At 36.1% G+C, this 62,802-nt stretch overlaps 1 protein-coding gene across 1 annotated transcript; it reads right to left on the bottom strand.

The window, feature by feature from the left end:
* Positions 1-43,817: 43,817 nt before the first annotated feature.
* On the bottom strand, positions 43,818-46,816 carry LOC118878721 (uncharacterized). The gene is made up of 7 exons (XM_070997518.1): positions 46,351-46,816; positions 45,581-45,699; positions 45,448-45,519; positions 45,181-45,393; positions 44,777-45,115; positions 44,548-44,707; positions 43,818-44,488 (listed from the first exon to the last, which is right to left on the bottom strand). The coding sequence occupies exons 1-7, from the start codon at positions 46,409-46,411 to the stop codon at positions 44,016-44,018; spliced, it is 1,437 nt and encodes a 478-aa protein (XP_070853619.1). The 5' UTR covers positions 46,412-46,816; the 3' UTR covers positions 43,818-44,015.
* Between the last annotated feature and the right edge of the window lie 15,986 nt (positions 46,817-62,802).

Here is a 62,802-nt window from a genome sequence, read left to right on the forward strand (position 1 = left end):
AAACAATTTTAAGAAAAAAAATTTTTTGCGGTTGCTCATATTTGAAAACTTATTAGATACTACTAGCAAAAACAAAAATTTTTAATACAAAAATTTTAAACGAGAATGAAATTAAGGAAATTTACAATCATGAAAAACAGTCGGTAGTATTATATGACCTAATGGACATATCAACTTTAAAAATTTAATTTAATAACGATTTACTTATAGTTTACATAAAATATCCCATGAATAACGGTAAATGTGACCTATACAAAACAAGAGCTATTGCACAATCAGATGGAAAATTATTAACAAGAAAGAACGCTATAGTCGAGTACCTGGACTATCAGATACCCGTTACTCAGCTAAATGGACCAAAGGGAAATGGAGATATGCAAGCAGCAAACCGAGATTAAAATGCGCCACCTACCGGCGGTAGACAGATTTAAGCGTTATTAGGGTGGGCGTGGCAAACTTTTTTTTGGTCAATCGATAGGTATTGACGAGACCAATACTTTTCAGTTAAAATTTTGTATCTAGCATGAAAATTGTGGGCGTCACAGGCTTGGGCGGATTGTGGGCGTTGAAGTGGGCGTGGCAAACTTTTTTTGGGGTCAATCGATAAGCATTGATGAGAACAATACATTTCAGCTAAAACTTTTGTTCTAGCATCAAAACTGTAGGAGCCACAGTTTTGGACGGCTTGTGGGCGTTAGAGTGGGCGTGGCACTCTGCTAAAAAAGACTTGCGCTGCGCAGGAATCTCAGCAATCTGCATGCTTAATCCCAGTATTGTAGCTCTTATAGTTTCCGAGATCTCAGCGTTCATACGGAAAGACGGACAGGCGGACAGGCGGACATGGCTAGATCGACTCGGCTAGTGATCCTGATCAAGAATATATATACTTTATGGGGTCGGAAACGCTTCCTTCTGCCTGCTACATACTTTCCGATGAATCTAATATACCCTTTTACTCTACGAGTAACGGGTATAAAAATCCCCACATAAATAAAATTCTTCAATATAAGGGGCTGAGTTTTAAAACCCAACAACAGTCGTACAGCAGTCTGAAAAAGTAATAGTTTTTATTAAAAATGTACCCTCAACAGATAGAACTGTTATTGGTGCAATTTAAAGCATGCTTTCCGACCAACACCTACAATCCGTTGGATATGGAGGATTTTGAAGAATAAGAGTTGACCCATTCGAAGTTTGGATTCCATTGAAAACTTTGTCCCTGGAGCGACGATGATGCCTCATCTGGACCAGACACATGTCAGTGTCATATGCTGCCTGCACTGAAAAAGGAAGCCCCTAGTCTAATGATTACATATTATAAGTTAAACAAACGCATTGCTCCAAAACCATAAATAAAACGAATTGATTTTACTTAAATAACCATGTTTTTTATATTTTAAATGGTTCTTAAACATTTTTATTATTAATTTATCATTAAATAAAGAGTCGTTTTTTAAAATTTTTTTTCAAAAGTAGTCTAGTATCTTCTTTTTACTTTAAAAAGACTGAACAGCATACAATAATGAACGCAAGTATTAGAAAAGTGTCCCTGTAGCTGTTGCTTATTAAAAAAAATGTATAAGCGTTAGACTTTAAAAATTTTAAAAATTCTTTTTTCTGGGGATATTGACCTACGACTATCAAAATAAAATGCAATCAAATGAGTTCCAGGTTGATCTGAAGTGTCGGAATTCGAAATTATTAGTGCGGGATACTTCAAAATAGTTTTTGGTAACCTATCCGAGGGGAAACTCCTTTAAAAATAGATTTTATCTTTGAATGCTTAGAAAGCAAATGTACAATTTTAAAGTGTTCATTTTAAAAGAGCGTCCGAATATTTCTTTGCTTATCAATATCAATCATTGAATCGCATTCACACCATACAAAGCAAGTAACTGTTTCAACAAGTGGTTCAGAAAATCTTCCTTCGATTCTTACAGTACCTTGATTAAGTCAAAGGCTAATATAAAACTGTTTGAATCAAGCATTTCCTTAGTAATTTGTATTCCACGATCGTAATATTTAATTCCACATGATCTAAAAAGCATATTATAGCCCCTTGAGCTTTGGACCTTTTCAGCGTTCGAGTAATTGAACTCCAGATCCTGAGAAGGAACTTGAACTCCATTAACCAACAGACTAAAGCGTTGAATTTTAAAATGTTCAAATTGAAATGGGTCTAGGGTTCGGTTTCCTGAGTATGAGCGCGTTTTATACCCTTGCAGAGGGTATAATAATTTCAGTCAGAAGTTCGCAGTGAAGGAGACGTTTCCGACCCCATAAAGTATATATATCCTTGATCAGCATGACTAGTCGAGTCGATTTAGCCATGTCCGTCTGTCCGACCGTTTCTACGCAAACTAGTCTCTCAGTTTTAAAGCTATCGGACTGAAACTTTCCCAAAAGTCGTATATCTTTTGCAGGTAGTATATAAGTCGGAACCAGCCGGACCGGATCACTATATCTTATAGCTCGCATAGGAATAATCGGAAAAAAAATTTTAAAAAATTATATCTTTGGTGTTTTTTAACATATAACCTCCTAAGCTTGAAAATAACATTTTTTAATAAGTTTTGAATTTTGAATTTAATTTGATCAAAATCGGACGACTATCATATAGCTGCCATAGGAACGATCGGAAAATTGGTGGGAAAATAATATGAAACAAATTATAGCTTTGGTTTTTTTTTAACTTATTATCTTATACTATTGGGAATATAATTTTTTGTGTATTTAAATTTAATAATTATATCTGCAAGGGTATACAAACTTCGGCTTGCCGAAGTTATCTTCCTCTCTTGTTTAATGATGCTTTTGGTTATGTTAACGTGTCGTTTAGATGTATAAAAAATACGTTTTTTCCTATTACCTAGCTTTTAATTTCTTTTTCCACTTCCACTTTGAAAACGGGTAATTTTATCAATTGCTTTATTTGAAAGCAATTATTTGTAAAGCAATTGTACTTTGTTCTTGAATTATATTTCTTAAAGGCTTTCTCCCAAGTTCATTGATTACAGCCTTACCAGTCTCAGCAGCCTGATTTTTTATAGCAGTTATGCCCGAAAGAAAAAGTGGTTTATGGTAATTAAAAAGGCCGCAAAAAATTTTTTTTTCTTCCTTGTTGCACTATATGCGGAGATATTTAAATACACAAAGGCATCGCGGTCTTTTACTACCTACTGACCTTGGGTTTATTATGTCAGTGTAAATAAAATCAATCCATTTTCAGGTATAATCGTTCCAACGGATACATTTTTATAACTAAATTTTTTAGCACTTACAAGACTAACAAATTCGATTTCATATAATTACTCAAATATATATCTTTAATACCGACTTCCCAATCATCGTTCATGTCTTCTGGAATGTTGACAATGTTTGTAAAACATTCATTGAGTCATTACTTAGCAATGTGATAAAAATCTCATTTAAATAACCCATATTTGATTTTTTATGGAAGTTAATGATACGAAATCCAATTCAATTTATTTTTACCAGTTTGTACTGTATCAATCCATTCAGTGGTTTGGGATTCACTTGATCTGGTTGTGTAGGATTCGCTTTTTTTCATTCTGAAGATTCCATGATTAATTACGTTTTTTATTTTGATAGTAACTTCATTCTTGCCGAATTTTTAGCCATTTATCGAAACCACTTATTTTTTGTTTTTATTCAAACAATTCATTTCCTCTATCATTGTTTATCAATTTCTGATAGGTGTTAGGATGCATTAAAATTATTTATCTTAAATGATGTTTATTTTTTAAAAGTTCATGTTCATTTTTTAAAAGTTTTCCAAAAATTCCAGAAAGCAATGAAGTTATTAGACTCGGTAGATATCCCGTTTTTTGAATAAGGAAAGGTAGAGCAATGCATTTTTATACTTTTTTAGAGCATATAGATGGGATTTAGTATCTTTATGGTTTCCCTGTAATGTATATAATACAATCTCTACTATGGTTTTTACCAGATGCATTTTTAGGTCCGTCACAATTTTCATAGTGCTCGTCAAATTCATAATTGTGAACTAAGGTAGAGCATCACACCCTTTTTTTGGTTTAGACATAAATACCTCGAAGGCATTCCGAGGCTTTGAGCACTGAGCATAATGAGGTCAAAACTCACTCACTTGGTGCACAAATCACAAGCAATGAACAAGCAACAATTGGTTTAAGGAAAAAACCGGTAAAAATTTAAAAAATTTAAAAAATTTGATCTGTTGGGGCCAGTGGGGATAAATACCCCTGGCTTGTAACCTGATTTTATTCTCATTTAAAATACGCGTTCAATGAATCCTCAACTGTCCAAATCGGATGCTCCGTTCAAAAGTAATACGCAAAGCAAGATTTTGGGGGACATCTTAAAATGAAACAAACGTTTATTTTGTTTGTCAGTTTGTCCCAAAACGTTTTTTTAGGGTCCTGAAAACTAGACGATGTTAAACAGCTCAATATAAGAAATATTAGTTCAACCACTTTTGGAAAAACTATCTAGTTTGCCGGAAAAACAGCTATAAATAGCTGTTCGTACTCAAAGGTGCTCAACATGACCACACCCAACAAATCAAGCAATAGCCAAGTTGGGAACAGTACCAGGCGCTCAGTAGCACCCACTGCATATGAGAATTGCTGATCAGCATGTTATATCCCTCACTAACTCACCGTCTCACCGACTCAACGTCACACTGACCCGCCAATATAGTCAGCACATTTTGCAGTGTCTGCCAAGCCAACGACACAAACTGCTACCATAATCAAAACTCCCTGACCTACCTACCTACTTTGGAATATAGCTTACTTCACTAATCATTACACTAAACTTCAGTGTTCCAAGTAGTAGTGTACCAAATTAAGAATAAATCAGTTATTAACGCATCTCATAACTCCGCGGTTCCACTTCCTACCTCTGGGAATAGGGCTCGTATTACACTATCTCTACTAGCAGCTAACCTACGTTAGCTCAACCTCAGCGCAGTTCCGCATCGTCTGTGGTCCGGCATCGCAGTAACCATCATCAGCAAAGCGTCCCCGTGCCAGCGACAAGTGCTTGTTACCCCCTTGTCCCGCGGTGTGACCCGGAAGTGTCTACTTCGGTTAGGCACAAGCAATAGCTATATTTTGTACACCCGCAACTTGTAAAGTACTAAAGCTACAGGCTTGAAATACTTTGTACGCCTTTCGAAACGACTTCACTGCGTTAAAAACTTCTGACAAAAACTAAATTGCACTCTGCAACAAACAGCAGCAATCAAAAACTTCTGATAATAAACAAAAACACCTCTTAACGAGGAAAAAGTCTAGTGACTATCGCACCTTCAACAAACAAAAGTTCTGATATCAACTTTTGTGACGAAAATGTATTATACGATCTAATAAATAAATACACTTTCTAAATTTTTTACATTCGGCACGCTGAAATTTAAGATGCCTGTGTTTTTCTCATTCGACACGCTTCATCAAAATCGTACAGCTAAACACATCGTTCACCAAAATGTTCATGATTCGACCACGGGGCACTCGTTTTTTATGAACGCAACATAGCGAACGGATTGTTGTCAAATGAAAAATGTTCTCGATTTTTTTGGTTTTTGTTTTTCTTGGTATAAAAAAACATCTTAACGAGGTAAGGGTTTGTGACGGTCGCACCTTTATCTTAAAAATGTTCTTATGTCAAATTTTGTGACGAAAAATGCTTGTAAATTCGACTAAATAAATACACTTTCTAAGGCAAGCGTGAAATGTTTTTTATACTGAGTTGAAACGATGGTTTTTATGACAGAAATTGTTAAAACAAATTTCATTTTGGAAAGTCCTCTAAAATCTCATTATACCCGTTACTCGTAGAGTAAAAGGGTATACTAGATTCGTCGGAAAGTATGTAACAGGCAGAAGGAAGCGTTTCCGACCCCATAAAGTATATACGAGTATATTCTTGATCAGGATCACTAGCCGAGTCGATCTAGCCATGTCCGTCTGTCTGTCTGTCCGGATGAACGCTGAGATCTCGGAAACTATTAGAGCTAGGCTATTGAGATTTGGCGTGCAGATTCCTGAGCTTCTTACGCAGCGCATGTTTGTTTCAGCAGAGTGCCACGCCCACTCTAACGCCCACAAACCGCCCAAAACTGTGGCTCCTACAGTTTTGATGCTAGAATAAAAATTTTAACTGAAATGTATTGTTCTCATCAATACCTATCGATTGTCCCCACGCCCACTTCACCGCCCACAATCCGACCAAGCCTGTGACGCCCACAATTTTCATGCTAGATAAAAAATTTTAAATGAAATGTATTGGTCTCGTCAATACCTATCGATTGATCCAAAAATAAATTTGCCACGCCCACTCTAACGCCGGTAGGTGGCGCATTTTAATCTCGCTTTGCTGCTTGCATACCTCCATTTGGCTGAGTAACGGGTATCTGATAGTCGAGGTACTCGACTATAGCGTTCTTCCTTGTTTTTAAAATAACTTTTGAACGAAGCATTGAATCTTAACAAATGAGGTGACAGCGGTTCGTATTTTTATTAAGAATAAAACTGGGCTACCAACCTAGGACATTTATCAACACTGGGACAGCTCGAAATCTTTTTGTACGCTTTTAACGCTCTTTCTCCCAAGCCAATTGTGTTGTGTTGTGTTTTGATACCAAAAAAAGTAGCAATCTTTTTAGTTTTTGCGGTACCTTTCGATTGATGCGTAACTCTTTACGATCGGACTATCACAGTAGATTTTCATTTTTTCCTGTATATATAGCAGTCGCCTTCGCACACTCTCCTGGTGCGCTTGACATATGTATCTAAATTGTCGCTACGTCACTCTAACGACCTTAAACCACTCACAAACCACCCAAGTTAGTCCGTATGAACGCTGATATACCGCGCAGCGCAAGTTTTTTCAGCAAATTGTCCACAGTTTTGATGTTAGAGTCAACCTTTTAACTGAAATGTATTTATTCGTCAACACCTATCGCTTAACGTCAAAAAAGCTTGCCACGTCCACTCTAACGCCCACAAACGCCCATAACACTAAAATCTGTCTGACACCACCATTTTTAAAATTGTTGAATAAAAGTAAATGGGATTTGGTTTTCTTCATTACTACATATATCCATACCTTAAAATTGTTTTGAATCATTAAGAATTATGACTAAAAAATGTAATCGCCAATAGGTGGCTGCCATCTCAGAAAAAGTTGCTTTGCTGCTTGCTTATCTCCATAGTCAAGGCACTCGACAATAAATATAAGGTATAAAATTCAAAGTTCTTCATACAAAATGTTCATAAAGACCATTCAAAAACAGCCGAGACATGACAGAAACATATAAGCCACAACTTTATTTATATGCTTATTTAACAGATGTATGCAAAAATAGAAAGACAAGTAGGTATGCTTCCCGTTACTCGTAGTGTGAAAGGGTATATAAGATTCGTCGGGAAGTATGTAACAGGTAAAAGGAAGCGTTTTCGATCCTATAAAGTATATAATTCATGTTCAAATTCACTAGCCGAGTCGAACAAGCATTGCGCGTCTGTCTATCGGTCTGTCTGTGTATCCGTCTGTCTGCATGAACGCGGTGATCTCGGAAACTATAAGAGCTAAATGTTGGGATTACACATGCAGATTCTTGGTTGCCACGCCCACTCTAACGCCCACAAACGCTCATAACGCTAAAACCCGCCTAGCTCCCTAAATTTATAAATAAATTGTACCAATTTAAATGAGATTTTGTTCATACTATTAATACCCATCATCATACCAAAATTTTTTTAAGTCGGACCAATCATTAAGAAGTTATAACCAAATATTAATCAAAATTTAAAAGAATTCAATCGAGATTGCAAAGATTGCTTTCACAAACACCAAGCCTATATACGCCAGGGGCAATAGGTGACGCTATAGATTAGGTGGTATGTTAGTGAAAACAGTCGAAGCCATCGACTATTAAGTTTTATTTTGTCTTATTTCTGAATATGCTTGCCTTCATAACCACCCAATTATCACTGCGGACGACCCCTTAGTGACGAGGCGCACCACGAGAGTGTGGCGACTACTAAATGTAGCCGCAGAATTGAAAATCTGCTGTGATGGTCTGATAGTAACGAATGATAGACCAATCGAAAGGTATTGCAAATACTTAGAAGATTGCATACCAAGACTTTAGAAATGTTTATTGGTTTGGGAGAAAGAGCGGTTAAAGTGTAAAAGTGAAAATTTAGAATATTGGAGCCGTTGGGTCCGGTGGGGATATATGCTCCCGGCTATTGACCTAGTTCTATTCTTACTGAAAATACGCGTCGAATGATACCTCATATTTTTAAATCCCATGCTCCGTTCAAAAATTATTCCAAAAAAAAGATTTTGGAGGACTTTTCAAAATGAAAATGTTTGCCCTTTGTTTGTGGGTTTGTATGAATGCCTTTTTATACCCGTTACTCGTAGAGTAAAAGGGTATACTAGATTCGTCGGAAAGTATGTAACAGGCAGAAGGAAGCGTTTCCGACCCCATAAAGTATATATATTCTTGATCAGGATCACTAGCCGAGTCGATCTAGCCATGTCCATCTGTCCGTCTGTCCGTCTGTCTGTCCGGATGAACGCTGAGATCTCGGAAACTATGGGAGCTAGGCTATTGAGATTTGGCGTGCAGATTCCTGAGCTTCTTACGCAGCGCAAGTTTGTTTCAGTAGAGTGCCACGCCCACTCTAACGCCCACAAACCGCCCAAAACTGTGGCTCCTACAGTTTTGATGCTAGAATAAATAAATTTTAACTGAAATGTAATGTTCTCATCAATACCTATCATACATGCAGATTCTTGGTTGCCACGCCCACTCTAACGCCCACAAACGCTCATAACGCTAAAACCCGCCTAGCGCCCTAAATTTATAAATAAATTGTACCAATTTAAATGAGATTTTGTTCATACTATTAATACCCATCATCATACCAAAATTGTTTTAAGTCGGACCAATCATTAAGAAGTTATAACCAAATATTAATCAAAATTTAAAAGAATTCAAACGAGATTGCAAAGATTGCTTTCACAAACACGCCACCAAGCCTATATACGCCAGGGGCAATAGGTGACGCTATAGATTAGGTGGTATGTTAGTGAAAACAGTCGAAGCCATCGACTATTAAGTTTTATTTTGTCTTATTTCTGAATATGCTTGCCTTCATAACCACCCAATTATCACTGCGGACGACCCCTTAGTGACGAGGCGCACCACGAGAGTGTGGCGACTACTAAATGTAGCCGCAGAATTGAAAATCTGCTGTGATGGTCTGATAGTAACGAATGATAGACCAATCGAAAGGTATTGTAAATACTTAGAAGATTGCATACCAAGACTTTAGAAATGTTTATTGGTTTGGGAGAAAGAGCGGTTAAAGTGTAAAAGTGAAAATTTAGAATATTGGAGCCGTTGGGTCCGGTGGAGATATATGCTCCCGGCTATTGACCTAGTTCTATTCTTACTGAAAATACGCGTCGAATGATACCTCATATTTTTAAATTCCATGCTCCGTTCAAAAATTATTCAAAAAAAAAGATTTTGGAGGACTTTTCAAAATGAAAATGTTTGCCCTTTGTTTATGGGTTTGTATGAATGCCTTTTTATACCCGTTACTCGTAGAGTAAAAGGGTATACTAGATTCGTCGGAAAGTATGTAACAGGCAGAAGGAAGCGTTTCCGACCCCATAAAGTATATATATTCTTGATCAGGATCACTAGCCGAGTCGATCTAGCCATGTTCGTCTGTCCGTCTGTCCGTCTGTCTGTCCGGATGAACGCTGAGATCTCGGAAACTATGGGAGCTAGGCTATTGAGATTTGGCGTGCAGATTCCTGAGCTTCTTACGCAAGTTTGTTTCAGTAGAGTGCCACGCCCACTCTAACGCCCACAAACCGCCCAAAACTGTGGCTCCTACAGTTTTGATGCTAGAATAAATAAATTTTAACTGAAATGTAATGTTCTCATCAATACCTATCGATTGACCCAAAAAAAAAATTGCCACGCCCACCCTAACGCCCATAAACCGCCCACAAACTTCAAAAAATCGTTAATATGAACGTGGATATCTCGGAAACTATCAAAGATAGAGAATTGGGATTTCAGATTTAGATTCCGTAGCCCTATACGCAGCGCAAGTTTGTTACGCGAATATGCCACGCCCACTCTAACGCACACAAACCGCGAAAACCTGTGACGCCCACAATTTTTATGCTAGATAAAAAATTTTAGCTGAAATGTATTGGTCTCGGCAAAACCTATCGATAGGTCAAAAAAAAAATTTGCCACGCCCACTCTAACGCCCATAACGCTTTAATCTGTATACCGCCGGTAGGTGGCGCATTTACATCTCGCTTTGCTACTTGCATATCTCTATTTAGCTGAGTAACGGGTATCTGATAGTCGAGGTACTCGACTATAGCGTTCATCCTTGTTTTTCTTGAAATAATGGTAAATTCTTACTTAAATTTAGGAAAGAAATACCCATATTTTAAGAGAAAGTGACTTTTTTTATACATTTTGATGGTGGTCTAGCTGGTAAAGACGTCCGGTCAATAAACAATCGAACAAAAGTACCTGGTTCGAGCCCACGCCACGGCAAGTGTACCCTTTGTTAATTTTTTGTTCTTTTTTTTTTAAATTTATGTAATTTTTATTCTTATTAGTTTAACTTTTTATTTACCAAATTGTGTAAACGGTTGTTAAAAAGGTTTAGATTAGAATTAACGTAATTGGTATGCGTAAAGCTGGACCAAAAACACCTTAGCCCGCTTTAGTCATTGTATGACAACAAGCACTCGTGGCCGAACGGTTAAGATGTCTGGCTATGGTGTGAGCAGTTGCGGGTTCGAGTTCACGCCGGGGTTGTATGAGGTAAGGATTTTTCCATTTGTTATATTTATTTATATGTTTATAAACAGTATTTATATAAAATAAATCTTTAATAAATTCAGGTAAATATAAAAATTTTCAGACTGTATTCCCATGTAATAATTGCCATTAAAATTAGAAACGGTTTTATCCATTTAAAATCCAAAATTGGTATACAAAACCAACCAAATTCCTCAAATGTAAGGTGTAAAATGTAAAATGTAATGTAATCTTACATTATAAATATTTTTTTTCTTATTTTAATAAATTTTTCCTTAATTTTAAGGTATTTTACCATACATTTAAGAAAAATTTGTCATTCTTTCCAGAAATGGCAAACCATAAATTCAAGAAAATTATTTATTTAAAATAAAGGTGAGTCGCCGTTGGATGAAAATCATAGGCGATTTTCTTGATTTAAAGGCGAATTTCTTGATTTAAGGGCGATTTTTTTTGGGTGTATAAGAGCTAGGCTATTGAGATTTGGCGTGCAGATTCCTGAGCTTCTTAAGCAGCGCAAGTTTGTTTCAGCAGAGTGCCACGCCCACTCCAACGCCCACAAACCGCCCAAGCCTATGGCGCCCACAATTTTTATGCTAGATAAACTGAAATTTATTGGTCTCGTCAATTCCTATCGATTGATCCACACCCAAAAAAAAAATCGCCCTTAAATCAAGAAATTCGCCTTTAAATCAAGAAAATCGCCTATGATTTTCATCCAACGGCGACTCACCTTTATTTTGAATAAATAATTTTCTTGAATTTATGGTTTGCCATTTCTGGAAATAATGACTAATTTTTCTTAAATGTATGGTAAAAAACCTTAAAATTAAGGAAAAATTTATTAAAATAAGAAAAAAAATATTTATAATGTAAGGGATTACATTACATTTTACACCTTACATTTGACAAATTTTGTTGGTTTTGTATACAAATTTTGGATTTTAAATGGATAAAACCGTTTCTAATTTTAATGGCAATTATTACATGGGAATGCAGTCTGAAAATTTTTATATTTACCTGAATTTATTAAAGATTTATTTTATATAAATACTTTTTATAAACATATAAATAAACATAACAAATGGAAAAATTCTTACCTCAGACAACCCCGGCGTGAACTCGAACCCGCAACTGCTCACACCATAGCCAGACGTCTTAACCATTCGGCCACGAGTGCTTCTTGTCATACAATGACTAAAGCGGGCTAAGGTGTTTTTGGTCCAGCTTTACGCATACCAATTACGTTAATTCTAATCTAAACCTTTTTAACAACCGTTTAAACAATTTGGTAAATAAAAAGTTAAACTAATAAGAATAAAAATTACATAAATTAAAAAAAAAAAAAAAAAAATAAACAAAGGGTACACTTGCCGTGGCCTGGGCTCGAACCAGGTACTTTTGTTCGATTGTTTATTGACCGGACGTCTTTACCAGCTAGACCACCATCAAAATGTATAAAAAAAAGTCACTTTCTCTTAAAATATGGGTATTTCTTTCCTAAATTTAAGTAAGAATTTACCATTATTTCAAGAAAAAAAATCAAGAAAAATTCGCCATTAGTTAAAGGAAAAAATGCGATTCTTCCTCTTCTTCAGTACAAAAAAAAAAAAATTATGGCGATTTCTTTAAATTGTAGGCATTTTTTCTATAATGAAATGAAATCACGGGCGATTTTCTAATATTTATGGTGATTTTTTTTTTGAGGGCAAAAAAAAATTTGCCACGCCCACTCTAACGCCCATAACGCTTAAATCTGTGTACCACCGGTAGGTGGCGCATTTCAATCTCGCTTTGCTGCTTGCATATCTCCCTTTCCCTTTGGTCCCATTAGCTGAGTAACGGGTATCTGATAGTCGAGGTACTCGACAATAGCGTTCTTCCTAGTTGGTTTTAAGGTTTTTGGGACTACACAAAGAGGAAAAACCAAGAACATTGTGATTGATTTGAGAACATTCGTTCTTAAAAACCGTGTAAGCACAAATGTTCTTATTTTGATCCGAATGTGAAGTGAAATGAGTTGATTTCGTTCCATTTTCAAGTTGATTTTGGTTTTAATTTAAGAACTTATTTGGATCAATATGATAACATTTTGATATTGACTTTATATGAACTTGGGATCAAAAGAAGAACATTTAAACTTCCCAAAAAAACGCAACAATTAGTTTATTTAGTTTTTAATAGTTTCATATATTTACTAAGTTGGTGACAGTCATTATTATTTGATTATTTAAAGGCTTATAATATGACATATAAATGCTTATAAAAATATAAATCTAAGTTAATGTAATGTAAGGGTGCGCTGGAAATAAAAGAATAAATGTGAGAGTAATTATACGTTTTTATGATTTTTTGACAGCATTGAACCGCAGCTCTAAATACAACGGCAACAAAAACCACGACAGCAAATCAAAACCAAAACAAAATTCAGCAAGCGGGTCCGGCCATACAGACCGGACTAGATCGGTACATCCATATCAAGCGTAAGCTTAGCCCGCAGAACACCGCGGTAGGTAACAAGTCAAAAATAAACCGTGTCCAAGTAGAAGATATATTACCCGGGAGATCCGACAGCAATCGATTTGCGCTTCTAGCAGAAAATGAATTAGGACGGGCTCAGGAGACCCAACCGAAACCTAAGCCCCCACCAATTTACATTAGGGAGAAAATCTCGAACGCCCTGGTCAACAAAATTGTTGCGCTGACCGGAGACGGAAACTTTCATGTTGTTCCGGTCACAAAAGGGGATATCCATGAAACCAAGCTTCAGACCAAATCTGAAGAACATTTCCGAGCAGTATCCAAATACCTGGAGGAAGCTAGGAAAAGCTACTACACGTACCAACTAAAAAGCAGCAAGGGCCTGCAAGTGGTAATAAAAGGAATCGAGCCCGACGTAACCGCCAAGGAAGTTATCGATGCTCTCAAGGAAAAAGGGTTTTCTGCAAAGAACGTCAGTAACATTATAAACAGGAAAAAAGACCCGCAACCACTCTTCAGGGTCGAGCTAGAGCCAGACAGCAGAGTCTTGAAGAAAAATGAAGTGCACCCCATTTATAACCTGCAATACTTATTGCACCAAAGAATTAACGCGGAAGAGCCACATAAAAGGAACGGCCCAGTGCAATGCACAAATTGTCAGGAGTATGGACACACCAGTGCATACTGTTCGCTTCGAACAGTCTGTGTAGCTTGTGGAGACTTCCACAATTCGGCTAACTGCCCTGCCAACAAAGAAGACCCCAAAAAGAAAAAATGGGTTAACTGCCAAGGTAACCACACGGCAAACTACAGGGGCTGTCCGGTCTACAAGGAGATGAAGGACCGCATGCGAAAAGTGATAGCAACGCGTCATGAGAATACCCAAAATGCGTACACTTACTCGCGTACGACGCCGGAAGTATTTTTCGGCACGGCTGCAAGATCCTCCTCAACTAAATACCCAGAAGGGATTCTCATACGCCGATGCCCTTCGATCGGGAACGGAAAACCCACTCAGGTCTAATCTAGGAAACGCTCAGCAGATCCAAGAACAGTCGCGAAGCACTCTGGAAACTATGATGGTCACCATGCAACAAAGTATGATGGAACTCATGTCATTCATGAAAACGACCATGCAAACACTGGTTTAAAACCAGAACATGGTGTTACAGCTACGTGCAGCTAAGCAGTCCAAATAATCAGATGGCAAATCTACGAATAACAATGTGGAACGCCAATGGCGTTTCACGGCACAACCTTGAAGTAACACAGTTCCTGAATGAAAATTATATCGACATTATGCTACTGGTAGAGACGCACCTCACAAACAAATACAACTTCCAAATAAGAGGCTACACTTTCTACCGCACAGACCATCCAGATGGTAAAGCCCACGGCGGAACCGGCATCCTAATCAGGGAACGCATCAAGCACCACTTTCACCAAAGGTTTTCAACTAATTACTTGCAAGCCACGTCTATCAAAGTGCAGTCAGGCAACGGAAACCTCACCATAGCCGCTGTCTACTGCCCGCCTCGCTTTACAATTTCTGAAGGACAATTCATGGACTTCTACAACTTGCTTGGAGACCGCTTTATAGCTGCAGGGGACTATAATGCCAAACACACGCACTGGGGATCACGCCTTGTGACTCCCAAAGGAAGGCAATTATATAATGCAATCATAAAACCGAACAACAAATTAGACTATGTTTCCCCTGGCAGCCCCACATACTGGCCAACAGACCCCAGGAAAGTTCCAGACCTAATAGACTTTGCGGTGACAAAAAACATTCCCCGCAATATAATAAGCGCCAAAGCGCTTTCGGACCTGTCGTCAGACCATTCGCCAGTGCTAATAACTCTTCTTCAAAGCACAAAAACCACAGATCACCCCCTCAGGCTGACGTCGCACAGAACCAACTGGTTAAAATATAAAAAGTATGTAAACTCACACATCAAATTAACCCCTCAATTCAACATCGAAGCGGACATCGACTGCTCTACCGATGCTCTTGAAGAAGTATTCGTGGAGGCAGCCACTATCTCAACACCACAAGGCAGGGACGTGCAAACCAACCACTTCAAAACTAATCTGCAAATCGAACGGTTAGTCCTAGAAAAGAGGCGCCTGCGACGTGCCTGGCAAACCAACAGATCGCCGTCATCAAAACAACGTCTTAAGGAAGCCACTCGCTCACTAAATCGAGCTCTAAAGCAAGAAACAGAAAATGCACAGCTGCAGTACATTAAAAAACTATCGCCAACCAGTACAAAACATCCTCTGTGGAGGGCTCACCCAAATCTGAGCTCTCCAATCGAAACAGTCACTCCGATAAGAAACTCATCTGGCATCTGGGCCCGCAGCGACGAAGATAGAGCCGAAACTTTTGCTCTACATCTAAGAAACGTCTTCCAGCCGAACCCTGCCAATGGTTCATTTTTCCTACCACAAATCGAATCTAAATCTTTTCCCTACCACCATTATTTCAGCCAAAGGAGATCGCGAAAGTCATTGGGGAACTGAAACCGAAAAAGGCCCCTGGCGGTGACCAAATAACCCCAAAAATGTTAATTGAACTTCCAAACTCTGCCATTGAGGTTATTTGTAAGCTCTTCAATGGGATTATAACTCTCGGCTACTATCCGAAAAAATGGAAAAAATGTATTATCATTATGATACCGAAGCCCGGAAAAGACCACACAATTCCGTCATCCTACAGACCAATTAGTTTATTATCGTGTCTGCACAGAGAGAATTCTGACGCTCTGATCTGAGTTGAAAATGTTCTTAAAATGAGAACGGCATTTTTTGAGCTCAAAATGTTCTCTTTGTGATTGAATCAAGTTGAGTTTGTACTTAAAATTTGGTTAAACCGAAATTGTTCTCAAATCAAGAACGAAATGTTATACGTTTATCACGTGGTTCTTAAATCAATTTCAACTTGTTCTCAGAAACCCAATAATCTCAAAATGTTCTTAAGAACGGAAAGGACAAAAAATAGAACGAAAGGTGACTTGCTTTTCGACTTGAAATGGTGTGTTTCGGATTTTTTATAACGCGTTAGAATCTTTCGGTTAACAACAAGCACGCGTTATACCTTTGCTCTTCTTCTTCTAAACCTTTTGGCTGGCACATTTCATCAGCGTTTCGATTTGTTTGTGCCGCATATATTGCAAAAAGTTTAATGTGATGGAAAGTGAAAGTGACGAGCAGTTGTTAAAGTTCCTGGAGGATATTGAAATTGAGTCCGTAAGGAAATTCCTTGAAGGTTAGTATAAATTCCAAAGTACTTAGCGCTTTAAAATAAAGTACAATTTTATCAGCTCTTTTACTCTCATTTTTTGTGTTAAATTAAACGTATGTATGTATGTATGGTATGTACTCATGTTCGTATAAGTGTTTGCTTTTATACGGAAATTTGGATGCAATTAAGTGCAAGTGTTTTTCAAAGAATTCGGAAAAGTCCAATGAGTTCGTCTCCACGGGTGTTTATACTTATGTACGTACATACATAACCACTTATTTATTCATATGTATGTAAATATATACAGAAACAAAAAAATTCTAAAAATGAATACAATTTATTTTTGCAGATTGAAATCGATTTTAATTTACTATATCCTCTAAAGGGTAACAATCTCCTTGCTGCTTGGGATAGTGTTAAAATCAAATCACTTGCCTATTTTGAATAAAATATAAGCAATGATTTTGATAAAAAGCATCTCGATTACATTCGAACAAACCCACACAAAGGTAAGAACTATTTGGATTGTTTTTAAAAAACCTATTTATTTAAAACTAATTTGTTTTGTTTTCAGATACTGAAGATTATTTGTTTGCGATACTTTTGAATACAGTTATGCCATATAACACTCGGTTCAGAAAGTGGCAAGAAAACACATAAAAATACAATTTCGGACTCGCGGGAGAGCATGGTTCTTAGACTCACTACTCTTAACGACTACGAGGAAAAGATAAGCGAAATTACAAATAAGTACTACTCGGAGGGTCGAACCATTCAACCATTTATCATCGTGGAAGGGATGAACTATTAAAGGGTTCTATATATACTTTGATACAAAATTAGTTAAGTTTAATACTTTTATAGAAAGTCTAGACGCGTGCTTTAAAGTCTTCCAAGTTCTTGCACTTGAGTACCCACAAGCCTGCAAGCAGGCATGGTTGTTTTTACAAACCTACTTTTATAATATTATAACTCCTTTTGACTATAAGTCTTCTCCAGTATCTTCTCTTATACATTTCTTAAAGTCCAGTTAATACAATCTATATTAAAATGTATCAATGTAGCCATTGCGTTGTTTCGTTCGAGTCTCCTAGAACTTTAATAAGCCATTTAAAGGAAGATCATATAATTCGAAAATCAAACGCAAAATTTAAATGTATGCAAAATAGATGCCACCAAATTTTTAAAAATTTTGTTAACTTTCGAAAACATTTGGAAAGTAACCACAAACAGAAAAATAGCATTCTTGAAACATCCAATACAACCGAAAATATGACAGCAGAAAATATGTTAGATGTTCAAGAAATTACAGATACAGAACTTGATATTTCTCATACTCTAGAAGAAAGCTTTGACTTAGGAAATGATTCAACAAGGCAAGATATTTCAAGAGTTTTATATAATTTTAAATTAAAATCTCTAGAGCTTACCCTTTCCTTATACGATGCGAATGCAATGCCGAGAAACCAAGTTGTCAAAATTCAAAATTCGTTTGCAAGTATGCTAAAATCGATCTCACATTCATTAGAACGAATTTTAGATAAGAGACATTTGAGTACTGAAGTAATTAAATTAATTGATTATTGTAAGGATTCGTTTGAGGGTAATAACTCTGAATATAAAATGTTAAATACGTTAACGAAACTTAATTTATATAGAGAACCTAAATCCTTTGTAATCGACGAACAAATTTCCGATGTAATTGAAAAGGGAAACCCGACTCTAGGAATCAAATCGTATCATATGTATATTATGCCACTTGCTTTTGTATTTTCCAAAATTTTCGAAATTCCAACTATTCTAGAACATTTCTTAAAACAGATAGAGGCCAGTGGCCTGGAACCCCGCTTATCAAACATAATTAACGGGAAAGCTTTTCAAGACAAATTAAAAAAGTTTAATAGCTTGCTGGTAGTTCCATTTATATTATACTTGGATGATTATGAAATTAATAACCCTCTTGGTGGACGAAAGTTTCCACTTTTTTCCACCATGCCACCACATCTTGTCTCAAAACTAAATTACGTGTTTCAAATAGCTTTTATTTCTTCAGTTTCAATAAAAGCATGCGGAAATGAGAAGGCATTTTATCATTTAATGGAAGAATTTAAAATTTTAGAAAATGGAATAGACATACAAATAGGAGGCGAAACTAAAAAGGTTCATTTTGTGCTAGGATTAATTGTAGGAGACAACTTGGAAATCAATAGTGTTCTTCGATTCGTGCAGTCCTTTAATTCAAACAAATTCTGCCGAGCATGCCAAAGGTGCAAATCAGAAACGCAATTTGATACGGTGGAACACACACAATCCTTACGGAATAAAACAAACTACGCTTCTGACGTTCTCCGTAATGATGTCCAAGAAACCGGAATTAAAAACATTTGCATTTTTAACGAACTCCCAAATTTTCATGTGACTGAAAACATATGTTTTGATATAATGCGTGACGTTTTTGAAGGCATTTGTTCTTATGACATCTGCAATGTTCTTGTTGGTCTCATAAAAAATAAGGTAATATCATTAGATGTAATAAACTGTAGAAAGCGGCTTTTTAAGTATGGGGAATTTGAAGTAGGAAAGAAGTCTGGTGATCTCGACTTTGGGCGCCTTAAAACTTTTCGTTTAGGGATGACTGCTACCCAAATAATTAATACTTTTGATTTTTTACCGCTATGCATTGGAGATTTAATTCCCAGCCACAATGATTACTGGAAACTAATTTTGATTTTACTTGACATTATTGAAATGCTTTTTAAGCCTGATTATACAACTAAGGACTTGGACTATTTAAAACAACTAGTAGGAGAACATCACAAGTTATACATTGACCTGTTTGGTGCTTTAAAACCAAAACATCATTTTTTAGTACATTACGCTACGGCTATTCAAAATTTTGGACCTTTGAAATTTCTGTGGTGTATGCGATTCGAAGCCAAACACAGAGAGGCAAAATTATATTTTCATAGCATTACATCGAGGGTCAATCCCCCACGTTCTCTTGCGACAAAGTCAGGACTCAAATTCGCAAAATTTATTCTTGACCACCAGCAGTTTATTGAGCCTCTAGTTAGTACTTACCCCGCATCGAAGTTAAAATTTAAAGATCAAGAATATTATGAACATATTTCCGAAATGCCAGATTATAATTTTTCAAAAGCAACTGTACACAAGCAACTAAATTACAATGGAACGGCTTACAAAATTGGATGTTACTTAGCTATTAAGAAATCTTGTTGTGAATTTTATAAAGTTGTAGATTTAGTTCTGGTTAATGAAAATGTATTTATAATTTGCCAGCAATCAGAAACAACAATTTTTGATAGCCATTATAGAGCGTATGAAATATTAAATGAAAATGAAGACTCGCCTATTCTTATTAAAAATATAATTACTTTCTCTAGTCCACCCTTACACAAATACTTATTAAATAACAAAAAACATTACCTTAGATTTAAATATTTATAAGCTTGTATATATACCTTAATATTATAAGAGATTTAAGCCTGTAATTAATCACATATTAAATACGTATCCCATATATATTACAATTTAATAAAAGTAAAAAACTATAACAAGCCAAATATTATTATTTTAGCGGTTTTTTGGGAAGGGTATTCAATCTACTATTTAGCTTATTTCCAGAACGATTTGAGCTCATTTTTTCCTTTTACAAGTCTAAAATGTTCTTCTTTTGATCCGAAATTCAGATAAAATCAATATCAAAATGTTATCATATTGATCCAAATATGTTCTGGGAAGGGTATTCAATCTAGTATTTAGCTTATTTCAAGAACGATTTGAGCTCATTTTTTCCTTTTACAAGTCTAAAATGTTCTTCTTTTGATCCGAAATTCAGATAAAATCAATATCAAAATGTTATCATATTGATCCAAATACATTCTTAAATTAAAACCAAAATCAACTTGAAAATGGAACGAAATTATCTCATTTCACTTTTTTAGTTCCTACCATTTCGTTCTAGAATCAAGAACATTGGGATCAAAATAAGAACATTTGTGCTTACACGGTTTTTAAGAACGAATGTGATCAATTCAATCACAATGTTCTTGGTTTTTCCTCTCTGTGTGTATCTAGGAGCACACAATGTTATCCCTGCTCAACAATTTGGATTTCGTCAAAACCATGGAACAATCGAACAAGTTAACAGAATAACATCAGAAATACGCACAGCCTTTGAGCATCGGGAATACTGCAGCGCAATATTCCTCGATGTATCTCAAGCCTTCGATCGAGTATCAGCCGGCCTCGTGCACAAAATCAAAACACACTTACCTGATTACACTCACAAGCTTCTTGAGTCGTATCTATACAACAAGACCTTTGCAGTAAGGTGCAATACAACAACATCCGACGACTACATTATCAAAGCTGAAGTCCCGCAAGGAAGCGCGCTAGGGCCTACTCTGTTCCTCCTATACACAGCGGATATTCCCACGAACGAGCAGCTAACAACATCTACGTTCGCTGACGACACCGCAATTTTAAGTCGCTCTAGGTGCCCAGGCCGAGCCACAACACAGCTAGCAAACCACCTCCTCGTAGTAGAGAGGTGGCTATCTGATTGGCGGATTAAAATAAATTAACAAAAATGTAAACACATAACGTTTACTCTCAACAGGCAAACATGCCCTCCACTATTATTGAATAATACGCAGATTCCCCAAGTCAAAGATGTAACGTATCTCGGCGTCCACCTTGACAGACGACTAACCTGGAGAAGACACATCGAACGCAAGAAAGTACATCTAAAACTAAAGGCCAGCAGCTTCCACTGGATTCTTAACGCTCGTTCGCCCCTGCGTCTGGACTACAAGGTTTTGCTCTACAACTCCACTCTCAAGCCCATCTGGACATATGGCTCCCAGCTATTGGGGAACGCCAGCAGAAGCAACATAGACATTATACAGCGCGTTCAATCGAAAATCCTGCGAACTATCACTGGGGCACCATGGTATATTCGCAACCAAAACATCCACAGGGATCTAAGCATTCTTACCGTAAAAGATGAAATAGACAAACAAAAAGCGTCCTACAACGAAAAACTCTCTGGGCACCCCAATCGCCTCGCAAGAGGCTTGACTTGGGTTTCCAGCCGATCCCGTCCACAACGCAACGACCTGCCAAGCCAGCTATAACATTCGGGCCCCTTTAGCACAACATCAGTCATATTACTGTGAGTTAGATTAATTAGTCTAAGATTTGATACACTTATTGTTAGTATCCAAAGGGAGAAGATTCAATAAATAAATAGCAAAGCATTTAAAAAAAAAAAAAAAAAAAGTTCTTGAGAAAAACTCACTCAATGCAGCAAATCTTTAAAAATAATTCAGCAAACACTTGCATGTGTATGTACATTCCATACATAGATTTTACTGCAAGGAAAAGAAAAAAGAGATGTAAACGCGTATTTTATGTTAAAGCTTTAAGTACTAAACAAGGAAGAACGCTATAGTCGAGTACCTCGACTATCAGATACCCGTTACTCAGCTAAAGAGACCAAAGGGAAATGGAGATATGCAAGCAGCAAATCGAGATTTAAATACGCCACCTACCGGCGGTAGACAGATTTAAGCGTTATAGGCGTTAGAGTGGGCGTGGCGAAATTTTTTTGGATCAGTCGATAGGTATTGACGAGACCAATACATTTCAGTTAAAATTTTTTATCTAGCATGAAAACTGTGGCCGTCACAGGCTTGGGCGGTTTGTGGGCGTTAGAGTGGGCGTGGCAAACTTTTTTTCAGGTCACTCGATAGGTATTGATGAGAAGAATACACTAATGTTAAAATTTTTATTCTAGCATCAAAACTGTAGGAGCCAAAGTTTTGGGCGGTTTGTGGGCGTAAGAGTGGGCGTGGCACATTGCTGAAACAAACTTGCGCTGCGTAAGAAGCTCAGGAATCTGCACGCCCAATCTCAACAGCCTAGCTCCCATAGTTTCCAAGATCTCAGCGTTCATCCGGACGGACAGACAGACGGACAGACGGACAGACGGACATGGCTAGATCGACTCGGCTAGTGATCCTGATCAAGAGTATATATACTTTATGGGGTCGGAAACGCTTCCTTCTGCCTGTTACATACTTTCCGACGAATCTAATATACCCTTTTACTCTACGAGTAACGGGTATAAAAATTTATACACAGAGAAAATTATGACGTTCTGAAATTGAGAATTTGTATTCTCATTTTGAGGATGTACTCAATTTAAGTACAAAATTTGTGGAAAAAGCTCATGTTGAGAAAAGTTGCACTCATTTTAAGAAAAATAACTTGAATTGATCACAAAATTCTAAGTTTGAGGAAATGTGTTCTTCAATTTCAAACTTGAGAATTAATATTCTCATTATGAGTAATCGATAAACTCAAAAATGAGTTGATAATTCTCATAATTGGTTCTAGAGAGTTCCGTTCTGCGAACGAGACGAGAGATGAGCGGCCTTTAGTTCGTTGCGTATATGGTTGTCTCTTTCTCACTAATGGGTGTGTAAAGTGGTACGGGCCGCATTTGTGTGACTGTCATTTGCCGTGTGATTTAGCAAAGTGAAGACGTGCGCGTAACACAAAGTTAAAAAACTTTTGTAGTGAACTGGACATTCGTGCCACCCTTCCGTACCTCGAGGGTAAGTTCTTTAATTATACCCGTTACTCGTAGAGTAAAAGGGTATACTAGATTCGTCGGAAAGTATGTAACAGGCAGAAGGAAGCGTTTCCGACCCCATAAAGTATATATATTCTTGATCAGGATCACTAGCCGAGTCGATCTAGCCATGTCCGTCTGTCCGTCTGTCCGTCTGACCGTCTGTCCGTCTGTCTGTCCGGATGAACGCTGAGATCTCGGAAACTATGAGAGCTAGTCTATTAAAATTTGGCGTACAGATTCCTGAGCTTCTTACGCAGCGCAAGTTTGTTTCAGTAGACTGCCACGCCCACTCTAACGCCCACAAACCGCCCAAAACTGTAACTGCTAGACAAAAAATATTAACTGAAATGTATTGTTCTCATCAATACCTATCGATTGACCTAAAAAAAAGTTTGCCACGCCCACTTAAACGCCCACAAACCGCGAAAACCTGTGACGCCCACAATTTGCATGCTAGATAAAAAATTTTAACTGAAATGTATTGGTGTCGTCAATACGTATCGATTGATCCAAAAATAAATTTGCCACGCCCACTCTAACGCCCATAACGCTTAAATCTGTCTACCGCCGGTAGGTGGCGCATTTTAATTTCGCTTTGCTGCTTGCATATCTCCATTTCCCTTTGAGTAACGGGTATCTGATAGTAGAGGTACTCGACTATAGCGTTCTTCCTTGTTTTAACTGTATTTATAATGTGCTTAATAATGATACAATAAACAAACACTGCAAAAATATTGCCAAAGCGTGTACATCAATATGTATGTATGTGTGATTGTAAGTGGCGTGAAGCACGTGTCTAGTTTTGTTAGTTTTTTATGTGTAATGTACATACATACATATGTACATGCATTTTAAATGTACATTTAATAACATTCTAATTTAATTGTTTTATATTTATATATGCATATATATTTACAATATTTGCTAACAATAACGTTTTCTTTTCAGCCTCTTTGCTTTTCGCAAGACCAGACAGCTAAGGGAATAATATCATAACCCATACATGGAACATAAACTTAAATAAAAAACAAGGAAGAACGCTATAGTCGAGTACCTCTACTATCAGATACCCGTTACTCAGCTAAATAGAGATATGCAAGTAGCAAAGCGAGATGTAAATGCGCCACCTACCGGCGGTATACAGATTTAAGCGTTATGGGCGTTAGAGTGGGCGTGGGCCAATACATTTCAGCTAAAATTTTTTATCTAGCATAAAAATTGTGGGCGTCACAGGTTTTCGCGGTTTGTGTGCGTTAGAGTGGGCGTGGCATATTCGCGTAACAAACTTGCGCTGCGTATAGGGCTACGGAATCTAAATCTGAAATCCCAATTCTCTATCTTTGATAGTTTCCGAGATATCCACGTTCATATTAACGATTTTTTGAAGTTTGTGGGCGGTTTATGGGCGTTAGGGTGGGCGTGGCAATTTTTTTTTTGGGTCAATCGATAGGTATTGATGAGAACATTACATTTCAGTTAAAATTTATTTATTCTAGCATCAAAAATGAAAAAAAAATTGAAAAAAAAATTCGCCATTAGTTAAAGAAAAAAATGCGATTCTTCCTCTTCTTCATTACAAAAAAAAAAAATTATGGCGAATTCCTTAAATTGTAGGCATTTTTTCTATAATCAAGAAAATATTACTTAATTCAATGGCGTTTTGAAAGCACGGGCGATTTTCTAATATTTATGGTGATTTTTTTTTTGAGTGTAGTTTCCGAGATCTCAGCGTTCATCCGGACAGACGGACATGGCTAGATCGACTCGGCTAGTGATCCTGATCAAGAATATATGTACTTTATGGGGTCGGAAACACTTCCTTCTGCCTGTTACATACTTTCCGACGAATCTAGTATACCCTTTTACTCTACGAGTAACGGGTATAAAAAGGCATTCATACAAACCCACAAACAAAGGGCAAACATTTTCATTTTGAAAAGTCCTCCAAAATCTTTTTTTTGGAATAATTTTTGAACGGAGCATGGGATTTAAAAATATGAGGTATCCTTCGACGCGTATTTTCAGTAAGAATAGAACTAGGTCAATAGCCGGGAGCATATATCCCCACCAGACCCAACGGCTCCAATATTCTAAATTTTCACTTTTACACTTTAACCGCTCTTTCTCCCAAACCAATAAACATTTCTAAAGTCTTGGTATGCAATCTTCTAAGTATTTACAATACCTTTCGATTGGTCTATCATTCGTTACTATCAGACCATCACAGCAGATTTTCAATTCTGCGGCTACATTTAGTAGTCGCCACACTCTCGTGGTGCGCCTCGTCACTAAGGGGTCGTCCGCAGTGATAATTGGGTGGTTATGAAGGCAAGCATATTCAGAAATAAGACAAAATAAAACTTAATAGTCGATGGCTTCGACTGTTTTCACTAACATACCACCTAATCTATAGCGTCACCTATTGCCCCTGGCGTATATAGGCTTGGTGGCGTGTTTGTGAAAGCAATCTTTGCAATCTCGATTGAATTCTTTTAAATTTTGATTAATATTTGGTTATAACTTCTTAATGATTGGTCCGACTTAAAAAACTTTTGGTATGATGATGGGTATTAATAGTATGAACAAAATCTCATTTAAATTGGTACATTTTATTTATAAATTTAGGGCGCTAGGCGGGTTTTAGCGTTATGAGCGTTTGTGGGCGTTAGAGTGGGCGTGGCAACCAAGAATCTGCATGTATGATAGGTATTGATGAGAACATTACATTTCAGTTAAAATTTATTTATTCTAGCATCAAAACTGTAGGAGCCACAGTTTTGGGCGGTTTGTGGGCGTTAGAGTGGGCGTGGCACTCTACTGAAACAAACTTGCGCTGCGTAAGAAGCTCAGGAATCTGCACGCCAAATCTCAATAGCCTAGCTCCCATAGTTTCCGAGATCTCAGCGTTCATCCGGACAGACAGACGGACAGACGGACATGGCTAGATCGACTCGGCTAGTGATCCTGATCAAGAATATATATACTTTATGGGGTCGGAAACGCTTCCTTCTGCCTGTTACATACTTTCCGACGAATCTAGTATAGTATATATGTTTGTATATATATAACTGTATTACAAAATATAATGAAAAAAAATATTTTACCTTTTTTCTGGGAATGGGTGGAGCGGGTTTAAGTGCAAAAGTTCTTCATTTAAGAATTTATAAGTTCACTATCAAGAACTTGTATCTCATTTTGAGCGCTAGAAATTTCTCAGTTTGAGAAAAGGGGATACTCGATTCTAAAATTCAAGCTAAATTATTTCTTAAAATGAGTGCAGTTTGTACTCATATTGAGGAAAAATATTCAAAAAAGAGCACAAACGTACTCAATTTAAGTACAAATTTTTTGAGAAATTGTTACTGAAAGTGAGTATTTTGCACTCAATGTGAGAAATTTTGTTCATGCTGAATTTTTGAGTACAAAAATACTCAATTTGAGTACAAATTACTTGAATAATTCTCTCTGTGTACTAACCTTCATGGAATTTCCTTACGGACTCCATTTCAATATCTTTCAGCAACTTTAATAACAACTTGCCACTTTCACTTTCAATCACTTTAAACTTATTGCAATATATACACAGAGAGGAAAAACCAAGAACATTGCGATTGAATTAAGAACACTAGTTCTAAAAAACCGTGTAAGCACAAATGTTCTTATTTTGATCCGAATGTTCTTAATTCAAGAACGAAATGGTGGGAACTAAAAAAGTGAAATGAGTTGATTTCGTTCCATTTTCAAGTTGATTTTGGTTTTAATTTAAGAACATATTTGGATCAATATGATAACATTTTGATATTAATTTTATCTGAATTTGGGATCAAAAGAAGAACATTTTAGACTTGTAAAAGGAAATAATGAGCTCAAAGCGTTCTTGAAATAAGTTAAATACTAGATTGAATACCCTACCCAGAAAACCGCTAAAATAATAATATTTGGCTTGTTATAGTTTTTTACTTTTATTAAATTGTAATATATATGGGATACGTATTTAATATGTGACTAATTACAGGCTTAAATCTCTTATAATATTAAGGTATATATACCAGCTTATAAATATTTAAATCTAAGGTAATGTTTTTTATTATTTAATAAGTATTTGTGTAAGGGTGCACTAGAGAAAGAAAGAAGAAATTATATTTTTAATAAGAATAGGTGAGTCTTCATTTTCATTTAATATTTCATACGCTCTATAAATGCTATCAAAAATTTTAGTTTCTGATGATCTTGCTTCAAATGGTTTATTAAAGTTCTGGGAGACTCGAACGAAACAACGCAATGACTACATTTATATATTTTAATGCAATGAAGATTGTATTGACTGGACTTTAAGAAATGTATAAGAGAAGATACTGGAGAAGACTTAAAGTCAGAAGAAGATATAATATTATAAAAATAGTTTTGTAAAAATAACCATGCCTGCTTCCAAGCTTGTGGGTTTTCAAGTGCTTGTGACTTTAAAGCACGCGTCTAGACTTTCTATAAAAGTATTAAACTTAACTAATTTTTTATCAAAGTATATATAGAACCCTTTATTAGTTCATCCCTTCCACGATGATAAATGGTTGAATGGTTCGACCCTCCGAGTAGTACTTATTTGTAATTTCGCTTATCTTTTCCTCGTAGTCGTTAAGTGTAGTGAGTCTAAGAACCATGCTCTTCCGCGAGTCCGAAATTGTATTTTTATGTGTTTTCTTGCCACTTTCTGAACCGAGCGTTACATGGCATAACTGTATTCAAAAGTATCGCAAACAAATAATCCTCAGTATCTGAAAACAAAACAAATTAGTTTTAAATAAATAGGTTTTTTAAAAACAATCCAAATAGTTCTTACCTTTGTGTGGGTTTGTTCGAATGTAATCGAGATGCTTTTTATCAAAACCATTGCTTATATTTGATTCAAAATGGGCAAGTGATTTGATTTTAAAACTATCCCAAGCAGCAAGGAGATTTTTACCCTTTAGAGGATATAGTAAATTAAAATCGATTTCAATCTGCAAAAATAAATTGTATTCATTTTTAGAATTTTTTTGTTTCTGTATATATTTACATACATATGAATAAATAAGTGGTTATGTATGTACGTACATAAGTATAAACACCCGTGGAGACGAACTCATTGGACTTTTCCGAATTCTTTGAAAAACACTTGCACTTAATTGCATCCAAATTTCCGTATAAAAGCAAACACTTATACGAACATGAGTACATACCATACATACATACATACGTTTAATTTAACACAAAAAATGAGAGTAAAAGAGCTGATAAAATTGTACTTTATTTTAAAGCGCTAAGTACTTTGGAATTTATACTAACCTTCAAGGAATTTCCTTACGGATTCAATTTCAATATCCTCCAGGAACAACTGCTCGTCACTTTCACTTTCCATCACATTAAACTTTTTGCAATATATGCGGCACAAACAAATCGAAACGCTGATTAAATGTGCCAGCCGAATGGTTCAGAAGAAGAAGAGCAAAGAAGAAGGGTCTAGAGCGTGCTAACTGTTAGCCGAAAGACACTACCGCTTTAAAAAAAAAATCCGCAACACACCATTTAAAGTCGAAATGCAACTCACTTTTCGTTATATTTTTAGTCCTTTCCGTTCTTACTTTAAGAACCTTTTGAGATTATTGGGTTTCTGAGAACAAATCGAATTTGATTTAAGAACCACGTGATAAATGTATAACATTTCGTTCTTGTTTTGAGAAAACAACTTGATTCAATCACAAAGATAACATTTTGAGCTAAAAAAATGCCGTTCTCATTTTAAGAACATTTTTAACTCAGATCAGAACGTCAGAATTCTCTGTGTGTATATATTAAGTAGCTCGAAATAGAAAACTTTTGTTCTTCGACTTTGGGAAAAACCCACTAGCTTGGCGGGAAATCCAAAAAAAGGTAGATTTTAAGGGCTTACAGTTTCTAAAAAAACTTATGCTACAGACACGAGCTATATGTCGCTGAAAATGTAAATTATATTACTAATCACGTTACCTTTACTTAAGTTTTCTTAGTTTTCGTTTTAACCACTTTTTGGCTATTTTCTCAAAATTGGTTCATACGATTTCTATTAAAATTGAATACTATACAGCCCTTGAGATACTCTTTTTTTCATAAAGATGTAAGTTTGAAAGATATTGAGCGATCCGTTAAAGTTCATTATGAATAACATTTTTTGCTCACCATGAAAGTCGGACCGTCAGACATGTGGTGCTTGATTCCACAATAATTTCCATAGGAAAAATTCAGGGGTTGGCACCACGTGAACTTTTTCAGGAGGTTTCAGGCCTTTTTCCATAGGAATTTCCTATGTAAAGCGGTCGCGAACGTTTCAGTACTGAAAATTGTGGACAGCCTTAATAAAAGCGAATTGACTTTGTCCAAAATGGGGATGTGAACCTGCAGCCCTTTTAAAATGTAAATTAAAAATGTACATTTTTCCTATGGACAGGTCCGACTGGGAGACTATGCAACATTCATTTAATGAGAATAAATTATTAAAAGATACTTTTCGAAAATTAGAGGCAACAAATCTTTTTATTAAATAAATTATTAAACAAAAAAATGTTGTATGTTGAATTTCCGATGTCTAACTACACACACATTATTTTAGTTCCTAGATAAATGCTTACTTTACTTAAGCTGCATTAGCGCATACGAGTATGAGTATTACAGCAAAAGTGAATAGAACTACCATTTTATAATTGATGTTTAAAGCAAAAACTTCTGATATCAAACAAAAACACCCTTTAACGTAGTAAGGGGTCGTGACGAATCGAATATATTGAAAACTATACCAACTTTAAATATATTTAAGCAACGCTCTATTACATATGTCATAATGCTATCTATGCAAAGACAGCATAAGGCAAAACTTTGGACTACCAAAATGGTAAATTTAATCTTATTTAAGGTCAATTTTAATTTGCACTGAATCCAAAAAAGCATTAAAGAGCTTACTTCTTTTGTCTGAAATATACTCTCATTTTTGGCCCCTACTAATCCCTAGGATCTCGCACCCGCATCCTTATCTCGATAAGGCTGCGGCAATTAACAGGCCGTATTTTCAATTGGCTATAAAACACAATTAGCATTGAGAGGCGCCGCAGGCTTTGTGTAGGGATTACGAAAGTCACACGTGCTCAAGTCAAAGTCTATGAATCAGAGTCATTACAGATGCGATATGTATCCCCCGGGGATTAGTTGTGTGTTATGCAATTACTCATGTGGTTGGACAACTATGGGAGGAGATATCTACACCTATGCCTCTATATATAGCTGAGTTACCTGCAGTAAGAAAGCACCCAGAGTGCACTTTGGGTCGACTCGCCTATTACTTCTGCTAATGGCGCGCCATTGCAGGTGGGCGGCACTAAAATCCGGGCTAAACACTTAAATTAAACACCCGCCAGCACTTAGGGCAATTCATTTTATTTCGCCTTGTTTTTCGGCCTGTAAAGCAGCAGCAAGCTGCAAATCGTGAAAGTGCAGCACTGTGACATGCAACCCTCAGAACTCCATTTCCCATATTCCATTAGTGGTGTTTTTCCCATTTTCCGACTTGATTGGGTTTCCCTAAATTGCGGTGCAGGATTAAATGGGAGTAAGCCTTTGACTTTGAGTAGAATACGTGCGGATATTTTCAGACTCCGTGAATCCTTTTTTAATATTTTTCAAGGATGCATTTCAATACTCTTTTTATACCCTTGCAGAGGGTATAATGATTTCAGTCAGAAGTTTGAAACGCAGTAAAGGAGACGTTTCCGACCCCACGAGGTATATATACTCTTGATCAGCATCACTAGACAAGGTACACTAAGAAAAAAACCAAGCCCATTGGACAGGTTTTAGTGTTTTGTATATATTTGTTGTGTTGTATATATTTTCACGTTTTAGCCCATTGGCAACCTCATCAAAATTATAAGACACCAATGATTTTTGGCACATTCAATGTTAGATCTTAACTGAGGTTTTTCGTGTTGCTAAATATAAATTTAAAAAGTCTCTACACAGAGAAAATAAAATACCAAAACTGATCATCAATCGGGTATTTTTGCGTATCAATTTTGGTCCCTTATGTTGCCATATCATATTAATATTTTCGATCATATCAAATTGATATTTTCCAACATATTAATATGGTATTTTCCATACCAGATTGATATGCGCACATATCAAATTTTTGACCATATTATGGTGTTTTCAATACCAGTATGGTATTGCCTAGCTCTTATAGTTTCCGAGATCTCAGAGTTCATACGTACAGGCGGACATGGCTTGATCGACTCGGCTAGTGATAATAACCAAGAATACGAGGGTGGTCCAATAAGTACTTAGCCTCTAAGAGAAAAACGAAAGCTTTGGAAAAATGGCGATTTATTTCTCAACATTATCTCCTTTTAGCTCGATACACTTGACCCAGCGATGCTCCAACTTCTTTAACCCGTCTAAAAAATACGTTTTCTCGAGGTCTGCAAAATAGGCCTCTGTGGCGGCGACGACCTCCTCATTCGACGCCAATTTCTGTCCAGCGAGTGACTGTCAAGTTTGGAATCTAAAAGAAGTCACACGGGGCCAAATCTGGAGAATATGATGGATGGGGTAGCAGTTCGTAGCCCAATTCGACCAATTTGGCCTTGGCGAGGGCGGAAGTGTGTGCCGGTGCGTTGTCATGATGGAAGAGCACTTTTTTCTTCGCAAAATGGGGCCGTATTTTCTGCAATTCGGCGGCGATTCGGCCCAATAATTCGGCATAGTACAGCCCTGTGACTGTTTTGCCCTTCTCCAGGTAGTCGATGTAGATCACACCTTGTGAGTCCCAAAAAACGGTGCCCATCACCTTTCCGGCCGATAGGACAGGATAGGACAGTCTTCGCCTTCTTCGGAGCAGGTTCGCCGGGTGAAGTCCACTGTTTCGACTGTTCCTTGGTCTCTGGTATGTACCAGTGGATCCATGTTTCGTCGACGGTCACGAAACGACGCAGAAACTCCTTCGGATTGCGCTTAAGCAGCGTCAAACACGGCTCTGAAGTGGTCTCACGGTTGCGTTTGTTGTCCGGAGTGAGCAAACGCGGCACCCATCGCGCCGACAGCTTTCTCATGTCCAGAATTTCATACAGGATATGACCCACGCGGTCTTTTGACATGCCTACTGTCTCAGCTATCTCGCGTATCTTCAATCGACGGTCTGCCAATACGAGATCGTGGATTTTTGTTACGTTATCCTCCGTGGTAGCCGTTTTCGGAGCACCTGGGCGTGGCTCATCAAAAACCGACGTGCGACCACGTTGAAACTCGTTAAGCCAATTTTTGATTTCGCTGCGCGATTTCCCTTCCAAAAACAAGAATCGAATCACAGACCGATATTGCTCTTTCTCCATTTTTCTAAAATCCGCGGACACGTCCGATTCCACACGCAGTCAAAACAAAACTACTAGACCGATTTGGCTGAATTCGACAGTAGCCGTCTACGAGAATGTACTACACGATAGTAAATTTCTCTTGCGATAGTGACGCCATGGGGCGGTGAGGCTAAGTACTTATCGGCTGCCCTCGTATATACTTTATGGGGACGTAAACGCTTCCTTGTGCTTATTACTTTTCGACGAATCTAGTATACAATTTTACACTAACGGGTATAATAAACAACATAAGTGTTTCACTTTTGTATAAAAAATTGTCGTCGAATGTTAGAGTGACCGCGGCGATTCAGTCGAAAAATTTCTTTAACACCATACTAAATACCGTAAGTACACAAAAAAGAAGATGGCACAGTCATCCTTTTTTTCGAAGGCTTTTCGATGTTATATTTGATATGAAAAACTTATGAATTAATACAAATTGTTTATCGATGTTGATATGAATCCGTATCATATTCATATGAATTCGTATCAATTTAATACAGTGGTCGGCAGCGGCCTATCTAGTGAGCATAGGGAAGTGTTCTGCCCATCCTCTGCTCGCTCACGTATAACGTACATGTTCGTGTGACTTCGGCATGGGTCTTCGGGTCATTTTTTCTCAACTTCGGCGCGCTTTTTTGTTGCTGTGGCAGAGGATCTCAGTGCAAAGCAGAGAAACGTCTCGCTACAGCACGCCGCGCGCAAACTTCGTGTTTGTTACACTCACACTAATGCAAGGCAAACTTGTGATGATATGTGTGTGCCGACCACTGATTTAATATAAAAGAAGTTATATGTGAAAATGGAGGAGACAATATAAAACGGATATTGTTCCCTTGTTTTTCTGTGTATTGGGAGAAATGAACTAGAAATGTCCTTCAAAGCTTCGGTCCTTATATACATAGTAGAATATTTCTCTCTATTATTAAAAAAGTATTTATAATAATCAAAATAAAAATTATCTAAGCTTACACAAAGGGATCATTATGAAAAACTCATTTTACTTCTCCGGAGATTAAACTCACGACCGCAAGCTTAAAAAGGAATTACACTAACCGCTAGCCATCAAGCCTTCTAAGACGAAAGGACAAAAGCGGGCACATGACGTTCACCAGAAAGGTAGTGAAAATAAAAATATTTGCTTTTCGTTTGGTGGGCTCAAACTCCGCTCTGTACTTACCTACGGAAATATTTCAAATTCAAAGTCGCAACCTCTTTACCCGCTAGGCCACGGTGTAGTCTGAAATTTATTTAACTTAACTTAACTTAACTTTTTTTTTAATTTAAGAACTTTTAAGAAATGTTTTTCATATTTTTAAAACAAAATATAATAAAAAAACGTTCTTAAATTTAGAATTTTGTTAAATTTAATAAGACTATTAATGAAATTTAGACTATGTTTTTTCCTCAATGTACGATAAAATTAAATCCAAGGAAAGTAGTCCCTACAGAAACATATTTTTTCAACCACGCCGTAAATAGATTTTTGAATTTAACTTAACAAAAAAGAAGCTTTCCCAAGGAACCTGCAAAGAACTACTTTAAACAAGAAAGGAAGTTAATTTTGACAAGCTTTGTTTGTCTACCCTTGCAGTTATAAGAAACAGTCAATGTTAGTCACACCATGTTACATTTTTAAGGATTGTTGCTAGCTTCAGTAATATTTGTGTAAAATTAAATTCGTAATGCTGAAAAGTTAAAATATTCTACATCCCAGAGTAAAAGAAAATACGATCAAAATCAACAAAGCAAATTTTTTTAAATAATAATTGTTTCATTATTTGTCTGACCGATTTTTATTAAATTAAATTCGAAATTCCTTAAAATACAAAAAATTTTGTTCTTAATAGTATAAGATAATATGTCAAAAAAAGCCGAAGCTATAATTTGTTTCATATTATTTTCCCACCAATTTTCCGATCGTTCTTATGGTAGCTATATGATATAGTCGTCCGATTTTGATCAAATTGAATTCAAAATTCAAAAATAATTAAAATATGTTATTTCCAAGCGTAGGAGGTTATATGTTTAAAAACACAAAAGATATCATTTTTTAAAGTTCTTTCCGATTATTCCTAATTCCGACTTATATACTACCTGCAAAAGAAGGAAGACTTTTGGAAAAGTTTCAGCCCAATAGCCTTAAAACTGAGAGACTAGCTTGCGCAGAAACGGACGGACAGACGGACATGGCTAGATCGACTCGTCTAGTGATGCTGATCAAGTATATATATACTGCGTTGCAAACTTCTGACTGAAATCAGAATACCCTCTGCAAGGGTATACAAATATTCTGTTAAATGTTTATCAAACAGAAACACCTCTTAACGAAGTAAGAAACTAGTGACGATCGCACCTTCATCATAAAAACGTTCAGATATCAACTTTTGCGACGAAAATATGTTTTACGATCTACTAAATAAATACACAATCTAAATTTTTTCTTATTTGGCACACCGTAATGTAATATGCGAAATTAGCTGTACGATTTTGATAGAGCGTGCCGAATGAGAAAAAATTAGAAAGTGTATTTACAAAAGTTGATATCAGAACTTTTGTATGTTCATCGTCACTAGTTTTTTACCTCGTTAAGATGTGATTTTGTTTGATTACATTTTCCTCGCAAAAGTTGATATTAGATGCAATATGATATTATATGATATAATTAGTCCAGTTCAATTCCATGACCAGAAGTCGTCCCCATTTAGCTTTGTTCACATGCTTTCAAATATTTTCTATTTTAGCAAGAGGAATGAATATATTTTAGAACAAATTTTAGTTATCGAGAATATTGCTTCCGCTAGCGCACCAAATGACGTTGGTTGTCTCTGTGACGTCGATGTGGCGAATATTGCGTAAAGATCTTGCCCTACTTCCTTACAAGATCAAATTTACACCAGAACTGAAAGCGTTTTACCACCAGAATCTTGGTATGTTCGTGAATTAAGCTGAGCAACAACTTGAAAATGATCTGGATTTTCATGGAAAAATCGCATCGTCAATAAGCAAAAAATTGGTCATGCAGCAATCCACAAGTACTTCATGAGTCACCATTGCATCCCGAAAAAATTACGGAAATTACGGAAAAAAATCATCGAGTGTCAATTTGATAGGTGTGGCTGAAAATGAAACTACACCTAGGATCAAATCTTTGGGATCAGTTTGATCCTAAGTGAGTGTCAAAAGTATACTACATTGTATTAAAAATCTTTTTTGATCCTAATTAGTGTCATTTTGACCAAATCCAGGGTCTCGTCGATACCAATAATTGTATTTCAATTTTCGAAATCCTAACTGCGCCTATCGTGCAAGCAAGCGCAGTTAAATATAATTCATCATGACATCCTTCGTCCAAATTGGTTTGGACGTTGTCGTCCATAATGAACTTAAATGAAAAAAAAAATCAAATTGCATTCAAAAATGTCAAGCGATGTCGCACATCGCAGTATTGAATAGATACACATTCCTCCGTAAATACATATTTATGTATGTAACCGCCAACTACATTCTTGTGAATTCTTGAAAACTGCGCTCTAAATATACATCCAAATGTATATACATGTGCTGTTTCTGAGAATTGCATTAAACCATTAATATGTATATTAATTCCAATAAGATTAGTTTAAACTTAGCATACACAGAGAAAATTATGACGTTCTGAAATTGAGAATTTGTATTCTCATTTTGAGGATGTACTCAATTTAAGTACAAAATTTGTGGAAAAAGCTCATGTTGAGAAAAGTTGCACTCATTTTAAGAAAAATAACTTGAATTGATCACAAAATTCTAAGTTTGAGGCATTTTTTTCTTCTTCTTCAATTTCAAACTTGAGAATTAATATTCTCATTATGAGTAATCGATAAACTCAAAAATGAGTTGATAATTCTCATAATTGGTTCTAGAGAGTTCCGTTCTGCGAACGAGACGAGAGATGAGCGGCCTTTAGTTCGTTGCGTATATGGTTGTCTCTTTCTCACTAATGCACAGAGAAAATTATGACGTTCTGAAATTGAGAATTTGTATTATCATTTTGAGGATGTACTCAATTTAAGTACAAAATTTGTAGAAAAAGCTCAAGTTGAGAAAAGTTGCACTCATTTTAAGAAAAATAACTTGAATTGATCACAAAATTCTAAGTTTGAGGAAATGTGTTCTTCATTTTCCATCTTGAGAATTAATATTCTGAATATGAGTAACCGATATACTCAAAAATGAGTTGCGAATTCTCATAATGGGTTCTAGAGAATTCCGTTCTGCGAACGAGACGAGAGATGAGCAGTCTGTAGTTCGTTGCGTATATGGTTGTCTCTTTCTCACTAATGGGTGTGTAAAGTGTTACGCGCCGCATTTGTGTGACTGTCATTTGCCGTGTGATTTAGCAAAGTGAAGACGTGCGCGTAACACAAAGTTAAAAAACTTTTGTAGTGAACTGGACATTCGTGCCACCCTTCCGTACCTCGAGGGTAAGTTCTTTAATTTTAACTGTATTAATAATGTGCTTAATAATGATACAATAAACAAACACTGCAAAAATATTGCCAAAGCGTGTACATCAATATGTATGTATGTGTGATTGTAAGTGGCGTGCAGCACGTGTCTAGTTTTGTTAGTTTTTTATGTATAATGTACATACATACATACATGCATTTTAAATGTACATTTAATAACATTCTAATTTTATTGTTTCATATTTATATATGCATATATATTTACAATATTTGCTAACAATAACGTTTTCTTTTCAACCTCTTTGCTTTTCGCTAGACCAGACATCTAAGGGAATAATATCACAACATGGAACATAAACTTAAATAAAAAATAATATGTTTGTATATATATAACTGTATTACAAAATATAATGAAAAAAAATATTTTACCTTTTTTCTGGGAATGGGTGGAGCGGGTTTAAGTGCAAAAGTTCTTCATTTAAGAATTTCTAAGTTCACTATCAAGAACTTGTTTCTCATTTTGAGCGCTAGAAATTTCTCAGTTTGAGAAAAGGGGATACTCGATTCTAAAATTCAAGCAAAATTATTTCTTAAAATGAGTGCAGTTTGTACTCATATTGAGGAAAAATGTTCAAAAAAGAGCACAAACGTACTCAGTTTAAGTACAAATTTTTTGAGAAATTTGTACTGAAAGTGAGTATTTTGCACTCAATGTGAGAATTTTTGGTCATGCTGAATTTTTGAGTACAAAAATACTCAATTTGAGTGCAAATTACTTAAATAATTCTCTCTGTGTGGGTGTGTAAAGTGGTACGCGCCGCATTTGTGTGACTGTCATTTGCCGTGTGATTTAGCAAAGTGAAGACGTGCGCGTAACACAAAGTTAAAAAACTTTTGTAGTGAACTGGACATTCGTGCCACCCTTCCGTACCTCGAGGGTAAGTTCTTTAATTATACCCGTTACTCGTAGAGTAAAAGGGTATACTAGATTCGTCGGAAAGTATGTAACAGGCAGAAGGAAGCGTTTCCGACCCCATAAAGTATATATATTCTTGATCAGGATCACTAGCCGAGTCGATCTAGCCATGTCCGTCTGTCCGTCTGTCCGTCTGACCGTCTGTCCGTCTGTCCGTCTGTCTGTCCGGATGAACGCTGAGATCTCGGAAACTATGAGAGCTAGTCTATTAAAATTTGGCGTACAGATTCCTGAGCTTCTTACGCAGCGCAAGTTTGTTTCAGTAGACTGCCACGCCCACTCTAACGCCCACAAACCGCCCAAAACTGTAACTGCTAGACAAAAAATATTAACTGAAATGTATTGTTCTCATCAATACCTATCGATTGACCTAAAAAAAAGTTTGCCACGCCCACTTAAACGCCCACAAACCGCGAAAACCTGTGACGCCCACAATTTGCATGCTAGATAAAAAATTTTAACTGAAATGTATTGGTGTCGTCAATACGTATCGACTGATCCAAAAATAAATTTGCCACACCCACTCTAACGCCCATAACGCTTAAATCTGTCTACCGCCGGTAGGTGGCGCATTTTAATTTCGCTTTGCTGCTTGCATATCTCCATTTCCCTTTGAGTAACGGGTATCTGATAGTAGAGGTACTCGACTATAGCGTTCTTCCTTGTTTTAACTGTATTTATAATGTGCTTAATTATGATACAATAAACAAACACTGCAAAAATATTGCCAAAGCGTGTACATCAATATGTATGTATGTGTGATTGTAAGTGGCGTGAAGCACGTGTCTAGTTTTGTTAGTTTTTTATGTGTAATGTACATACATACATACATGCATTTTAAATGTACATTTAATAACATTCTAATTTAATTGTTTCATATTTATATATGCATATATATTTACAATATTTGCTAACAATAACGTTTTCTTTTCAGCCTCTTTGCTTTTCGCTAGACCAGACAGCTAAGGGAATAATATCATAACCCATAACATGGAACATAAACTTAAATAAAAAACAAGGAAGAACGCTATAGTCGAGTACCTCGACTATCAGATACCCGTAACTCAGCTAAATAGAGATATGCAAGTAGCAAAGCGAGATGTAAATGCGCCACCTACCGGCGGTATACAGATTTAAGCGTTATGGGCGTTAGAGTGGGCGTGGGCCAATACATTTCAGCTAAAATTTTTTATCTAGCATAAAAATTGTGGGCGTCACAGGTTTTCGCGGTTTGTGTGCGTTAGAGTGGGCGTGGCATATTCGCGTAACAAACTTGCGCTGCGTATAGGGCTACGGAATCTAAATCTGAAATCCCAATTCTCTATCTTTGATAGTTTCCGAGATATCCACGTTCATATTAACGATTTTTTGAAGTTTGTGGGCGGTTTATGGGCGTTAGGGTGGGCGTGGCAATTTTTTTTTTGGGTCAATCGATAGGTATTGATGAGAACATTACATTTCAGTTAAAATTTATTTATTCTAGCATCAAAACTGTAGGAGCCACAGTTTTGGGCGGTTTGTGGGCGTTAGAGTGGGCGTGGCACTCTACTGAAACAAACTTGCGCTGCGTAAGAAGCTCAGGAATCTGCACGCCAAATCTCAATAGCCTAGCTCCCATAGTTTCCGAGATCTCAGCGTTCATCCGGACAGACAGACGGACAGACGGACACGGCTAGATCGACTCGGCTAGTGATCCTGATCAAGAATATATATACTTTATGGGGTCGGAAACGCTTCCTTCTGCCTGTTACATACTTTCCGACGAATCTAGTATACCCTTTTACTCTACGAGTAACGGGTATAAAAATCAAGAAAAATTCGCCATTAGTTAAAGAAAAAAATGCGATTCTTCCTCTTCTTCATTACAATTATGGCGAATTCCTTAAATTGTAGGCATTTTTTCTATAATCAAGAAAATATTACTTAATTCAATGGCGTTTTGAAAGCACGGGCGATTTTCTAATATTTATGGTGATTTTTTTTTTGAGTGTAGTTTCCGAGATCTCAGCGTTCATCCGGACAGACGGACATGGCTAGATCGACTCGGCTAGTGATCCTGATCAAGAATATATATACTTTATGGGGTCGGAAACGCTGCCTTCTGCCTGTTACATACTTTCCGACGAATCTAGTATACCCTTTTACTCTACGAGTAACGGGTATAATAATATATTTGTATATATATAACTGTATTACAAAATATAATGAAAAAGAATATTTTACCTTTTTTCTGGGAATGCGTGGAGCGGGCTTACGTGCAAAAGTTCTTCATTTAAGAATTTATAAGTTCACTATCAAGAACTTGTTTCTCATTTTGAGCGCTAGAAATTTCTCAGTTTGAGAAAAGGGGATACTCGATTCTAAAATTCAAGCTAAATTATTTCTTAAAATGAGTGCCGTTTGTACTCATATTGAGGAAAAATGTTCAAAAAAGAGCACAAACGTACTCAATTTAAGTACATATTTTTTGAGAAATTTTTACTGAAAGTGAGTATTTTGCACTCAATGTGAGAAATTTTGTTCATGCTGAATTTTTGAGTACAAAAATACTCAATTTGAGTACAAATTACTTGAATAATTCTCTCTGTGCGGTTTTTAAGAACGAATGTTCTCAATTCAAGAACAATGTTCTCAATTCAAGAATAATGTGATCAATTCAAGAACAATGTTCTTAGATAGTTTTCTCTGTGTAGAATAAAAATTTTAACTGAAATGTATTGTCCTCATCAATACCTATTGATTAACCCAGAAAAAGTTTGCCACGCCCACTTTAACGCCCACAAACCGCCCACAAACTTCAAAAAATCGTAAATATGAACGCGGATATCTCATAAACTGTAGAGGATAAAGAATGTAGATTTCAGATTTAGATTCCGTAGCTTTGTACGCAGTGCAAGTTTGTTACGCAAAGATGTCACGCCCACATTAACGCCCACAAACCGCCCAAAGCTGCACAGAGAGAATTATTTAAGTAATTTGCACTCAAATTGAGTATTTTTGTACTCAAAAATTCAGCATGAACAAAAATTCTCACATTGAGTGCAAAATACTCACTTTCAGTACAAATTTCTCAAAAAATTTGTACTAAAATTGAGTACATTTGTGCTCTTTTTTGAAAATTTTTCCTCAATATGAGTACAAACTGCATTCATTTTAAGAAAAAATTTGGCTTGAATTTTAGAAATGAGTATCTCCTTTTCTCATACTGAGAAATTCCAAGTGCTCAAATTGAGAAACAAGTTCTTGACAGTAAACTTCTAAATTCTCAAATGAAGAACTTTTGTACTTCAACCCATTCCCAGAAAAAAGGGTAAAATATAATTTTTTTTTAAATTTTATTTTATAAAGCACTTATTCATAAAATTCCTTATATTATATACTCCATATATATTCCTTAACTTTTATAGAGGTTAATACAAAATTTTAAATATATTTCATTCTTATATAAGTATTTCCGTCATTTAATGTGTACGGATGTAAGGGCGGGCTTATAAATTGCGATATGTTTTTTACATAAATCTTACTCGTTATGTTGCCTATTTCATATGCCCTTAAATGGCTCACAAATTTCTTAATTTCAATTTCATAGCAAATTAGGTACACAATGTTACTATAGGTTATTATATCAATTATTTTATAAAAATTCATATTTAATGTTTTAATTGCTAAGTAATAGTTTCGCTTATATTTAGTTCCCTTAAAATTAACAAATTTTGCTAAAATTACATCGCTAGCGTTAATATTTGGCATTTCACATATTTGTTTAAAGTATGGTAAAGTAGTTAAATTGAAATGAACAACCTCATCAAAGAGAGTATAAGCAGGTTCAACAATATCTTTGTGACTTAAAATAAATTTGGAAAACTTCAATCCAGACTTAATAGACAAGGACTTGGCGGGGTTTACTCTGGACGTTATGCTATTAAAATATTGTTTGGCTTCTCTGTGCTTTGCCTCAAACCTCATGCACCATAACTGCTTAAGAGGTCCGCAGTTTTTAATTGCTGTTGAGTAATGGAGAAGAAAATGATGTTTGGGCTTTAAAGGCCCGAAAAGCTCCAGGTAATTTCGATGGTGCAAGCAAACAAGCTTTTGCAGCTCCCTTATATTCTCTTCAATAATAACAGGCTTTAATAGCAAATCAAGAATATCTAGCAATGTTAGTAACAGCTCCCAACTCCTGTTCCCTTCTGGTATTAAGTCACCAATTTGTAATGTTAGGAAATGCACTAGAGAAAACATTTGAGTTGCATTCATCCCCAAATGAAAATTCTTCAGTTTTTCGAGCTCGATGCTTTTCGACTTATTCCCTATCTCAGTCTCTCCATATTGAAAAAGATTTTTCCTACAATTTAATTCATCTATAGTTATAAATTTATCTTTTATTAAAGCGCCTAATATGTTGCATATATCGTATATGCACACTCCCTCAAACACATCATGCATTATATCAAAACAAATGTTTTCTACAACATGAAATGATGTTAGATCATTAAAAATGCAAACGCTCTTTACACCAGTTTCTTGAAAATTATTTAAACTTAGGTGTTCAGCATAATTCATTTTGTTTCTTAAATGGGATTCTGACTGTTCAGTATCCAGTTTCATTTCTGCTTTTGGTTTTGTACATGCTCTGCAATACATTTTGGAATTAAATGACTGCACGAAGCCATTAATTCCATTAACTGCCAAATTATCTCCAACTATCAGTCCCAAAACAAAGTGAACTGTTACTTCTCCACTGTCAGTTCTTAGCTGTATACCATTTTCTAAAATTTTAAGTTCTTCTACAAGATGATAAAACGATTTTTCATTCCCGCACTTTTTAATGGCGGCTGAAGATATAAATGCGATCTGAAAGATAAAATTCACTTTCGATCGGAGGTGTGAAGGAAAAGTAGGAAATGATATGTAACAACCACATAGTGGAAACGTTCGACCGCCAAGAGGATTGTTAATTTCGAAGTCATCAAAATATAAAATGTATGGTATTACTATCTTATTCAAAAAGCGTTTTACTATATTTTTAAAAATGTTCCCATTGATAAAACTTTTCATGGTGCATTCATGCGAAATATTTTCAATTTTTTGTAAGGAATATTTCAAAAGTTGGGGAATTTCAAAAATTTTTTGAAATATAAATACCAGTGGCATTATATAAATATGATCTGTCTGAATTCCTAAAGTAGGATTGCCTTGCAAAACTATTTCTGATACTCGTTCATCAATTTTAAAGGTTTTTGCATCTCTGAACAAATTAAGTTTTCTTAAAGTTGCAGGCAATTTAAACTCAGATCGAATATCCTGAAAAGGATGTTTACAAAAACAGATCAAATTTTGAAGTTCTTCATTATTAGGGCTTTCACCTAACTGGGCTTCTAAGACCTGCCCTATTGAAACTAAAATGGTTGAAATCATATTTTGTAATTTAGATACTTGTTTTCGGGGCATCGAGTTTAAGTCAGACATTTCTATTGATAGCAAAAGGGCTTTGGTTTTTAAATCATCCAAATTATTAAGGGAAGCTGGAGAACTAATGTTGCTAACAATATCATCATATTCGCCCGATTCCAAGCAAGAAATAATTTCATTGTCGACTTCAACAACATTTTCAAAAGAAATCAACTCAGAAGAAATGGAAGCCGGTTCAATCACAGTTGGTTGCTGTTCAATAATGTTTACCTTATGACATCTATCTAAATGCATTCCAAAGGTATAGAGGTTTGTAAAAATTTGATGACAGTTATTCTGCTCACAACGAACTGAAGCGGTTTTTTTTAAGCAATGCACTTTTCGGAAATGGCTTACCAAATCTCGAGGAGTATCGAAAGAATTGGAACATTTAAAGCAAACAAACATTTTGGCTTTATTTGGATAAATCGAAATAGGTTGTAATAACAATACAGATTAAGATGATTTTAAAAAGTTCAGTAGCAAAGCCAGAGATGAGGATTTTGAATCATAGATTGTGTCAAGGCTAAAAAAAAATTTTTGCACGAGCAACCAAGCTTGCTGTGAAGGCTTTGGGTATTCAAGACCCAGTACTTGGAAAAGTTTGAAGCACATATCAAAACTTTCTAGGAATGAAGAAAACTTTACCAATCGTTTGTCAAAATAAACATAATATGATTTTATGTCCGAATCCTCCAATCCTTCCACTATTATAAGTGGCTGCAACTTCATTCCTGCGTTGTAGTATTTGCTTATCATCGTATTGATTTTAGTCTGGTAGTTGTTCAGATTGGTCAATTTGAGGACCATGCTCTCCTGACAATCCGAAATTGTTGCCTTCCTGTTTTTTTTCCCCATATGATCCGAAAAACGACAAGTCGTTGGAAGGACAGCATTGAGAAGAATTGTGTAAAGATAATCCTTCGTATCTGAAAAACGTTATTTACTTGAATACAAATATTTCAAAACCATTTCAAAAATGCTTTACCAATGTGGGAAGTCTCGCCAATTTGAGTTAGCAGCTTCTTGCAGTACTCATTTGTTATGTTTTCCATATAATAACCGAAAATCTTTGATTTAAAGGTATCCCATTGAGAAAAAAGCAAGTTTTGCTTGTTTGGGTATAGCAAACTGAAATCGATGTTAATCTAAAAGTAAGAAATTTAAAATTGAAACTTTGTTAAGATATGTAAAATAATAATTTAATTTAAACGTACCAGATCGGTTACTCTAGCGTGGCTAAATTTTGTCCACTGCTGAAAGAATGTTACACTGTCCATTTCCTTAGACTCCCGCTGACGAAGAGGAAAAGTATCCTTCCAGTTGGCACAGACTAAATCCCAATCTGAGCAGTCTCTATTTAGCAATGCTTTCTTTGCTGCCGCCTCGCATTCGTCGATTTCAAAAACTTGTGAATTTGCTTGAATAGAAGAATTCTCGTCCATCGTAGGTAACCTAACCTTTTTAGATACCTTTCGGCTACGCATATTTTTATATCGCGAATATAGTTTTCCGGACGCGTTGTTACGAGGTCCTCGTGCAATAAAGTAAAAGTCCTATACAAAATAATTAAGAAAATCTTTGTATTTTCCGGATTTGAATGTATGTCTTTTTTCCTTACCATTATATCGTTTTCAGATGGGAATAAGGTACATATTTCCTCTACCAACGATGAAAAATCTGTTGTTTTGATGGTAATACCTCTGGCTTGAACATCGTCCACTATAATACTTATTAAATTTTTCCGTTCATCGTTGGACAGTACTTTGTGCTCCACGAAATACGTTAATATGTTTTTCCCCTTAGCGCTCTGCTCTAGTATCGAACGAAGAGGCTGAAATAGAAATAATCGTTGTTGGCAATTCATTTCATAGTAATAAGCTCTTACCTGTTTCAGAACAAAGTTTGCAGCTTTGGCTTTTTCAGCTACTGCAGCCAAAGTGTTTTGGCCTGACTTGTGCTAAAAGTTTTTTAAAATATTTATTATAATACCCCAGGAGTTATGTTTTTAAAATGGTTACCATTTGTTGCCACTCTCTTATTTTTTGGCATGCCTCCATTTTAATTTCACTATAATGAAATAGATCACTTAGCTCATCTTCCTCCATTAACTTTAACGAGTGGACTGTCACATTGGCTTCTGATATATAATATACATAAAAAAATGTATAAAAAAACAAACATTCATACAAATAATAGTTAGCTTATAAAAATAATATTATAAAGTTAATAAATGTACATTTGTTAGAAATTCTATAGAAATAGCTAAAACATTTAACATGTGCTCCTTTACCCAACAATAACATACGCTGCAAAAATGTTGCCTAAGCAAGAACATACATCAATATGTACGAATGTATGTGTGACTGTAATTGAAGCACGTGCTTCATGCAAATTATAGTCACACATAAATTCGTACATGTTGATGTACATGCATGTACATCATGCTTAGGCAACATATTTGCAGCGTATGTTATTGTTGGGTAAAGGAGCACGTGTTAATGTTTTAGCTATTTCAATGGACATATGTACATATATGTATATACATACATATGCATGTAATTATAAAGTTGTAGTTGTTTTTTTAATGCACTTTATTTTAGATTCACATTATTGCTTAACATACACCACTTTTATGTACATATGTACATACGTATATTATATTATATTATTATACATATATTCTATTGCACCTAACCATGCAACTATGTATATACGTATGTACATATGTACTCTTGCACGTTTTTTCCATGATGCACTTTACAAAAACAAATTAGATTAAAAAACTTACCCTCAGGGTACGGAAGGGCCGATAGAAGGTCCAACTCATCAAACAAATCTTTCAACGACATCGCGCACGTCTAATCCTTGGAAAATCTCACTAAAAGTGACCGACAAACAAATGCGGCGCGTGCCACTTAACGCGTGGTGCATTTAGAAACCGTGAGAGAGAGAGACAACCATATACGCAACGAACTAAAGGCCGCTCATCTCTCGTCTCGTTCGCAGAACGGAACTCTCTAGAACCAATTATGAGAATTATCAACTCATTTTTGAGTTTATCGATTACTCATAATGAGAATATTAATTCTCAAGTTTGAAATTGAAGAACACATTTCCTCAAACTTAGAATTTTGTGATCAATTCAAGTTATTTTTCTTAAAATGAGTGCAACTTTTCTCAACATGAGCTTTTTCCACAAATTTTGTACTTAAATTGAGTACATCCTCAAAATGAGAATACAAATTCTCAATTTCAGAACGTCATAATTTTCTCTGTGTGGGGCTCCCACAGTTTTGATGCTGGATAAAAAATGTTAACTGGGCAACAGAGTGGGCGTGGCAACCTTTTTATTTATTTATATAGGTTAGGTTAGGTTACGTTAGGGCGGTTGTCTGACTATAGTCCGACACACTTATACCTCAATGGGTCCATTGTGATACCGCATGGTCTCGTTTTTTTCCTTCTCTAGGGTCCCGTTTCTAGTAGTTTCAGCCTGTGTTAAGCTGATTAGCATGTCTTCCACCCGAAAGATTTAATAAAGGTACTTATGTTTTTGAGATTAATCTCCTATATTTCGGTAAGATCGTCGATGAAGGGGCTTCCTAAGTGTTTCAGTCTGAGTCTGCATAGGGCTGGGCAGAAGCAGAGAAGGTGTTCTACCGTTTCCACTTCTTCCTCATCCCTACAGCTTCTGCAGAAATCATTTTGCGGGGCTTTTAGCCTGCCGGCATGCGCGCCAACAAGCCAGTGGCCTGTAAGAGCTCGGATCAACATGCCACACTCTGTGCGGCTGAGCTTGAGTAACTCCGAGGTTTTCTTGTTGTTTATCACAGGCCATGTCTGGTGAGAGATGCGACACTGTGGTGCGTTTTGCCAATGGATGTTGGCTAGTGTGTTGAAGTGGTTTTTTATGTTTAGCTTGCAAGTAGCCATGGGCATACCGACATTTTCCTCTCCTGGTAGGAGAGGCTTGGTGGTGCCCTGCCTGGCTAATTCGTCCGCTATGCAGTTGCCTACGATGTCCCGGTGGCCCGGAACCCATATTAGGCTGATAGTAAACTGATTTGCCATCTCGTGGAGAGATCTGCGACAGTCTGCTATTGTACGGGAGTTGGTGCTTGTCAAGTAGATCGACTTAATAGCGGCTTGGCTGTCACTATATATGTTTAGGTGTCCTCTCTGGAGGCTAAAGTTCCCTAAACTGGTTAGTGCTTCTTTTATAGCGTGGACCTCCGCCTGAAAGACGCTACAGTGGTCCGGGAGCCTGAATTACTTCCTGATATCTAATTGTTCGGAGTATACACCTCCGCCAACGTGTCCTTCTAATTTGGTGCCATCTGTATAGAAACAGATTGCGTCCGTCGTGCCCGGTCGTCCCTGTTCCCATTCCCATTCCTCTCAATCAGGAATCAGGGCCTCAAAGGGTGTGTGACTATATTCAATGGATTTGCATAGATCCGTGATCTTCGGAATCGATTTATCATGCTGGAGAATTTTAGCATGGCCATAAAATTGGGCTTTCCACTGCCCTGTGTCCCTCAGTCGAATAGCTGCCGATTTGGCCCTTTCCATGCCTGCTAAGTCCAGGCTACGGAGGTTCAAGATCGCATTCAGCGCTTCATTCGGGGTGGTTTGAAGGGCTCCACTAATACACAAAGCCGCCATTCGCTGTACTTTGTTTAGAGGAGTCAGTATGTATTGTTTGTGCAAGGCGGTCCACTACAGAGCCACTCCGTACAGTAGGAATGGCTTGACTACCGCTGTGTATATCCAGTTAACTATTCTTGGGGACATGCCCCATCTTAACCCGATTGCTTTTTTACAGGAGTAAAGTGCAATGGTCGCTTTTTTGGTTCTCTCTTTGTTGTTTAAGCCCCATTTGAGGCGTTTATCTAGTACTACCCCCAAGTACCTGGTGTGATCGCTAAAGGAGAGATTACAATTGTTTAAAATGGGTGGGTCAAGTTGTGGAATTTTGTACATATTTGTAAATAGAACAAGTTCTGTTTTCGAGGGATTTACCCCGAGACCGTTCGCTATCGTCCATTCCGATAGTATTTTAAGTTTAGCACGTTATTGAAGGCTCCCTCTATATCCAGGAAGGCGATCAGTGTGTATTCCTTGACGTTGAGTGATTTCTCGATGCTGCTTACCACCAAGTGTAGCGCCGATTCGGTTGACTTACCTTTGGTGTAAGCGTGTTGTGCTTCTGATATTTGTGTCGGGTCTACGGTAGCCCTTATGTGTAGGCTTATCATTCTTTCAAAGCTCTTTATTTATATATTTCAATTAAAATTTTTTATCTACACTCAGAAAAAAATTCACCCTAAAATTAAGAAAATCTGCCCTGATTTTAAAACGCTTTTGAGTTCAAAAATATTTTTTTGATTATAGAAAAAATTTCCAAAGTTTACGGAAAATCGAAATTACTTTTTTTGTAAGGAACTAGAAGAAGAATTGAACTTTTTTTGAGTAATGGGGACTTTTTTTAATTTGTATACCCTTGCAGAGGGTATTATGATTCCAGTCAGATGTTTGTAACGCAGTGAAGTGAATAATACCCTCTGCAAGGGTATAAAAATAGCAGTCTGTTTTCTTCATGTTGATGGTGTGGAAAAGGGCATCTGCCTAAGATTATTGCGATCAGTTTATCAAGTCTGCATTTGTCACACCATGACTTGGGTACCCACGTTTTAACTCGATTTTGTACTTCCTTACCAAAAACAGCTTTCATATTGCTATAGATTCTTGCATTTATTGGTCTTCTTCCTTTAATTGTAACGAATAGTCCGCAAACATAGCAAAACTGGTTCGGATATGTTTTACACTCGTTTCTTGGTACCATTTTTTTTGACTAAACTAAAATAGTAAAATTTTCGCTGGCTACTAGCTGTATTAAAAATGATATTTTCCGAAGAAGATTTAAATAAATATAAATTTATTTTATATATAAACAAATACACGTTTGTTCGCACTCTATAGGTTGCAATGAAAAGTTGTATTGCTATAACAAATCCAATATAATATCCTCATGAAATCGGTTTAAACCGAAATTAAAGCGTACAGTGGGCAATCGATTCAAAAAAATGTAAAAACTTGTTTCATATAAGATTTATTTTGTTGAGGCGGGAGTTTAAACTTTGACGTCGAGTTCCAACTACATGGACAATGGTTTAGGGATGGAGACTTTTTTTTAGTAATGTCTGTCATGTATTGAAAGTGTGTTTCAGCAATACTATTTAAGATAAGTCCAATGACGTAGACCACATAATTTAATATGTTGGCAAACTTTAATTTTTGTATTGCTATACCGCTGAACCTGTATGCGATGGAATACAAGTTTGTATGGTACTTTTACTCAGAAGGATCCAATTATCGTATAAAACTAGGATGGGTTCGTGGAAATTTCACAAAGTTCAATTTTGTGTTCCTGTGTAACACTAGTTTACAGCCAAAATGACCCAAGAAGCAAAATGGCAGTTCCTGGAAGAATTGGACCCCTACAAAGAAGAAGACCAGAAAATTTTTAATTGATAAGTTTTTTTTTAAAGATTTTTTAAGGAAAATTGGTTCTGTATCTCCGTTTATTATTTAATCATATCTTGACTTGCGCTTAAACAATTTAGGTGATTTATATTTTGGTTTCCAACTATAATGTCACCCTTTATTTTGCCGAATAAGTGAATAGGCTACATTAAGTATATTGAGAGCAAAGTTTGAAAATGTGATATTGTTTAATTATTTAGTGCAGGGTGTCTGTTGATATCGTCAAAACTCGAAAAAGTCCGACCATTTATCGGGACGTGCACCAATTTAAAGATAACACCCAATGCTTGAACAGCTACCCTCTGAAGCTAAGTACCGCCTACTAGAAATGTGTAACGCAATGCTCGCTAAAGGGTCCTACCCCCTGTGTGGAAATCAGCTATTATTATCCCAATTTTAAAGCTTAATAAACCAACCCACGAAATAACATCTTTCAGACCCATCTCTCTACTCCCCTATCTAAGCAAGACTCTCGTAAAAAATGTTACCAAAAAATACCTATGTGGTTTATTACAAAACACAAACTTATCAGTCAAACCAAAAACCATGTTACCATACTGATTGTGAAAGGGCTTTTGATCGCATAGGGGTGCATACAATATTGGACCAACTTTCCCGGTGGAGGTAGGTCTAAAAAATTTTAACTTAGCGATGGTTTTTATGACCAATCGTCCGATCCGAGTAAGAGTAAGCAACATTCTATCTAAATTCTATACTCTCCACAATGGCATCACACAAAGATGCCCCTCTCTGTGGTATTGTTTATGATCGCCTTCCAGTCCTTTAATAACATTATTCTAAGATGTAAACAAATTAAACTTTCAATTTACGCGGACAATGCCATAATCTTTAAGAAATGTAAAAATACTTTAATATTATACCTTAGTATAACAAATATAATACCTTAAGAAAATTAAAATGTGGGGAAATACTTTCGGTGCTACCCTTACTGTAAATAAATGTAAGCTCTTTCATTATTGTAAAATCAACGCTGTAGATACCCAGCAATATTTTACAATAACACAAACATAGAACACGTGTTTTGCCTTAAAATTCTTGGCCTGACAATTGATAAATGATTCACATTTAAGCAACATAATCAAACTTAACAATAGACTTAACATTAGTAAATTCTTAACATCTAAGCGTTCATTCATTCTTCGCAAAACACTTATATAAGCAACGAGACCTCCGGTACTGTCTAAAATTGAGTACGGCCTCCCTATCAATGGCTGTTGCGCACCATCTAACTTAAAAAAAAGTACCTCCTTATCACGCTGCCGTTAGGTGCAGCATTGGTGCATTTCCAACGACCCCAACTAAATTATTCCCGGCCAAGGCCGGATTACCGGATATTAACTAATACCACAACACATGTGCTCAACAAGCTCTATTCTTTTCAAGGACTTTTTAAAGCATAGAAGGAAAGGTATCTACTGCAATCACGAAAATGTGATTATATCATTTTTTGGTTAACTCCGTCTCATCTTCGAACCTGACCGAAATCTTGTAGATACATCGCCCATCTTGATGCTCTGTGCGAAATATCTTTCTTCTTCGTGGTCATGGTAAAAGCGTTACAGTCCGCAAAATTTTAAACTTCTTCCCTAGAACGAACTCCCGCCACTTTACCAAGGCTTCAATAACTGCTCATAGGAATGATTCTTTTCCTCACATGGCTTGGTTTTACGACTGATGTAGAAAACTGGATGTCATAAGGTATCACCGGATTCTCGTTGAAGCAAAACAGCTCCAAGTCCGAACTTGGATGCACCGGTATATATTTCTGTGTCAAGCGAATGATTGTTGAGCATCAGAACTGGTCCACTGATCAACGCTTCCTTTAGCTTTTTTAATGCTGCTAATTGCTGGTCTTGAAACTCGACCCTCACCTCCTTGCGCAACATGTCGGACAGCGGTTTGGCAATTACGGCGTGTCCTTCCACAAGCCTACGAAAGTACGACGTCAATCCTAAGAATCTTTGGACTCCTTTCTTGTCGCGCGGAGTTGCATTTGCTCATTAACCTGGCTTGATGGTACCGTTTTTAACGACTTAGCCTAAGAAGTTAACTTTGCTCTTCAACACCAGACATTTACTCCAATTTATGCGCAAGCCATTTACTTGTGCCACTTTTAAAACTCTTCAATTTCTGCACGTCCTCATGGATACTTTTGCTCGAAATGAACGATGTATACTTTTGGGATTCTGGCGAAACAGGCACGTGAAAGAAGCCATTAGTGAAATCTAGAGTTGTAAAAACTTGTCCACCTTGTTGCTTTTCGATCACACAATCCATTTGAGCTGTTGAGAAGTTATATCGGACAATCTTTTCAATTAACTTTCGATAATCGCAACACAAGCGCTCTGATGTACTAGGCTTGATTATCTCTTCCTCTAGCCATTCTTGAACCTGATTATCGTCAATTTCTGATCGCAGTAAGCTAGTCGTCTTGGATGTTGGAAAACAGGTGAGAAGATCTTCATCTCAACTGGGGAAGTTATATATCTTTCTGGCTTGTAACCATCGATCAATGACTCTACTTCAGAAGCTACTTCCTTATTCAAGTGCTCCAAATCTACTGCCCAAACAGTCTTAGAGTCTTACGTGCTGATCATGCGCAGACTATCGAATTCGCCAATTAGCTGCTACCAAGTACTTTTCCCTGCCTGGTTATCGTCTGATCCTGTCGTTGGTCTTTTCTGAATACTTTGAACTCTTGGCGAAAATATAGTGCCAGACTTGGTTACCATCCATGTCAACACTGTTTAAGATTGTTGTGCCTAAGATTGCATCAAACTTCATATCGTCATATGGTATGACATGAAACTCCACCGACCTGTCGACATGTCGACATTTCCTAACTGATACAGCTACCGCTTCTTTATTCGTGTCGTGCACAGCCTTGCTACCCTGTGAACCATACTTGTTTACCGGTTTAGATAAACCACGTGATTTTTGATACGCGTCGATTTTTAGCTTTATATCCTTGAGGTTTCTGGCCTGGTATAGCATTGCTTTATTTGATCTAGCATCTGGTATACCCTCAACGAAATACTCGATACAACTTTCTTCCTCCAAACAAATGGGCTTTGCAATTTCCATAAGTGCATAAAGGAACTCGTGCAAGGATTCACCCTTTTGCTGCTTTCGTTTTCCCAACCTGCGATGAACTTCTGCTGAGGATAACTTGATTCCAAGCTCCTCAAATTCCTCTGGCTACTCAGAAACATTTTTGCTGCGATCGACATCTTTCAATGTGAACCAGAATCTACCCTGTCTTTCATTTCCTAGACCTTGATACCAACCTGCTACGTTCGGCCGACTTACAGTGGTTTCTGCGGACGTTACTGATAGACCATATTCACCATTATCCTCCGATTCTGACTCACCCTCGTTATTTAGCCCATAGTAGGTCAGCAATCTCTCTTAAAATTCCGCTTTCAATCCAGTCGTACCCATTTGCAACTCCGACAACTTCCGACGCCACTCTTCAACTCGCAGTGCCAAGAGCTCGCTTCTCTCTATTTTACAACTTTGTCCTGTAGATTATAAAGATTAAACAATGTTTTCTTAATTCGAGTATCAAAAGCAAATTGTAAATAGATTAACCACCTTCCCACGCTTCCCGCTTTTTGTAGCGTCGCATATACAATTAAGACTTTTAAACTCAACTGGAACTTTCTGGATGTCTTCGTTTGCTGCCAAGATCTGTGCACCAGCCTACCGCTTCCACAATCCTGCACGGACGCTCCGATGACCACACCAGATCCAATGTCTTTATATCTACTGCTTCCAGCCCGCGTCTGCTGCTTCTCCTAGACCTCTAGCCACGATCTGCTGCCTCTTAATCCTTTCAGAACTTCGTCCGCTGGTTCTCCAAGTTCTTTTCTTTGCAAAAACCACCAACTGTGTCTACTTTCAACGCCAGCCTTCTTTGTCACACTCCAGCCAAAGTGCTTACGACGATTCGAAGATATCTAGCCGACTTGCTCAATTTCACCAGCTCTCTTCTTACATCGCCTCCACGCGCTTTTGCCAAATTGAAAGTTCTTTCGAATGGTAGTCTAGGTTGAGCCCCCAAAAATTGCACGGCCCCCTGTTTAGAAAAGATACACATTCACATTCGACTGATTAACTTAGGTTTTACAAAATATACGTGTGCTAAAGAACTGTACTTTGCGAGATTCTGGCAGCGAGTGAGTATGGCGGTGCGTTGCCACTTTTCACACTGGGTATCGAGTATTACTTAGGAATATCGAGTACAGAAACGGAAAGATATTAGATCAGTAGGTGTCTCCACTACCGCAACCCATATATGTATCATCTGCAGATATAGTCTGTCCACCCTGCAAGGAGTCCAAAACTTATAGAACAACAACAACCTGCTATGCGAAATTCGTCACCTCTGCATCAAAACTACTAGCAAAATTATGCTAGTATGAGTCCGGGCGCATATTGGAACAAATGGAAACGAGTTAGCCGACAAAGCGGCAAAGTTAACGGACGTGCTCCATGCCAAACAATCATACCTGGAGTACAACAGGACATCTGGAATAACATCAAAAATATATTGCCGGACATCGAATTCGAAGACTGGTCTTCTTTTTACCATTGGTATAAACAATTTAGCCCCGACAAAAAAGTCATAAAATTACCAGCGTAGTGCAACAAAAAGAAATGTGTCATTCTTACTTAATTAAAAACTGGACACACAAACCTCACATATAAGCACATTCTTAACGGCGAAAGGTAGGCAAACTGCCCTAACTAAGGGACGCATGCAAATTAAGTTTCTCACTAGTGAATTGATTAAAAAAATTTATTTTTATTTTTAACAATCACTTATTCACTATTACAATTTTACAATAGGTCGAACTTATTTAATTCACTGCTCTTGTATTTATTCTCGAATAATTGTTCTGCTCGATTCGGATCTCAAAAACGGACTGCCTGCTCTCTAGTTCAATGATCAATAATCAAACCTCGGCTTAAGAGATTTTATCCCCAAAAATTGATAAAGAGAATGACTCAAGAGAGTCGGAAAATAGGATGATGCAATTTGCCAATTAAATTCGAAGTCCAATCTTGGCCGGAAATTGGTGTTTACATTAGCGGAGTTTAGGGACCGCTTTTGGGATCTTTTTGTTTACGTTAGCGGACTCGGGACTCGCTTTGGGGATCTTTTGTTTACGTTAGCGGACTCAGGGCTCGCTTGGGTCTCCGATTGTTTACAATATCGGTTTGGATGTTTACAGCATCCGTTTGATTCGGACTGCGTGAAATTGATCTGGGTGGGAATGATTTGGAGGCCTGCTTGGCAGAAATAGCTGACCACGGATTTATCTCGGGTCTGTCAGAGTTCTTTGGAAATTAGCTCTCGGCTCAAAGTTGTTTATAAATTGGGTAAGAGGCCCTAAATAATGTGTCATATAACTCCCCCCATTCTAAATTGAATCGTCCCGATTCATTGGAACTGTTGGGTATATTGAATGTAATTGATTGGTTAATTCGACAATGATATTTTCTTCTAGGGTATTTTCATTGTCGGGTGTATTATTTATCTCAATATCGGAAATATTGCTTTCTGGTTCGATTTCTATACGAATTTGCCATGGTTTGAATATTAAAAATTTTCTGAATTTGATTATAATCATAATAATTAAATATATTAATGCTAATATGATTAATATTAACGTAACTGGTATTTGAGTTTGTTTAATTTGAATAAATGGATTTAGTACGTTAATATTATCAAATGAGAGTTCCGAATCATTAGATATAATATATTCGGATATTAAAAAATCTGTATATTTTCGAGCTGTGATGTATTCCAATATCTTATTGTCTACATTGGTGTAGGAAATATTATTAATTATAGAGGTGCCATTAAAAGTAATTAAATATGACCCATTTAAATGAGTGTCATTAACTGTATTTTCTCCATTTACAAAAATGGCTCCATCTTGGATTACATCTACTTTTTTATTTTTTTCTCTGATTTTGTTACAAAAAGATTTTTCTCCATTTAGTAATCCGGTGAAACAAGAACCTTCTGGGTTAAGTGTGCAATAATTGTTAAATATTTCTGTCTTAAAATTAGACATTACATAGTACTTATTTCTACATTTTGCGACGTGATTATCAATTAATAATTTTCCATCATCATGTGAAATGGATCTTGAATTGTAAACGTCACAGCGATCGGTAATAATAGGGTATTTTATGTAAATTATAATAAGATCTTGATGCAAAGCGATTTTAAATTCAGATATATCTAAAAGGTCTGTTATAACTACAGGTCTATTTTCGTGTTTATAAATTTCTTGTATATCGTCGTTGTTTAGAATTTTAGTATTAAATACATCGATTTTGGCGAGTGTAATTGTGTCCATTAAATTCATAAGATCGTAAGTAAGCAAACGCAGACGATATTTTCTAAGCGGAATTTCTTGATCTTTAAAGGCTGTTTTGAATTCTTCAGATAAAGATTTTATCTCTTTAAATATTTTAGAATTAATAACGTATTGATCGTTATTATTTTGTATTAAATCATCGATTTTATTTTGAACAGTTATGAAATCATCATGATCTGGTGTTCCCGCTATCCATTACCAAATAGTGCCTATTTCATTAATGCCTCTTTTCGATCTACTGGGTATAATTTGGGAGATAAGTATTTGGATAATTTTTAAATCGTGGGATATTTCCCAAAGAAAATTGTTGCTGTCGTGACTCTTCAGAAATTCTGTTTCAAGATTAATTATATCTCTATAAAGACTTATATTAGTTATATGAAATAAATCTGCGTATGATTCATAAATAAGAACATCTTTGGTATCCTTGTAAAGAAGGAAATCATGGTTCGTGTAATCCATAATTTCGGATTTGGTTGTAGCTACCAGCAGTAATAAGTACATTATTGAAATCATTATCTGTAATTTGAAACAAATTATTTTATATTATCTTTATGAATCGTACGGTTTCTGTTATTTATAATAACTTTATTAGGGAGATTTTCCTTGACTACTTGTTTTTTGTATCTAGAATTTAGCTTGTTTCTTTCCCCATGTTTCTTTTCGTAAATTACCTCTCCTACGTGAGCTTGTTGCAATAGTTTAGGCATATCTTCGTGTTTGATTTTATTAAATAGTATGTCAAAAGGTCGTTGGTTGGTTATTGAGTGAATTGTTAAATTATATTTTTGTGCTGCTTTAATAATAATTTCGGAATAGTCAACTAAATTAAGCTCATCTTTAATGCAGCGAGCAATTTCTGTTAAAGTAGAGTGTGCCCTTTCTATTTGTCCGTTGGACGTACTATGTCGAGGATCTGCAAAGAATAGAGATATCCCATTTCTTTGAGCAAAGGATTTGAATTGGGATGAAGAGAAACTTGGTTCGTTATCTATCATCAAAGATTTGGCTAATGGAAATTGTTGTAAAATTTCTGAAACTTTATTTTCTATATTTAGTTTGTTAGGGATTTCTTTTACGACCAAATATTTCGAATAGGAATCTATACAAGTAATGAATATAAGATTTTGGGCGTAATATATGTCAAGATGCAAATTTTCACCTTCTCTTTCTGGAATAGGCGCTTGACCGATAGGAATCTGTACTGGGTGTCTGTTGTATTTGTTTTGATTGCAGATTGTGCAATTCTTTATAAATTCCTTAAGCTTTTTGTATAAATTAGGCCAATAATAGAGTCTAGTTATTTGCTTATAATTTTCATCAAGCCCTCTATGAGCTCTACAATGAGTTTCTGTGATAATCACGGATCTGTCATCAGCGTCTTCGACATCCTGGACAAATGTCTTAGTGTATAAAAATGTATTTATAAAATTGTCTTTAAGTGGTTTTTGAATTCTATAAAAATCTTCTAGAGTACAGTGAACTCCTATTGTTATATTGGGTGGAATATATTCTCTTAATATTGATATTAAATTTTCTGGAGTATCATACTCTATTATATGTCTAGTATTTCCGAATACATTAATCGACTCATGTATTGTATACCTCCCCGTTGCTATTAGCAATTGTTGCTTAAATTGGTTTAAGGGTTTTCGGGTTTCTTGTATAACATTCTCAAAACTACTCTCTGCTGAATGCTGAGTATTTTGATCTGAGACCGATTCATTACTTTCCGTTAAGTTATTAATTTGTATCCTTGATAATGCGTCCGCAACAACATTTGTTGCTCCTGGCTTATAAATTATTTTGGGTGAATAGCTTTCAATAAAAGAATACCATCTTTTCATTTCGATATTTGGATTTTTTTGAGAAATGGAAAATGAAAGAGGTTGGTGATCGGTATAGATCTCGATGTTGTTAACCCCATATAAGTAATTACGAAGGTTTTTAAAAGCCCATACTATGGCTAAAAGTTCCTTTTTATTTGTCGCGTATAATTGTTCAGTTTTGGTTAGAGTTTTTGAAATAAATGTGATTGGTTTTCCTTCCTGAGAAAGAACCGCACCAATTGCTAAGTCAGACGCGTCAGTTGTTAGGGTAAATTTTTTATTATAGTCCGGTTGTACTAGTTCTACTTGTGCAATTAAATTTTCTTTGAGCTCGTTAAAAGCTCTTACAGCTGAATCATCAAACTGTATTAAAGTTTTACGTGATGCTTTTTTAGATACTTTGCCGTTTTGGCCTTCTAAATATTTTGTTAATGGTTTAGCTATCTTTGCGTAATTTTGCACAAATTTCCTGTAATATCCTGTAAGGCCTAGGAAGCTTCTAAGCTCTCGAATATTTTTAGGGATCGGATATTTTACAATTGTTGAAATTTTTTCGGGATCGGTTTTGATCACATTGTGAGAAACAACGTAACCGAGAAAGTTTGTTTCTAATTTAAAGAACTTTGATTTTTCAATCGAAATTTTCATGTTTGCGTTCAGCAAAATTTTAATAATGACAATTAGGTCTTTGTAATGTTGCTCAATTGTTTTTGAAAATATGATTATGTCATCCATATAAACATGACATGTTTTACCCACTTGTTCTCTCAAAATATCGTCCATCGCTCGTTGGAATATTCTAGGAGCGTTTGTCAAACCGAAAGGCATTCTTAGGAATTCGTATTTCCCATTATTTATTGAAAATGAGGTTTTTTGTATGTCAGGTTCGTTCATGAGAATCTGATGAAATCCAGATTCCAAGTCAATTGTTGAAAAGTATTTGGCTTTTCCGAGATTTGATAAAATCACTGAAGGGTCCTGCATTGGATACCTATCAGGTATAGTATTTTCATTTAGTTTTTTATAGTCAATTACGAGTCTTAGTTTTGGAGTTCCATCTTCATTGAAACCCTTTTTTGGTACCACTAGTACAGGGGAATTATAAGGACTTCTACTTGGCCTTATAATTTCTTCTTTTAGCATTCGACTTATTTCAGAATTTACAAAATCTGAAGCTGATAAAGCATAAGGGTATTGTTTGCTGTAAATGGCCCTATCATTTACGGTGTTTATTTCACCGCGTATATCTGTTTAAAGGAATCTGCATATTTATTTTTGAATGCTCTTCATTTATAATATTTAATATTTCATTCTCCAGATCTTTTCTTTGATCTGCAGATGATATTTTTATGTTGTTTATTTTTTGATTGTCGGATAGTTCAACGACGGCGTGTTCAGAATTTTTCAATTCCAAACTTTTATTTTTGTCGGATATTTCAACGACGGCGTGTTCGGAATTTTTAAATTCCAAACTTTTATTTTTGTCGGATATTTCAACGACGGCGTGTTCAGGATTTGTATATCCCAAACTAAATTCGCTTTGATTACCCATTTCAGATTCGGATCTGATTTGAGCCTTTTCATCAAAGTATTTTTTTAATATAAATTCTTTTAATGGAAGAATGGTGTTTTCTTCTGTTAAAGAATGTTGGTTTAAATTGTTTCCGTTGTCATAATTTAATTTCTCTTCTATTCCGTTATATTTAATAACTCCCTTAGCTGTATCAATCACCGCTCCTATTTTTTTCAATAGGTTATAGCCGATCAGTAGATCTGAGTCTAGCCCTTCTATTTCATAAAAAGTATACCGTGTATCCAAAATAGTTATTATATGATAATATTTAATTATTGAATATCCATTCACTGTGGATACTCTTTTGTATATTGGAAGCTCATTCTTATTTTTGTAAACTCCAGTTCTAATATAACACGAGGTTGCCCCAGTGTCAATTAATATTTTTAATTTTTTATTTATTTTCGGGTCATTTCTAAATAAGTAGGGTAAGCCTACTCCTGACTTTTGTCTAAAAAATGGTTCTCCTCAATGTTGTTTAGTCTCATTGTCTTGTTAGCCGGTTGGTTAACAGTTCCAGTTGGTACCCTTTTATTTTGGGCTTGTCCTTGCTGAGTATTCTGGGTCTCAAACTTTTTTGTTTGATCCCACTTGTTTTGGCTATAATTATTATTTTGATATTTATTATAGTTTTGATTATAGCCGTTGTTAGCCCTATTCTGAACCTGGATAGACTCGTCTACCTCCATTGGTTCTGGCTTATTTTGTGGCTGCCTATAGGTGTTCCACTGATTTTGTTGGTTATTATTAAATCTACCCTGGTTCCAGGAATTATTTTTGTTCTGATTATAATAACCATAATTATTTTTGTTCTGGTTGTTGTCATGATTAAACCTTAAATTATTACTATTTCGCTGGTTATTGTAATTGTTGTTTTGTTGTCTTTGCTTTTGGTTGAAATGTGTTTGTCCATTTCCACCAGAGTTTTGCTCACTATTTTTTCTCTGAGTGGTTGAGAAACTGTTTGCGAAATGCGCCCTCATGTTGTTGCTTTCCAATTCCTGAACTATGACCATTGCATTCGGTAGGTCAGGTGGATTCATTGAGAAAATTGTGTCTGAAATTTGGCCGTTTAGGCCGGTAATGAAAACTCTAAGAGCAGTCTTCCTATGTTTTTCATTCATTTCTGCTGTTATCGGCTTGTTTCTCCCGTAGGTCATAATTGTTTTATTAATAAGTAGAGTTAACTTTCTATTAACTGTACCATAATAATCCATAATTGATAATTTTCCCTGACTCAAAACACTTAGTTCCTGTTCAATAATATGAATAGGACGTTTGTCGCTAAAGACAAAGTCAAGTCTGGCCATTATGGCATCGAAATTTAATACCGTTCCGTTATGGGTTAAGGCATCGTTTGCCATTCCCGTTATTTTGTTTCTCAATATCGATAGGGCGGAATAAAATCTTTCACTCCCTCTGGCATATTGCCCCATGGCTATTTCAGCCGATTCTCTCCAGCTTACATATTTATCTTCTTCTCCTTTATATTCCCTAACAGATTTGATGATCTCATAAGATGTGTCGCACTTTATATTTGGATCTATAATCTCTATCTGATAATCTTCAACCGTTTTAACTTTATGAGAAAGCTGCGATCTTAAGTTAACGATCTCTTCCTTTAATGGATTCAATTCAAAATTTACAATTTGTTTAATTAAATCTCCTACATTTAACATGGTATTGTTTGTTATCGCCTGATGATGTTCTTGAGGCGAACTTATGTGGAGTCTTTTATTTGCTCCGTTCTGGCTTGTTGAAGGTTCTGACATTTTGAGAATATTTTCGAAATCAGAAATTAATTCTTCCACTTTGTATAATTATATTTTTTTTACAAATTTCTTATTAAATAATAATAATAATAAAAAAAAGGATTATATCGCTCACGAATCGTCCTCCTTATTTTTCTTGTCGTTGTTTTTGGGGTTGTTGTTTTTCTTAGATGATGATCCTGCTTGGGGTCGTCCTTCCTTTTTTTGTATCTTGGGGTCTTCCTTCCTTCTTCGGGTTTTTAAATTGATGTCTTCCTTCTTTCTTCAGTGTTTATTTCTTGGCGAGGGATTGCCCTTCAGCCTTTTTGTCTTTAAATGTCTTTTCGAAGATTTGTTTGTAGATTTTTGTTTTTAGATATTTTTTAATTAAATTGTTTTTCAAAATGGTTATTTATTTCGATGAATTTTGTTGTCACTTTTTAAATTTTTTATTTTGTCCGAGCAGTGAATTTATGTTACGAACACTATTTTGTAATGTGAGATTTTAAGGGGATTATTCCATTAATTATTTTCCACCTTATTATTTTTTGATCAACACAAACTTTTTATTTTTTTGCCGGTTGTATAGAGTTTAAGGGGATTATTGCATTTATTAATTTCCACCTTATTTTTATCAACACAGGCTTTATATTTTCGTCGGTTGTATCGGGTTGTTGGCCGCGCAAAATTCCTTTTTCACTTTTAAACTTTTTTTGGGGTTTATTTAAAAGCCTTGCTTTAGAATTTTTTAATCACACGGCCCCACGTTGGGCGCCAATTAAGTTTCTCACTAGTGAATTGATTAAAAAAATTTATTTTTATTTTTAACAATCACTTATTCACTATTACAATTTTACAATAGGTCGAACTTATTTAATTCACTGCTCTTGTATTTATTCTCGAATAATTGTTCTGCTCGATTCGGATCTCAAAAACGGACTGCCTGCTCTCTAGTTCAATGATCAATAATCAAACCTCGGCTTAAGAGATTTTATCCCCAAAAATTGATAAAGAGAATGACTCAAGAGAGTCGGAAAATAGGATGATGCAATTTGCCAATTAAATTCGAAGTCCAATCTTGGCCGGAAATTGGTGTTTACATTAGCGGAGTTTAGGGACCGCTTT

The sequence above is a fragment of the Drosophila suzukii genome, chromosome X, assembly GCF_043229965.1.
Source record: "Drosophila suzukii chromosome X, CBGP_Dsuzu_IsoJpt1.0, whole genome shotgun sequence".
NCBI classification, from domain to species: domain Eukaryota; kingdom Metazoa; phylum Arthropoda; class Insecta; order Diptera; family Drosophilidae; genus Drosophila; species Drosophila suzukii.

Bases quoted from the DNA above. Each gene is read 5' to 3' on its own strand.
- LOC118878721 (XM_070997518.1), bottom strand. From the start codon at position 46,411: ATGTCGTTGAAAGATTTGTTTGATGAGTTGGACCTTCTATCGGCCCTT. The intron at 45,520-45,580 runs GTAACCATTTTA...AAAAACTTTTAG, and splicing joins TAAGAGAGTGGCAACAAATG to CACAAGTCAGGCCAAAACAC. The intron at 45,116-45,180 runs GTAAGGAAAAAA...TATTTTGTATAG, and splicing joins CATCTGAAAACGATATAATG to GACTTTTACTTTATTGCACG.